The sequence below is a fragment of the Trichosurus vulpecula genome, chromosome 4 (genome assembly GCF_011100635.1).
Source record: "Trichosurus vulpecula isolate mTriVul1 chromosome 4, mTriVul1.pri, whole genome shotgun sequence".
Classification (NCBI taxonomy): Eukaryota; Metazoa; Chordata; class Mammalia; order Diprotodontia; family Phalangeridae; genus Trichosurus; species Trichosurus vulpecula.
In genome coordinates this window covers 32211763-32269664 of record NC_050576.1, presented here as the reverse complement: position 1 = coordinate 32269664, position 57902 = coordinate 32211763, and the positions used below count along the sequence as shown (strand labels likewise).

General features: G+C 43.7%; 1 protein-coding gene across 1 annotated transcript; it reads right to left on the bottom strand.

Moving 5' to 3' along the window:
• Nucleotides 1-4136: 4136 nt before the first annotated feature.
• LOC118847961 (cytochrome P450 4B1) lies at nucleotides 4137-36087 on the bottom strand. Its single transcript, XM_036756664.1, has 12 exons — nucleotides 35896-36087; nucleotides 21114-21255; nucleotides 20673-20717; nucleotides 20140-20267; nucleotides 18668-18792; nucleotides 18221-18372; nucleotides 16200-16303; nucleotides 11710-11900; nucleotides 9224-9357; nucleotides 6644-6708; nucleotides 5467-5549; nucleotides 4137-4305 (listed from the first exon to the last, which is right to left on the bottom strand). Exons 1-12 carry the CDS (start codon nucleotides 36085-36087, stop codon nucleotides 4137-4139), a joined length of 1530 nt encoding a protein of 509 aa, XP_036612559.1.
• Nucleotides 36088-57902: the final 21815 nt, after the last annotated feature.

The window sequence follows — 57902 nt, the reverse complement described above, 5'->3', positions numbered from 1 at the left end:
CCGTTTCTTCCTCGAGGGAAGAAAGCAGGCTCTACCATACTTCATCTTTGGCTCAAGCATTTGCACTTTTTCCCAAGATGGTTATGCCAATGTGCCTCTCTAGGTCCTCACAGTTAAGTTTGGATTCAGTCAAAGGGCCACACTTGAGGGCCTGGAGGGCCATATGTGGCCTGGAGGCTCCAGGTTCCCCACCCCTGCACTATAGGAATATATCCAAGCACCAAGAGTATTTACACATTCAAGTTAAAGCAGCTGTTACTCTGTCAAATGTTGTTATTACACCCCATTGACTCTATGGAGCACTTTCTGAAGTGCATTTGGGAAGGCTTACTTTTTAGAAAAATAAATAGGCAGAGTTGTATAAAGTCATCAACCTCACTCTCTCTTCCAGAGTCATCAACATCCAGAGCCAAGAGAAAAGTCAAGATGACCAGCAATGGTCTGGGATGGAGTGGATGACCTTGGCATCTGCCATGACCAACTAAGCTCTAAGGCCAGGATAGGCTGAGTTAGCCAGGACGAAGTCTAGGGGTAAGGGCAGGAGGAAGAAGAGAATATGCTTTTGAATCCTACTGAGATTCTGTATTTTCCCTGCCCCCAAAATAAATGCAGGAAAGACAACATGGACATCAGGTTTGGACAGATACCTTCTGGTCCTTTTTAACAACTGAATTATCCAATTCAATTCAATCTCATTTCCTTTAATTCAAATATATTCAGTTCATTCCACCACATAGGGCCTTTGCTCAAACAGCAAGTCTAGTCAGATAGCAGAAGCCTTGACCTCACAGAGTTTATAGTCATCTTCCTGAGTTCAAATCTGGCCTCAGACACTTACTATCTGTGTGACCCTGGGCAAGTCACTTAGCCCTGTTTGCATTACTTTCCTCATCTCTAAAATGAGCTGGAGAAGGAAATGGCAAATCACTCTGGCATCTTTGCCAAGAAAACCCCAAATGGGGTCACCAAGACTTGGAGACAACTGAAAAGATGACTGAAGGATGAGTTAACCCTCTGGGTACAATCTGTTCCACGCCATGAAGAGGCATCAGAAGCTATTCAGCACATGATAACCCTGTCTTACAGTCAGAGGCTTGGCTAGGAGGTACAAAGACTCCAAGGACCCTCTGTGATCATTGTAAATTAAGTATAGCAATCAATTGTACTAAATTAGCAAAACACTATCTTAAAGGTTCTCCAATAAGGCTCCTCCCTTGCATATGTTACCATCATACTAGCATCTTGGATAGATAAAAACTTCAGAGAAAACATTATTTGATGATCCTCTGACTATCAGTTTCAAACAAAAATGTGTGCTCACTGAATTGTTTTTCACTGAAATGAATGGCATCCAAATGGAAGAGGAATTCTCCACCCCTTGTTAACACCCTCCAGATGGTCCTTTTTAAAGGTGCTGATTGCATTGAAATTTGTTTCATAGACACTCAAAAGGGGTAGTCTATATGGAAAACATCAAGTGGATGAAGAATACAGTGAGGTAGAAAGGCCCCTGAATGAGCCCACCAGTCCATTTATAGCAAATGGATCACCCCTGAGAGAGACTTGGGCTTAAAGGAGAGAGAGGACAGGCTGGATCACCTTTGGGAAATTGAACAGCAATCCCACAACCCAAAGCTGACTCCTAGCAGCAGAGTCCATCTTCTCCCACCAATATGCTTCATGGTTATGATCCATGGAATGCCATAAATTCACCAAAATTACATCCAAGGGGACCCAATGGGCAGTGAAGATATACGTGGCAGTAGTGAGAGGGTTGTCACATATTGACAGCCATAGAATATGGAGCAAATGACATCAGGGAGGGCATTCGTGTCTGGAAAAGGAGTCAGGACAATCCTGTTCCAAGAGGGAGGGATAGCAAATGAACGGACAGCGTGGCGCACTGACATCCATAATGTATTCTGAGGACCAGAGGTGGGCCTCCAGCTTGTTGGGTAAATTCACTTATAAAATGATGGGAGATGGTATAGCATGGCTTACCTCTGATCTACATCAACGGAAGAAATGTTCATAGTGATGAGGTCACAGGCCGATCAGTCACAGAGCAGTTGCACAGTTTATCAAGTCAGTGTAATGTATTTGGAAAGACTTTTGATGAAAGTGCAACCATGGAGTGTCACTGTGAGTGTGCTCTTGTGTGTGTGTGTGTGTGTGTGTGTGTGGTAAGTACAGAATACACAGAATACCTTTTCTTTGAAGGCCCCTCTTCCTAATGCCTTCCTTGATCCCTTCAACTGAAAGTGGTCCTCCTTTCCTCCGTTGTTTCAGAGCACTTTTTCCTCATGTCCCTATCACCCACTTTCTTGTATTTTACTCATCTCTATTAATACCCATTTCTCTAATGTCTTTTGCCAATGCCTCTTCCCACCATAGAAGGGAAGGCCATGAGCTCTGGTGAATTCTCCCAAACTAGATGTACTTAAATACACCTCCAAAGATGGACAGTGTGTCTGCTCTCCAAGGACCAGCCAAGTGCTGTTCCTGTGAGCCAGCCCCATGGTGGCTTCATTGGATTAAGTTTTGGGCCATATCTTCTGAGTGATGGGGATGGCAATAGGGGTAGGAAGGATTAAGATCTCTGTGAGGGAAGAAAGTGGCCCCAGAGATGGAGCTGTAGCTCCTAGGAGCATTTAAATATTGGAAAATAAAGGCAGGGAACAATGGAATGCATTTGGAAAGTCTCCTCACAGTGATGGATAAATCAGGCATTCCAGGCTTTGTACAACATATATATGAGTGTTTCTTCCTTCAAGGCTTAGCTTCAGGTATCACCTCCTCCAGAAAGCCTTCTCTGATCTCCCAGTTGAAAATGGAATATTTCGCTCCTAGAGCTCTTGGCCTTATTCTCTCCTCTCTTCCCCTATCCCTGCTCGCTTCCATATACAGGTTGAGCACATGCCATTCCTCCCCAGTAGAATGCAAATTCCTTGAGGGCATAATTGTTGGCTTCCTAATGCTGAGCAGAGGGTCCTAAATACACGAAGTGATTAACGAGGAATGGACAGTGAATTGAATGCCAGGTAACATGTGGATATTATATATCAATACATTCACATGTGTATAGTATGTGTATATGCCTAAATGTAGTATACATATATATATATATAAAATACATGTATATATAGATATATGTATGTATATACACACATATACACCACATATGTATGCTATAAAATTGTGCATACCCTTTGATCCATCAATACCACTGCTAGGTCTGTATCCCAAGGACATCCCCCCAAAAAGAAAAGATCTCTTTGTACAAAAATATTTATAGCAGTTCTTTTTGTGGTGGCTAAGATTTGGAAATCAAAGGGTTGCCCATCAATTGGGGAATGGCTAAACAAGCTGTGGTACACAATTGTAATGGAACATTATTGTGCTATAAGAAAAGACAAACAGGATGATTTCAGAAAAACCTGGAAGGACTTACATGAACAGATGCAGAGTGAAGTGAGCAGAACCAGGAGAACTTTGTACACAGTTGCAGAAATATTGTTTGATGAAGAACTGTTAATGACTTAACTATTCTCAGCAATACAATGATCCAAGACAATCCCAAGGGACTCATGATGAAGCATGCTATCCCCCTCTGGAGAAAGAACTGATATTGACTGAATACAGACTGAAGCATGCTATTTTTCAATTTCTTTCTTTCATTTTTTTCTTTTATTTGTGTCTTCTTGCACAAAATGACTAATACGGAAATGTTTTACATAATTGTACATGTATAACCTACATCTGATTGCTTATCATCTCAGGGAGGGAGAGAAGGAGGAATAGAATTTGGATTTCAAAATTTTAAATAAAAATGTTAAAAATTGGAAAAATATAATATGCATAGATCTAGCTAGTATATATCCGTAAAGACCCCAAAGCTCCCCACTATTTCTCTATTTCCTTCCCTAAGACACCCTGTGCTCTAAATGACCTCTAACCCTTTCATTAGTGCACACATGTACCCAACATATGTTCCCTTGAATTCCCATGTCTTTGTTTCTGTTCTGGTAAGTTCCTATGGGGTAGGGATGGGTGGGCAGGAACCCTGCCTATGCTTCCCCAGCCAACTGCCCCAAATTTCCTCTTGGAGGTCCAAGAAGGAGTTCCAGTCCCCATCACTAGGTCAGTCTCTTCAGGTTGAGGTGAATGCCATTCTTAGAACGCAGAACCAGCTGTAGCTGCTTGATGGGTGGCTGAGTGGGGTCTGTAGAGAATTCAAAGTGTAGTAGGCAGAGGGCTGTGACCACCTTCATCTCTATCATGGCAAACTGCTGCCCAATGCAGTTTCTATAATCAGAGTCAAAAGAAAAATGAACTCAGTCCCAGGTCCAGAGAGGCAGGAACAAGCTCATGCCTGCAGATCCTGGCTTCATGAGAGACACAGGTAACTGATCGAAGCTGGCAAAACACTTCACACACACACAAACATGAATGCAGTCCGTCAGCCACTGAATAAGTAAGTATTAAGTGCCTACTGTGTGCCAAGGGCTATGCCAAGTGCTGGAGATACAAAGAGGTCAAAGATGGCACTTGCCCTCAGGAATCTCTCAGTCTAATGGGCGAGACAACATGCCAACAGAAACAAGAAATATATGGTGATTCTCATAGAAATCAGCGACTGGGGACCCCAAGGTAGTAATAATAATAGAAGTTAGCACAGATAGAACACTTTAAGGTTTGCACAGTCCTTTATAAGTATCATCTCATCACAGCCTCCCACCAACCCTGTGAGGTAGGAGCTATTATTATTTTCATTTTATAGATGAGCAAACTGAGGCAGAGATCAAATGACTTACCCAAGGTCACACAGCTAGTAAGTATGTGAGGCTGGATTTGAACTCAGGGCTTCCTGATTTTACTGTACCTACCTAGGTCAGAATACACTGCCTGAGTAGTCAAGTCAAGTGGTATTTATTTAAAACCTACTAGATGTCAGGCTCTTGTCTAGTGCTTAGCCTGAGTACAGTGCCTGGAACAAAGCAAGGTCTTGATAAATGCTGGTTGACTTGATTTGACTTGCCAGGCCTGGCCCAGCACACCAAACTCCATTCCTCCAAATGTTCCTACAATCTAACCTTATTCTCCTTCTCTGACATGTCTTCACCTGCGTAAGGATGGGAAGCAGACTGATTGCAAAGCTGACTCCTCCCCACCCTGCACTTCTGAGGGAAGGAAACAGAGGCGCTTTGAAGGGGACATAGATGGGCTAATCCAACTGGGTGGTGTAGTGAACAGAGTATAGAACCCAGAGACAATTCACTTAACCTTTGTCTCTCTCATTTTCCTCAACTGTAAATAGCATCTACCTTATAAGGTTGTTTTGAGGATCAAACATTTGTAAAGTGCTTCGAACAGCACATAGTAGGTGCTTAATAAATGATTGTTCCTTCCTACAGCTGGGATTTCCTGTAATTTCCCACTTCCAGCATACTAAGGGTCATCACTGACCTGGGCCCAGCTGAGAAGGGCATGAAGGCAAAGGGATGGCGTCCTGAGGAATTCTCGGGAGTGAAACGCTGGGGGTCAAATACCTGCAACAGAAGAGGGGGCTTGGCTTAGACATCTCTTTGGCATTCCAGTACAGGGAACAGTAGAGGAAAGACTGAAACCCAGCTCCGACTCTGGAGTGTGGCCTCCTTGTGGGCTTCAACACCTACTTACTGAGCACCTACTTTATGCAGAGTATTGTTTTAGGGGGAGAGGGGATAGAGAGACAATAGAAAGAGGAGGCAGAAGTGTTGGCTGACTTCTTCACTGCCAGTGACGTCTGACAGATCTTGGAGAGGAGGACACGTATTACACCCATTGAAGGAGGGCAGATGGTATGTTCACTTTCAGAAAAAGAAAGACAGAAGAATCCACAAACTGTAGTTAGTAGCGAGTTTGACTTCTGTATCTGATTAATTCTAGATTCTTCTATCAAAGGGATGGTTGTTCAATGTCTAGAAAAGGAAGCAATGATCACAAAGAACAACTTGACTTCAGCAAGATCTGCCCCTTCCTTCCTTCCTTTCTTTCTTTCTTTCTTTCTTTCTTTCTTTCTTTCTTTCTTTCTTTCTTTCTTTCTTTCTTTCTCTTTCTTTCTTTCTTTCTCCTTCCCCTTTCTTCTTTTCTTTCTTTCTTCCTCTTCCTCTTTGTCATCCTCATCCTCTTTCTTCTCTTCCTCTTCCTCCTCTTCTTCCTCCTCCTCCTCCCTTTCTTTTCAAGATTACTAAATTGGTAGGTCAAGGGAATTGTGTAGATATTTAAATTTTATTTAGATCTTAGTAAGTCACTTCTAAAGTCTCTGAGTAGTGAGGTTTGGGAAAGTGTAAGGGATAACCACACAGAGATTGGGTGAATGGCAATGCCACAGACAGAGACTGGGAAGTCAGCAGGAGTATCCTATTCAGGAGCAAAGAAAAAGTGTATTTTCCTTTTCCTGGCCTCACTGCCTCTCGGTCTCTTCCCTCTCCCCCTGCATCCCTGGAGTGGCCTTGGGAAATGGCATCCTCCTCCAATCCTTCTCCTTCCCCCCATCTTCTACCCTCTTCCTCTTCCTTGTCCAGAGACAAACATCTTCCCTGGGAACAGCCACCCCTGTCTATGTGGAACCTCCCCTTAGGGACACAGGAAACAGAGGTACCTCGGGGTCAGTCCATACAGTGGGGTTCCTGTGGAGAGCATAAATGTGCAAAGAAATCAGGCTTCCTATAGAACAATGAGAGAAGCAGAAGATCAGTGCCAATAATCTTGGTAATAGCCCTCCCACGTATCTGCCATTTAGCAGGCCACCCTACCCCAACCCTTCCCTGAGTACTATAGCCTTGCCGTCTAGCTTCCCATGCCATTTATGCTCCTCCTTTCTCTGGAGGGAGCCATCATTCATCTTCCCATCTCCCAGGCTTGAAATACCAGCACTATCCCTTGGAGCTCTCCCCTCCCTACTCCCCAACCTCAGGCTTAGAAGTCATCAAGTCTTGTTGGTTCTACTTCTACAATATTTCCGGCATCCATCCCCTCCTCTCCACTCACATAGCCACTCCCAGCCCTATTGTTTCTTCTAGACTATTGCCTCCTAATTGTCTCCTTACTTCTAATTTCTCCCCTTCCCATCCATCTTCCCCATTGCTGTTGACATCAGTAAGGTCATGCTACTCCCCTGCTCAAAACCTTTCAGTGGCTCCCAGTTGTGAAATCTGTGGCCTGGCATTCGAGGCTTTCCACAATCTGCCTCCCGCCTCTCCCAGTTTTGTGTCATTCTGCTCCCCTTCATATATTCTAGGTTTAGCCAAACTGGAGTAGTCACTGTTCTGCCCCCACCCACACTTGTACAAGCCATTCCCCAGGTCTGGGATGCAATGCCTTCTTCAGGAGGAACCTCTTGGAATTCTTGCATTCTTTAAAAATGCAGCTCTAGTACTACTGATCACCCCTCACCCTCACCCCCAGGTATTAGTGCTCTCTCATGCCTCCATCTTCCTTCTAATATATTTTATTTCTGTGCCTGTTGTTTTCCTCAGTAAAACATAAGCTGCTTGAAGGCAGGGGCTGACTTCCATCTTGTCTTTCTACCCCTAGAACACAGTATAGTGCCTGGCATACAGTAAGTATTTAATAAGTGCTCTTTGGATTGTGGGCTACTGTAAAATCCTGTTATCACATAGGACTGTGAGGGAGGTAGGGCAGAAGTCACTGGCCCCTTTTATGGCAGAGGAAACTGAAGCCCAGAGACTGTGACCTGTCCAAGCTACAGGGAATGAGCCAGAGGGAATCAGAAACAGGAAACACCAGCTTCGACAGTCTTTGCCACAGACACTATATTCAATCAGTCAGTCAGTCCACAAACATTTATTATTAAGCCCTTACTATATGCCAGGCACTGTGCTAAGTGCTGGGGATACAAAGAAAGGCAAAAACACAATAGATTTCCTCAATGACCTCACAGGCTCTTAAACAATCACGTGCATATAGGATAAATGTTGTTGTTATCATTTGACCTTCTTTCTTGACGAAGACCATGACATCAGAGAGGTGACACCATGACATGCAAGTGAATTGGTTTTAAGTGAGAGAGGGGGTGCAAAGTCACCAGCCTCACTTTCTCCTCCAGAGCCATCTGGACCCAGCGGCCAGATATAGATCAGGACAACTGGAGATGGCTCAGCATGCAGTGGGAGACCCAGATGCAAAGTCAGGATAAGTAGAAGGTAAGATCAAGGGGAAGCACTGGCAGAGGGGGGGAGTAGGATCGGGAAAAGCTTCTTGAGAAAGATAGGCTTCGAGCTAGAGTTATGAATAGCTTTACATTCCAAATAGAGGACTTTATATTTGATCCTGGAAGTAATAGAGAATTAAGCCAAGTCAAATTATCAAGCATTTATGAAGGACTTACTAGATACCAGGCACTATGCTAAGCCCGGGGGATACATATACAAGAAAAAAAAGCTTGTTACTATATCTTTAAGATTCTATGGAATCTTTGGGTGTGGAGTCATTCTATAGGTATCTGTGAAAGGACTGAGACTTTGTTATTCAGGAAAAACTGTAACATGATAGCTGAAGGGTGGATAGAGGAAAAGGACTAAGAAAACTGACTTAACTCATGGTGTAAAGAAACATAAAGACAGGTTTTGAGAAGAAATTTTAATAGGCATCCTGAGAAAATTGAGTGATAGGAATTGGCTTCTGGAACTGAGAAGTCAGGAGTTGTGGTGGCAGTTAAAGGTGACTAACTGTGATCCTTCTTACAAATGATAGAATGTAGTTAAATAATTTCTCTGTGTTTTATTGTTATAGTATTAACATCAAATAATAATAATCACTAATAATATATTATATTAATTATAAATATAGTAATCTATGCATAATTAATTAAATAATTTATATATAACAATTAATATGATAAACAATAAATATAGTAAATAATTAAAATATGTTAATAATATATTATTAATGATAATCACTAGCACTTTAAGGTTTGCAAAGTTCTTTATCGACATTATCTCATTTTATCTTCACAGCAACCTTGAGAGGGATATGCATCCCCATTTCAGAGATGAGGAAAGTGAGTCATGGAGAAGTCAGGTTACTTGGTTAGGGTCATACAACTAGTAAGTGCCTGAGGCTGGATTTGAACCTAGACCTTCTGGTGATGAATCCAGCATTGTTTCCGTTATACTAGTATAGGCTATGATCCCTAGGATCTGGGTCACCCTCAGCCTACCTGCAGGCAGTGATCTCCCATCTACGAAGGCAACAGGCTTGCTGAGCTGGCGGTACACCTGGGGCACGGTGGGATAGAGGCGGAAGCTCTCTTTGATGCACAGAGTGAGATAGGTCATTTTCGCCAGATCTTCCCTGTGAAGTACATGGTTCCCCTGTCAAGAGGGCCCAGAAAGGACAACAGGCCCTGTGGAGAATCTCCCACCCTTACCCACATAGCTCCTTCTTGCTCCCCATAGTTCCATGTACTAGCTTCCTTGGGGAGTCAAGGCAGGAATGAGGAAGTGGGGGAATGTTTCCCAGGTGCTCAGGCTGGGATCCTTCCCAGTTAATTCTGCCCTGACTCTATCTCTATCATTCCTCCCACCCCTCTCCGTCAGCCCCTACGGTGTCCCAGGCCTCCTGGGCACACAGCAGGCTAAGTCTGACTTCTGTGTTTTTGCTCAGGTCAATAATCCACCCATAGTGCCTCCACCTTCTCTCTGCTTCTATATGTCCTGCCCATTCTCCAAGACCCAGCCTGAAGCCTCTTGCTGGATGCCTTCTCTGACCATCCCAGCTTCCAGTCTATGAGTTCCTGACCCATCCAGATCAGTGCCTGGTCACACACTATCCCATCCCTGATGACCCTTGTCAACCCAGCCCTAGGGCTGCCTGAGCATAGGTGATGTCTCCCCTATACCTGCCTCCCCCAGAGCTGGGGATTCAAAAGAGACTGGGAGAGCCTGGCTAATTGCTACAGAGGGCTGATTGGACTTTCATATTTCAAATTCCACAAACATTTGCAAAGCACTTATATACAGGCTCTACCTGCAAACACAAAATTGACGTGATACAGTTCCTGCCTTCCAGCCTGGCTGGGCTGGATTTAAAAGTCAAGCACATGAAATTGGAAAAAAAAAATGCTTCTTGATCTTGGTCAAGTCTGTAGCCTTCTCTGGGCCACAGTTTGCTCATTTGTAAAGTGAAGGGGTTAAAGTAGATGATCTCTAGAGTTGTCGCAGCCTGAAAACCGGTTACCTTAAGGAAATGACAGTCTAATGTAGATGAGGAGGGAGGGAGGGATGTCTAAAGTGCCTTGAGAGAACAAGTCAGTCCAAGTTTGAGACTCCAGGAGAAGATAAGGAAAGAGTCCCGGAAAGTTCAAAGGCAAAGCTTCAGGGCCTTCTCAGTAGCTTAAATCAACTACTGGGGAAGCAAACATTCCAGTCCATCCTTTGAGTCTTTTCCAAGCTCTGCACCAGTGCGGAGAAAGAAGGAATGACTTTGGATTCATAGGGATTAGGGTTCCGATGTGGCCTGTGATTTACTACCCATACCTGTGTGACCTTGGGCAAGTCACTCCTCTCTGGGTCTCAGTTTCCTAATCTATGAAATGAGGTGGCTTTTAAGTTTCCATCCAACTGTAAATTTAGGAGCCTTGTGCCTAAGCCCTTCTCCAGGCTACAGTGGGATGAGGGTGAAGGGAGATGGAATCAGGAGGAAGAGAAGGAGACTGGTCCATTGAATCTCAGAATGTCAGAGCTGGAGGGAAAAGCCTAGACAGGGGCACCTAGTTAAAAACCCTCATTTTACAGATGGGAAAATGGAGGCCCAAAGGGGCTAAGGTCACATGACAAGTAACTTGACCTCTGACCCCAGGCCAGGACAGTGTCCAGGATTCCTGGGCAGTCTTTCCCCAGGGCAACACCCTCATTATTTGCTCTTAATTTCCTTGAACTTGAGTGCCCCAAGCCCAAGATAGATCATTGCTGGCTTTCCAGAGGATGGGATACACCTCCTTCCTGTTCAAGTTGAGGACTTTCTTCTGATGGTCCCTCATTCTGGCCCTGGGCAGGATCAGGACCAGCTTGATGGATATAGAATTAGGTTAGAGGGTCTAATTAGGTGTCCAGGGGGACTAATTCAAGATGGTTAGACCTAACCATCATCCTGCATTCTATTAGACATGTCTATTTGGAATCCCCATATCTGACCCATCAGCCTTATTTAACCCTTATCTATATGATATCTGAAATTAGTGCCAGCCAAGATGAACCGCTGTCCCTTCCCTGACCCCCAGGGAATTCTCCACATACACGCACACGCACACGCACACACACACACACACATCTCACCCTGTGCCTGAAATGGGCCTTTCTTCATTCTTGCCTATTAAAATCCTTCCCTCCCTCCAACTGAATTCAATAGAATGTTGTTATTATAATATATTATATAGTAACATAATATATTTTAATATAATAATAGTTAGTATAGAGCCCTGCTGGGTGCTAAGGACATAGAAGACAGAAATGAAAAGCTCTTGTCATTAAGGTGCTTACGTCTGAGGCCTTCCTTCAAGGCACACCTCCTCCAACAAGCCCTTACTGATCGCCCAGCTGCACCCCCCAGGGACCCCAGAGAGAACAGGGCAGGAGCAGGCTGGTTCCTGTAGCCCCTGGGACACTCCAGTCCAAAAGTGGGGGGTACAAGAAAGGTTTCCCTCACCACTGGACAGTGTCACGACCCTGTAGGATTTCCTGGATCTCCTTCCGACAGAGGTACTGGTGCTCTGGGTAGAGGGCCATGCAGTACAGGAACCAGGAGATACTGCTGGTGGTGGTGTCATGGCCTGCAAACAAGAATGTGTCCACTTCAGCCCGTAGGTCCACTTCTGACAAGTTGGTCTTGTTCTCATGCTTCAGGGGCAGGGAAGTAAGGGATGGAAGAGGAACACAGACATAATTCAATTTTCCATTTTATGGACTATCTGTACCTAAAAAAACTTCCTCCAAGGGCGGCTTGCTTTTGGGCCTCTCCTCCAGCTCTGGGAACCCTCCTCACCTTCTCACCTCCTCACCTCCTTACCTCTGATTTTCAGCATCCCTGCAAACCAACATCTCCAGAGGCCCTCCTACAGATCTTATACTCAGGCCCTCAAGTGTGGCCTGTCTGGTACTTCCCTCTGCCTTCCTCCTCGTTACCTGACCAGGTCCCAAGTCCTACTGATTTCACCTCTACAACATCCCCCAAAGTTATCATTTCCTCTCCCTTCCCCTAGCCAGCCACTACCTTGCTCCTGGTCCTCCTCATAACTTGCCTTGACTATTCTTTCCAAAGGTTTCTGCCCTAGTTACAAGCTGCCTGGGCCACTCCACAGTGCCTCTCCTCAACTCTACCCCTTCCTCTCCTCCCTCAAAGCCCATAAGTAACCCTCCATTGGGTGGGGGATAAAGGCCAAACTCCTGACCCTGGGCTTCTAGGTCTTTCACAGTCAGCCCCCAGTCAGCATTTTAGCTTCATTTTACATTTCTACCATTACATTTATTCCTATTTTTATAGAGAAGAAAACTGAGGCGCAGAATGGCCTAATGCCATACAGCCGGTAAGTATAGGAGTAAAGATGGAGCATGGCCTCAGGAGGCATCATCAAGTGTTTGTTTGCACCATGCCACACTGCCTTTCTCCTAACATTTCTGTTTATTGAAATCCTTCCCTTCCTTCAATGCCCAAGTCAGGTGCAACTCCCTGTGAGAAGCCATTCCTGCTCCCCTCCCCTTTCCTAGCAGCAATCTTTCCCTCCATGAATCTCTCTTCCTTCAAAATCTGCCGTCCCATCTCCCATCCTCCCTTTTATCATAATTATCTGGATACAAAGCTCCCGTCCCCAAACTGCACAAGAAACTCCTGGGCAGGGATGGTTTTGATTAACTTCTTTGTATGCCCAGATCTGAGTTGAAACTCTGGCAGGGCCTTCCCTCCTCACCCTAAAATTGTCTTCACTGGTCTTCAGTCACAAATATTCAGCCCCCAGTAGTGAACTTTCTGGAAAGGACTCTTTTCATTGATAGCCAGGGTGGACCTCAGAGACATAGGATTGTCCTGAGGACAGAGAGCACCAAAGCTTGGTGGGACCTGCCAAAAGTGTGCCCCACTGGCAGAGACCTCAAGAGCCAGAGGCCCCTCCATCAGAGGAAGGATCAAGTGGGGAATTCCACACCATATACACTTTAATGACTGCTTATGAAATTGATCTAACATACAATGGTGTCAAAGGGAATTGGGAAGTTATCCTTGACTTCAGTACTTAATGAAGCTGACATTTTATTGCGTTGGCCACTGCCTCAACCACAGCCAATCACAATTAGCCCAGAGCTCCTCCTCTTCAATCTTTACTATAAGCACCAGTGAACCCTCCACTGAGGATCTAACCAGAGACGGGAGGCCATCTTTCCTTTGGGGCCCCTTTTTTTAATTTATGGGATAAAACAAGAATTTCCATAATATGGTATAATAAAAAATGATGGCGCTTGAAACCAAAAATCTATTATGTACAACTTAAGATTCCATTTACATAAAACAAATTTATATATATATATATATGTTTATATATATATATATACATATAAAATTTCTTTTTTTCCTCCCCCCATGGCTACCATTAGACACAAATATATACATATATATACACACACACACATACATACACACATATTCTATACATCCATTTCTCAATTCTTTCTCTGGGGCTCTTTAACACATTGAGAATACCTTGGTGGTAGCACTTAGGCTGGGCAATATGGATCTGGCTTCTGACCTTATCACTCGAATGAAACTGCACTCTCCTAGTTACCCAAACTCTCCTAATTAGTAAATCTCGATGGTCTTTTCTCAGTCCTCATCCTTCTTGACCTCCCTGCAGCCTTTGATACTGTTGATCACCCTTTCACTCTCTCCTCCTGGGTTCTTGGGTTTTTTCGAGGCAGAATTATCTCTGTCTCTCTGTCACTCTGTCTCTCTCTGTCTCTCTCTGTCTCTGTCTCTCTGTCTCTGTCTCTGTCTCTCTCTGTCTCTGTCTCTGTCTCTCTCTGTCTCTGTCTCTGTCTCTCTCTCTCTCTCTCTCTCTCCCTCTCCCTCTCCCTGTCATTCTCCCTCTTCCTTTCCTTCTCCCTCTGCCTTCCTCTCTCCCCCACTTCTCCATCCATGTCTGTCTCTCTGTCTCTCTCTGTTTCTGTCTGTCTGTCTGTTTGTCTCTCTGTCTACTCATCTATCTCTGTCTCTCTGTCTTTCTCTCTCTCTCTCTCTCTCTCTCTCTCTCTCTCTCTCTGTCTCCTCATCTCTTTCAACTGCAGTGGCTCCCCATTACCTGTAGCATCCAAATCACCCTCCTCTATTTGTTATTCAAAGCCTCGTACAATCTGGCTGCTTCCTACCTTTCCAGTTATCTTACCCATTACCCCCTTCCAGGTACTCTGTGGAGGAGCTAAATCAACTTTTTTGCTATTCCTCTCAGATGACACTCCATTTCTCATGTCTTTTGACAGAGGTTCACCATGCCTGGAATGCTCTCACTCTTCACTTTCACCTCTTAGCATCTCTACCTTCCTCCAAAGTTCTATTAAAGTTTCCCCTTTATCAGATTATTCTCCTCTGCCAAAGTGCTGGTGATACCCCCCTGCACGACCTCTCCCAGTGTACATATTCTATATATGCTTATATGTGTACCCTTTGTCCAACCCTAAAGGCTCAGGGATGTCCCATGCTTGCTTTTGTATCCCCAGTAACTCTCATAGTGCTTGTCATTTTTGTTCTTAATTCATGCTCTTTCATTGATTGATTGGATGACCAGTCCAACCATTTCCAATCATCATCTCCTGGTTGACATCTTTTAGACCTCTTATAATGAACAAATCATCCCTGGTCATCCACTTCAGCCTACAAACACTGACTATGTGCCCACTCTTGCTTCTTGGGTGCTTTGCCATTTGAACTATCTGGAGATAGTGGTCTTCCATGATTCCCAACTTTAGAGAAATACCAGAATATTGGTGTACAAGAAGAGGTTTTGTCTGGAAGAAGCTCAGCTTCCTTTGGAAGCCCTGGGCACTTTCCAAGTGCACTCCAGCTCCTTTACTTCTGGCTCCTGTTCCCTTCTTGGCCCAGCTCTTTATGAATCCACAGGGCCTGTCCCCAGATATATGTGTTAATGGGTTAACTCAGTCAGCCGCCAATCCAAATGCTTACTCTAGTCTGCATAAGAGCCATTGTTCATTTCACCACCATCTCTTAGAATCCTTCGATGCTCAGCCCAGGTACCACCTCTTCTTTGCAGCCTTTGTGGTTGTCCCAGGTGATGGTTCTCCATCTCTACTCAAATTACTTTGTATTTATTTAGGATCATCAATGTGGGGCTGGAACAGACCTTCTTGGAGTCTTATGCATGTAGGTTCCCATCAGTGGAATGTAAGTTTCTTGACCACATGGTCAAGGGTCTTGCTTATATGAAGACTTTTGCTGAGTTTGAATTGGTTTTTCCCTATGTACATTAGGCAGAGGGTCTCTGCTCTACTGCCTATAAAATCCTTACTATTTCAGTCATGATGCTCACAGCATAATCTGCAACCTATCATCTGTAGTCAGTCATCTGCAACCCGGATCAACTGGAGAACTTTACTGCCCATAGGGAATCCCCCCCCCACTTCAGAATCTAGGAAGGATCTCCTCCACAACCGTGTAAGACCCTTGGTGAGTCTCCACCTCTTTGTTTTATGTGCTGCTTAATATTAATTATCAGAGAATCATTGAACAAAGTTAACTCAATGGTTGCAACTCTTATTGTGCAGGAAATGGGGTGAAAGGGGGCTAGATGAGGTGACCCCTGAATTCTCTTCTGCCTCTGAAGCTCTCAGTTTTCAAAAATTGTTTTGAACTTTCTGAGAGTTGGGAGAAAGCCAATGAGGTGACAGGGCACCATTTAGGCTTATTTTGAGGAAAGGTCCAGGTTGAAGGCAGGGAAAGGTCCAGAGATGAGAATTCTGCCAGTGAAGAATAGACTGAGAGGGATAGTAAGAAGATGGGGTATGACAAAGGCCTGATTGTCAAGGGAAGGGGAGAGTACAGAGACAGGACTGTTGGAGAGGAGAAGTCTCAGAGCTAGCATGGAGAAAAGCCCTGGGGATGAATATTGGCTCCTTCCCACAGAGGCCTCCTTGACTCACCTTGATTCCAAGGAGCATGTCCAGGAAATTCAAATGTCTCTTCTTCTGTGTCTTCTCCAGCTCCTCCCGCTTCAGGACAGCTTTTCTTTCCCTGATCACTTTGTCTGTGCCAGGGAATTAAAAATCACAAAATGTTAATCCCAGAAGGAACCTTAGAGACTACACAGTCCAACTCCCCATTTCTAATTTCGCAGAGGAGAAACTGAGGCTTAGAGAAGGAAGGTGACTGGCTGACAGTCGCACAGCAAAATTAGAACATGGACCTCCTGAAAGTGTCCTCTGTAGACACTTTCCATTATGGCAACTTGTCACCTCAGGCTTAGCATTATCGATGCCCAGCCCCAATCAATTTCCCACTAGTTACCATATGGCCAACCTTGGTCCAATACCCCCAGTAGCTTCCTAGAATTCCAATCTCTGAAATTACTGATTAGGAGAAAAAGAGCTTATACAATAGAAAGGCCATGAAATTTAGAGAAGCCAGGGGGAGCTGGGAGGGGATTCTTTCCTGAGAAACCAGTTCCTTAGAGGAGTTCTTTCAAAGCAACTGACTGAATAGGAATGAATATGCCCAGCTCTCATTCAGCATCTCAAAAGAGTAAACACTTATTGGGGAAGGGGAGCATTGAAAAACAAACCAGGGGGAAGAATGAAAACTTCACTGGAAAAATCTTACAGAAAATCTGAGTTCAACTAACTGAGTTGGCCATAAAAGAGGTCTCGGCATAATGAATAAATGCTGTGGGGAAAAGAAAGCCAGGAGAACTCTCTGCAAGGGAATAACAAGGTAGTAACAATCAGCCCCCTTGGACAGAGGGAGGAGATTCTGTCAAAAAGCAAAGTTAGTCAAAGACACTTGGGAAGGTCTGGCATTGATGAAAATGGGAATAAGATCATCAAAAGGAGAATGCAAGAAAGTAAATAGGAGAATCAACAGCGTAGAAAATAGTGGTAAATTGTGTCAAAGCAGTGGGCTCTCATTGAGAAGTGCAGATATAGTTCGTGGAGCACACTGAGCCCTCCTACCACCAGGCCCTGGAAAACTCCATCCTTGATGGATGTAATTGCTAAGTTCTGGTCAGTGACCACCAAAAGACCCTGGAGAACTTAAGAGGTGCTGCAGACCTAGAAAAGGGCAAAAACCAAGATTTTTTAGAATGGGGAAATGGTGGAGTCTATAAAATGTAAGCTGATGGGAACTTGACTTTGATTCTATACAAATTGTAGGATGGGTATATTATTAAAGAGTTGGATTGTGAACATTTAGAACGGGAAGCTGTGATCACTCCAAATCAGCCTGACTTCAGCAGAAGCAGGTTAATTTCCTTTTCTTTCCTGGTCCCTTGACCGGTCAATCAGGAGAATGCTGCAGATTTTTTTAAACTTAGATTTTAGCAATGTATTTTACAAAATCTCATCTGTTCTTCTTGACAAGGTGGAGAGCTCCCTAGAGGATAGTGACGTTTGCCGGTTAGAAACTGATTTAATAATTAGAACAAATACCTAGTCAGGAATTTAGACCACCTGGAAGGAGGTCTCCAGTGGAGCGTACCATTGATCTGAGCCTGGCCCTCTGCTGTTTAACATTTTTATCAGTCACTTGGATGAAGGCACAGATGGGATAATTGTTAAATTTACAGGTGACATGAATTTTTGAATTACATCTAATACTATGGATTATAGAATCTAAGAAGATCTTGACAGGCTAGAAAAATAGGCCAGATCTAAGACTGCAAATATTAGCAGGTACAAATGCTGAGTCCTACACCTGAGTTCCAAATATCAATGGCAAAAGTAGAAACTAGACATATACTGAGAATCTGGAGAAGACACTAAGGGTGTCTGAGGAGAGAACCAATGAGAGACATGGTTGGTATTTGTTCTGTGATTCCTCCATGAGGGAGGGAGAAACCCTGAATCACTGGCTAATGACCTGCTTCCCTGGCAATGATTCCGTGAAAGTGGGGTGGAGGAGGAAGAGCAGAGGAAGAAAAGAGGGACAGCCCTAGGCTGGTGCCTACCTGTGTGGTCATGGGCAATCTTGCAGGCCCTCAGAAAGTTACGCCCATGGGGTGTGAGCCAGTAGAGGAAATCATTATGATACTGGAAGGTCTGGATACGTTCTTGCATCAACAGGGTGAGGTCAGCGATAGCCAGGTAATAGTCGATGTCACTGAAGGTGCAGGAAGGAGAGGAAGTAAAGTGAGGACAAAGAGCTGGGAGGACCTGATAATGGCAATTCTATCCCCTCCACACTGGGACCAGCTACCCATAGGGCCCAGGATGGTACATAAGACCCAGCTCAGAGTCCCACCTCTCCCAGAACCTCTACCCTGACCACTCCAGTCTTCACTGATGTCTGCCTGCAGTAGGTCTCTGTCTATCTAGGTTTTTGTGTGTATCCCACAGGTTCCTGAGGGGCAGGGTAGGGACAGGTTCCCCAGCATATTCCAGGCCCATGCTCTGACCTCTGTGTTTGGCCTTTGTTTGTCTTCCCAAACATGCATTTCATCAGGGTGTCCAGAGCCATGAAGCCCACATCATCGAAGATCTCCACACACTTATTCACACAAATCTTCTCCTTCCACTTGTCCTGATGGAGATAAGAGATCAGGGTCCTTTCTTTAGCCCTGGACCCACAGGCCCACAATTAAGTGGTATCTTTGGCAGCCTCCCTCTTCCTTGGCCCTCCCCAAGTCACCAATGCCTTTCCCCCAGGCCTGTTTTCTCCAAAAGTGTGATCCAGTCTCTGACCCCCTCCACACTGACCTGGCCTGAGCTCCATCCTTAGGAGCTCTGGACTAGATGTAAGGGGCTTTGTGGGAGACTACTCCAGTGGAGATTAATGTCTGAGAACATTGGGGGCCCTCCTGGATGCCCCCAGACAAGAGGGATAAGAGATAGAGGCTGGCTTTGTGTGTTAGGGAATGTATCTATGTTTCCTTCAGTGTGGGGAACTCCCAGATGTGGAAACTCCCTCTCCCAGTGCAGGTTGTCACCTTCTCTACAGCTTACAATGTTAGAGAGCAGGCTAGAGCACTAAGTTAAGATAATGCAGTTAACATTACAGCCATGATGTGTCATAGACATGAGCTGAACCCAGGTCTCACTGGCTTTGATGCCAGTTCTATCAAAGCTGTCTACCTCATACTGATCATTTTCCAATGGTGGGATTTTAGACACTGGGGTAGCAGATGGGAAAGACACAGGATTCACAAATCATAAAGCTGGAAGGAGAGACCATGTGGCCCACATCCTTTATTCCCCAGATAAAGAAACTCAGGCTCAGAGAGAAACCTGATAGTGTAGGTACTAAGCAGCAGGTTCAGGCTATGAACCCTCATTCTCTTATGTCAGACTCACTCACTGTTCTTTCCATAATAGCAAGCTAATTGGGAGATGGCAGTGAATTGCTGTGGCCCAGGGGACAGGGAGCTGGTCCCTAGAGCCAGGAAGAGCTGGGCACAAGACCTTCTTCTGACTGGTTATCTGACCCTGGGCAAGTCACTTAACCTCTCATTGCACTGGGCTAGAACTTTCAGAGGAGGTGCTGATCTGGACTGGTAGAGAAATCTTCTTCTGGTAGGTCCCTATACCATTCAAATCCCAAGTCCAATTCCTTTTCCTATCCCTGCTGCCAGACAGCTTCCCCTTCACCATGGAATGAGAGGGCAACCATGGCTTGGGGCACTGAGGACAGAGTCCTTCCCCTCCCCCTCACCCAGGGGATACTAACTGACAAGAGTTCAATGAGAGTTTTGGATCTCCCAAGAAGAAGAGGAGAGATACAAAGAGAAAGTGTGGGTAGGGGGTGAGGAAGGAGGCTGTTTCTCCCTAATGGTCTAAAAGGCCCAAAAGGACCTCATTAGGGTTTTGCCAAAGCCCATTCCGGGGAGATGAGGGTACAGCCAGGGCAAGGACAGTGGACAGGATCTCTTACCAGCATGGCATAGGTGGATTCTGCAAACAGGCTCACATAGGATTTCAGCACTTCATTGTGGAAAGCAGGTGTGAGCAATTTCCGGTGTTGGAACCACTTGGGCCCTTCTAGGACCAATAGCCCATTCCCTATAGTGGGGGTGGAGATGAGTAGGTATACAATTAGATAGAGTATAAGCTTTTCTTAGCCCCCCTTTCACTTCTGCCCCCGTCCCCTTCATCAGGCCTGGGCCAAGATCCCCAGGACCTGGCTCCCTGGCACTCTCTAGGATCACATGGTGACCCCTCAGCAACTCCCAAGAAATGCAATCAAAGTGGGATGCTGAAGAATGGCCATGGAAGCAGGCTTTGGGGGGGGTGACACTGAGGGAGGGATTCAAAGAGGACTGAGAGCCTGTCTATGAGATGGGCAGGGAGAGGCTATGGTGAGATCCTCCTTGCTCCTTGCATCTTTCCTACCCTCTTTCAGCCCAGAGAGGATGTGTGGGTGTGGGTATATGAATGATTGTATGTGGGGAGGGGCATCCTACTTACCAATCCATGGTATGAAGAAACTGTACACATCCCAGGCCTTAGGGTCTTCAAGGAAAAGAAAGATGTAAGATTAGGCAGGTTTTCCTGTCCCTGGAGTTGCCAAAGCAGGCAATGAGGAGCATTTTCCCATACCCTCTGAAAACCCAGGAGTTTAGGAGCCCAAGGATTCTAACCTCAAATGAAAGATTTATAGGACAAGGCCCCTTTTGCCCTCTCAAATTCTTCCTCATAGATCTACCCCTTTCTTCCACTCCTTGCCACACTCTCAGATTGCCAAATTTCACTTTCTAGTTTAAAAGCTTCTCTATTGCTTATGATACCCTTTAGGAGACACTACCTTTCCCCAACCCCACCTCCATCCCCATCCTCATTCCCACCCAATACCCATTTTTCCCACATAGACATTATCCAATAGGAGGCTGAGATCAATAGCTCCCTTACCTCCTCGGCTATACACAGCCTTGGCATAGTCAGGGTCATATATGTTCAGAAAACCAACAAATCTCCCAAACCACAGAGGGTGGGCAGAGGGGTAAGTATTGGCCCATGACATCATCTTGTCCAGGCCTCCTCCGTCTTTAATCTGATTATTGGTAAAAGAATGGGAGAAAAGTTAATAGTGACAATCATGGTGGGGATGTGGAGAAGGAAGAACAAGAATTCCATTGACTTTGGGAAGATCCCTATCCATGCAGTGTCAGAATGTCAGTCCTTTCAGCTTCCATTTGAGATTGAGTGGTCATGATGATACATAAAGGACAGATGGAAGAAGAGGTGAGGAATGAGAGAGAGGGATAAGTAAGAAATGGTAGAAGAAAAATAGGAGGTGTTGGAGGAAGAGTAGGGGGGAACGTTGGGAGGAAAAAGAGGCAAGAGAAGAATAAAAGGAGAAGAGATGGAGAAAGAGAGAGAGGAGAGATGAGGGAAGACTGAGGGGAAGGAATAGTGGGTGGAGGAATAGGCAAGATAAAAATCAAAGGGGAAGATGTGGGGAGGAAGATCTGAGAAAGGAAGGAAAGGGGGGAAGAGGGAAGAGACAGGGAAAAGATGAATGAAATTAGGTAGGAAAGTATTTTCTTGTCCTCATCTTATTCCAGAGAAATAAAACTTTCCCAGACATTGTTCTGGAATCTGATAGTCCTTGAATTCTAGGGCTGACTGGAAAGGGAAGTGGGGATGGATTGCTTTTGGAAGAGGGCAAAATCCCAGGCTGAGATAAGAAGTAGAGTGAGATAGAGTGGGTTTGGGACCAACAGAATCTTAGGGCAAGCTAGATTCAAGGTCTAGTTCAAAAACAGGCTTGTGACAGGACCAGTTTGGGGAAAGGAGGGATCAGGCCAAAGTGTGGTCAGAGTTTGGAAGTTAGGGGGTACAATAAGTTGATAATAGGGCTGGGAGGTGATGTCAAGGAATGAAGGGTGAGGTAGGATCTAGAAACAATATCTCAGAAAGCCCCCATTTTGTCTGGAGCTGATGGTAGTTGATGCCTGCTAAGGTAAGTGTCAGAAATTGAACCTAGTTCCTCCTGATGCCAGCTCTGATGCTTTATCCACTAGGCCATACTGGAGGAGATGGGTCTCAAACTAGACCCTAAGACTGATGATATTAGAAGAGATGAAGAGGATAAAAAAGGACCCTCCATGAGAGAGAAACTGAGTAAAGGTATGGCAACAGGAATGAACTGGACATGGAGACAGGCAGCAAGAAATCCGGTATGGTGGGAGCAGTGACGCACATGTTGGGAGTGGAAAGTTGTGAAGGGCCTTAAATGCCAAACTAAGGCTCTCCTACTTGCCGTAGCCCTGGAATGAGAAGGAATGACCAGAAAGCAGATATAACAATCAATGGTTAAGCAGAGCCTTGACCGAAAGTCCAAGAAATCCTCTTGTGGCTGAGATAGCAGGACCAGAGGCTGCTAGAGAGAGATCCTAAGAGTGGTGACAGCCAGAATCTAGTAAACTGAGCAATTAAAGCAGATGCTAATGGGGCCAAAATTTTCTGTGCCATCCTCTCCAGGTTAGTGAGCTTTGCTCTATTTCATAGGCCATAGATTGAGCCCTGACCCTGGGCTTATCCTGGGCTACTGGAACCTCCATTCCCCCATTTGTGAAATACGGACACTGGTGGTTGGCAATGCCACAGGGCTTTCATGAAGATGAAATGAGATTACTCAAGTCTAGTGCCCAGTAACCAGAAGGTGCTATAGTGATGCAAGGTTTCACCCTGCTGCTGCTGCTGTGGTGGCTTTTTAGAGCTGTACAGCAAAGGCACCTCTTGTTCCAGGAGGCCAAGAATTCCCTGCCACTGAGCATTCTCAATCAAAATTTGGAAGTTTTTTGGAGACCCTGGCATGGGCAGTATCTGGACCTGCATGGCCTCTGTCTCCTAGACTCTTTTTATGCTGCCCGGAATAACAATGTGGGTCACCAACCAGGAGCAAGGGCATACGGGGATAGTCGGAGTAAGAAAAGCTGATCCAGCACAGGTGAGGACTCTGCTGACTGTGCCAGGGGCCTCACTTCTTGACCTCACCTAACCATTTGAAAGGTCTGCTCTCCTCCCAGGGCCCAGGGCATTAAAGGCACAATGGAACACATCCAGGGCTTTCAAATCTCGAACCCATGAGTCATCTACTGGTGATTATTCACATGGGTACAGACAATCCTGTAATGAAAAACCTATAAAGACATGCAGAGGATTATGGAGTTTGGGGTCATAAAAGGGGGCATGGGTGGAGTTTTCATCACTATTGTTAAAGAGAAGCAAATTGGAAGAGAGAACCAGCATACTAAGAAAGTGGAGCCTAGGGATGGTTTGTGGATTTTTGGACCAGGAACTGAAATATGGGAATAAAGGACCATGGAGGAAGCATACCTGACAAGGACCAAGAAAGGATTTGCATGGACTCCGCAATGTGATCCAGACTAAAAAGGGAGGAAGCAGAGAAAAAGCACCCTTATTTACCTGCTAACCCTGATACCACAGAGAGCAGGAGGTACAACAAAAGAGACTAGAAGAAGAGAGGCCAAGAAAGTCAGAGAACACCATCCCAAGGAAAAAGCCACCACCAAAACCCATGGTCTTCTGTAGCTCTATGAGAAATGCACAATTTATCAAAATGCTCACAGAGGCTGGTCCAAACCTCTATTTAAGGCACCTACAAGGACCCCTTTCTTGCCTCCAGTAGAGATCTTCTGACCTAGAGCTCTTTCTGGCATTCCTTCCTGCCAAGTTGCAGATGTCAGACCCAAGTTTGGGAAGGATAAGAAAGGACAATCACCATAACAACCTATTGTTATCCAGAGCAGGAAGAAGGGGAGCTGTCCTTTTCCCAGGCTGTCAGCACTGCTGCTGCCATGGGGAAGTAAAGATCTAGCTTTAGGATAAGATGTTTTAAGAAAGGAGAGAAGAGGGATAAGATATGGAGGGTGGAAACATTCTGTTCCCCTGTTACCTAAGCTTTATTTTTGTCTTAGACTTCTTTTGTTCAGCTTTGTGTTTGCTAAAACATTCCTTTAAGCCCTTAAGTGACTCTCCTGTGTTTGATCAAAGTAGGCACAAGGTGGGAGATGCTCTCCCAGGGCCTTAAAGAGGCCAGGGTAAAGGAAGCTGGTATCAGCTTTGGTATAAGGTTGCCATGGCCTCTGGATTGAGAATGCTCAGGCCTCAAGGTTAAGAGTTCACCAAGTTGGAGAAAGGCTGGGGTTGGAGTATGGACAGTTTGTGTGGGAGTGGGGGAGCTTTGGAGGGGCAAGGCTTTGCAGGCCCTATCTGTGGGCTCAGTGTGGAATTAGGGGCAGGGCATGGTCTGGTAGGCAGATGGAATCTCAATGTCTAGCAAAGATCATAGTGTTGGGCACAGTATTTCTGTCTCCTCTAAAAATATAAATACACACGTGTATATCTATGTTTATATGTAACATCATATATTAAAATAGCTAGAATTTACATAATTCTTTAAAGTTTGCAAAGTAATATAGATGTTAATTCATTTAATCTTCACAATAATCTTGAGACTCAGGTTATATTATTCCCATTTTACAAATAAGGAAACTGATGCAGACTGAGGCTGAGTGACTTGCCCAGGGTCGCACAGCTGGATTGTGGCTGAAGCTAGATTTGAACTTAGGTCTTCCTGACTCTAGGCTCAGTGTTCTATCCATTGCAGCACTTATATATGTAAAAGTTTACAAAGTACTTTTTAAAGAATCTCCATTTTTACCTCTTACACTTACACATTTAGAAAAAGGGAAAGAATAGACAGGCAGAGGCAGGGACCGACAGACAGACAGACAGGGTAACCCTGTCTCACCCAGACTAGAAATCCAGCAGCCACTCATGGCCAGGCCCCTCCGGCTGAGAAGCACCAAAGCCTTGACCTGCTCCACTTGTGACCTGGGCCAGTTCCCCTCCTTAGGCAACCAGGGGCTCCCTTCTCCCAGGGCCTCTCCATATGGGTGTCACATGATGCATCAGCTTCACTGAAGTTCCAAGCTCAAGTGACCCACCAGCCTCAGCATCCCCAGTATCACAGACTGCAGGCATTCACCACCATACCCCGGCTTTTTCTGTAAGTTTAAAAAATATTTTGTCCATGCCTTTTTTGCACATCTGACACTTTTTACCAGTAGAAGTCTTCCTTGTAACAAACACACACAGTTCGGTAAAACCAGTCAACACACTGGCAGTGCATAAGAATGCCTCTTTCTCCCCATTCTCCATCTCTAGCCCATTTTCTCTGTCAAGAGTTGGGAAGGATTTTTTTTACAAAGCTGAGATCAATACTGGTTGGGACTTTTAGCACAATCTTCTTCAGATCTGCCTTATACTAGAGGTTCTTGGGTCCCCGTCAGCTCTGAGATTTTGTGAATCTGTTATTTGTTAAAATCATAAATGATCTCTTAATGATTTGTCAAATCCGATTGTCTTTTCTCAGTCCTCATTCTTCTTCTCTTCTTGTTCTCCTTCTTCCTCTCTGACCACTCCTTTTTAGTCTCCCTTGTTTCGTCATCATCCATGTCCTGTACTCAAATTGTGCATATTCTGCAAAGCTTCTCTCTCTCTCTCTCTCTCTCTCTCTCTCTCTCTCTCTCTCAATCTCTCTCTCTCTCAATCTCTCTCTCTCTCTCTCTCTCTCTCTCTCTCTTTGTCCCCATACTTCTGTCTCTCTTTCCCTCTCTCCTCTCTTCTTTCTCTCTGTCTCTGTCTCTCTCCTCCCCCCTTCCTCTCTCTGCTTCTCCTTCTATCTCTATCTCTCTTTCTCCGTGTAGCTCTTTTCCTGATTTTTAGGCCCTGTGGCCCTAAAGATTGGGTTTTGGGTTTTAATCAACTTTCTTTGTCCCTTCTGGTTCTAGGCTGAGGTAATAGAGTCTCCACTGTGATACCTGAGTAGCCAGCTATTGCTAAAAAACCCTGCCCCCAGCCCCTAACTGCAAACCCCAGTCTGCATAAAAAACAGACTGAGTTCCTGCCATTCGGCAAGGGGCCTGGGCCCCTAAGACTCTTCTAAGGAATGTGAGCTAATTACCAGGAAAAAGTCTAATGCCTAACAACCTTCCTCTGGCAGAGTGGGCTCAGAGATGTTTCTATCTTATGTCAACAGACTGAGGTGGAACATCTCTCGGTCTGTCCATGGCCATTAAGGATGGAAGCCTTGGCCCTAGACATTATCTTGAATTATATGACTTTTGCCTTATCTTGAGCCTTCCTAGCTTCAAGAGTTATGGCAAAAGTTGGAGACAGAGATCCTGAGTTGTAATTTCAGTTGACACTTTGTCAGCTGTCTGATAGGTTGTATTTACAATCTATTCAGGAGGTTCCTCTAATGAATCATGGTCATAAAAAGTGAAATAACACAGGCTTGCTGAGTCTGCAAAATAACATATGTAAACTTCAAGAGATAATTAAGCACTGAATCCTGTATTGTCTATATAAACTACCCTTTCGCTTCAAACGTCGCCATTGATTTGGGAAGCCCCAATGGCCACCGGCTAAATAAATTCTCCACTTAAAACTTACACTCCATGGCGTGTCTCACTCGCTTCTGCTATAACACCACACCTGGGAATTGGAGCTGTGGTGACTTTGGAGGCAGGATTCCAGGCAGGATGTTACTGCCAGCCCAGCAAGGAGCCCTGAGAAGCAAAAGGACCAGGGCTTCACCCTAGAGGACTTTGGACTTGGACCTTGGTGGAAATGTGCTAGATTGTGAAACCAATCCCCCTCTCCTCCCCAAAGCCTGAGGTGGTATAAAGCAGGGATTATGCTCCCCTCCAGGTGTTGGGGAAAGGTATTTGTAAGTTTTTCTTGTTATTCATTTGAAGTAAATATTTCTTTCTAAAAGCTACTCTTTCCATTTAGTGGTTAAATGATACTGAGGCACCAAGGATCTCCTAACTCAAGTGGGAGTTTGAGCTAATGGCAAATCGACTAAACAGCCCAGGTCCCCTTAAGGATACTGGAGAACCCTGAGAGATGGGTGAAATATAACATGCCTGGCCTTTTGGCAGGGGGTTTGGGGTAGACATTGTTACGTGGGAGGAAACTGAATACATTTGGCTTTCAGGGTGTACACAACAACACTTACAAAAAACTTTTAGGTTTGTGAAACATTTTATAAACATTATCTCATTTGATCCTCCTGACAACCTTCAGAGGTATTATCCCCATTTTATAGATCAGGAAATTGAGGCAGGCAGATATTAAGTGACTTGGCCAGAGTCTCATGATCAGCAGGTGCCCGAAACTAAATTCCTACTAAGATCTTCCTAACTAAAGCTTCGTTCCTTGCTCCGTTGCACTCGTACCGGTCGCTCATCTAGTGAATTGCTTAATCACAGACAGCTGGGTGCTCTCTGGGTGCCACCTTGTCTCTAGGTGTCTACTCCCTGTTAGTCATGAGTATTCTCTTTTCCAACAGAAAGTCCTTGATGAGATGCGAGCGGCAGCACCTTTGCTCCGTGGTCAGTTGTCACCATCCCATCCACCTCAAACCAAGGTTCTCGCCTTTCTTTCATCTTCCTTTTTCTCTCAGTAGAGTAAAAACAAAACAAACCAAGCAAAACTCTCCTTATTTTTGATTTGTTTTGCTTGAACTAGGAGCATTGAGGAAAAGTTGTAGAAGCAACTTTTAGGTTTGGTAACAGGAAGAACATTCTCATACTCCTCTTTCCAGGGGGAACGAGCTGCCTTGTGTCTGCCCCCTTTTCGTCTCTGCCACTGCAAGCTACATCATCCATATCTCCCACAACACACCTTCTTCCTACCAGAATCACAGAACATTAATGTGGTAGTGGGAAGAGATCTGAGAGGCACCTAGTCCAACCTTATCTGAAAAGGGATCCACTCTCCGGCCAGCCTGTAGGATTATTTAATCTTTGCTTGAGTCCTCCAGAGAAGAGAAATCCGCTACCTCCTGAGTTAGTCAGCCAACAAACATTTGTTAAAGGACCTACTATGTGCTGGGCACTCTACTAAGTGCTAGGGATACAAAGAAAGACAAAAGACAGTCTCTGTTCTCAAGGAGGTCATGGTCTATTGGGGGACACAACATGTAAACAATGTACAAACAAGATAGGAAGGGTATATTTGAAATTGTTGTCCATCCTTTATTTCTGAAGAGGACCAATGACATCACAAGGTGATATCATGCCTTTTGAGTGAATTGGATTTAGGTGAGGCAGAGTTGCACAAAGTTATTAGCTTTACCCTCTCCTCCTGAGTCATTGAAGTCCAGGGACAAGACAATGAACAGAGGGAAAGCTATGAAGGGGGATGGGAAAGGGCTTTCTCTAAAAGGTCAGATTTTAGCTGGGACTCGAAGGAAGCCAGGATGTGGAGAGGAGGAGGGAGGGCATTCAAATCATGGAGCATAGCCAGAAAGAATCCCCAGAGTCGAGAGATGAAGTATCTTGTACGAGGAACAGTACTTTGAAAAGAATCTCAGGAAGCTTCAAGTGTGTGTCAAGAGGGGAGGGGGAAAGGTGTTGTATTCACCTGAGTTCTAGGGGAATCAGCTTCCTGTCTTACTAGGAACCTGTATTTCTAGTTTGGAGAGATTTTACTGTCTTCCCCCACTTCCATTCAGAAGACATCAGGAAAAGGGAGGGAATTTTTAGTTAGAACTCTTCCTCACCCCAGTATTTTTCTGGTGTTAAATAAGGGTTTAGAACATCTAACTGGTGAGTAACAAAATCAGGGACGGAGGCTGAATCCTAACTCTAGACAGAGAGTGAGTCCAAATTCTTGTCCCAGGATGAGTGCTAACTCAGGACAGAGACTGAGCCCCAAGCTTAGTCCCAGGCCAGGGCCTAACTTTGGACAAAGATAACAGGGATCCTGGTACCAGAGGAGCCCTCACTCTAGACAGCTACTGAGCCTTGTGAGGGAGATGCTATCAGGATTAGCCCCATTTTTAAAAATAAGGAAATTGAGACCAAACAAGATTAAGTCATGTGCCCCAGGTCCCTCAGTAGGTATGGAACTTAAAGCCATGTCTTCCTGAATTGAGATCCAGCAGATCAAATCCTTCTCTATACAAGGATATACCATCCCAAGGAACTGGGGCAAGCCATGAAAACAATTCCAAATATGGAAAAAATGAATCTGGAAAGTATTAATGTTATTGAACTATAGACCTGGGATCCAATTTGGTGACAGTCTTCCATATCTAGGCCATCTTAGCACACTGCTCTCTGATTCTCCTCCCTTCACCTATTCCTTCTCTATCTTTGGAAACATTAATTAAGCCAACACTGTGATTCCCAGAAAGGATGTTTCAATTAGTTGTCGTATGACTCCAGTCACAATCCCTATGATTTTCCAGACAAAAATCCCCTTGCATGGCCACCACTCTGAGAGAAATTAATTTTAAGAACAACTGACCTGGAAAATAGATCAAGAAGAGATAATTTAAAAATTACTGGACTACCTGAAAGCCATAATCAAAAAAAGAGCCTGGACATCATCTTTCAAGAAATCATCAAGGAAAACTGCCTTAATGTTCTGGAACCAGAGGGTAAAATAGAAGCTGAGGGCATCCACAGATTACCTCCTGAAAGAGCCCAAGCCAGATCTGGGACCACCTGATGGATCAATGGGGATGTGTTGGTTGACAGAAGGTCTGGCTTCATGCATTATAAATTGACTTGGGTCTCCCAAAAGGAAAACTCCTAGGAATATTATAGCCAAATCCCAGAATTCCCAGGTCAAGGAGAAAATATCACAAGTAGCCAGAAAGAAACGATTCAAGTATTGTGGAAATATAATCAGGATAACACAACTTGAAGCAACTTCTACATTAAGGGATCAGAAGGCTTAGAATATTATGTTCTAAAGGTAAAAGGAGCTAAGATTAAAACTAAGAATTACCTACCCAGCAAAACTAGTATAATCTTGCAGAGATAAAAATGGAAATTCAATGAAATAGAGGACTTTCAAGCATTCTTGATGAAAAGACCAGAGCTGAATAGAAAAATTGACTTTCAGGAAAGAGAAATCGTAAGGGACTTATTAAAGTTGAAATGTTTACTTTCCTACATGGAAAGATGATATTTGTAACTCATGAGACCTTTCTCAGTATTAGGATAGTTGGAGGGAATATAGATATAGATATAGATACCCACATACATACATACATATGTATATATATATATATATATACATTTATAGACAGATGGCACAGGGTGAGTTGAATATGAAGGGATGATATCTAAAAAAATAAAGTTAAGAGGGGAGAGAGGAATGTACTGGGAGAGGGGAAAAGGGAGAGGGAGAATGTGGTATATTACCTCACATAAAAGAGACAAGAAAAGCTTTTATGTGGAGGGGAAGAGGGGAGAGGGGAGAGGGAATGAGTGGATCTTACTCTCATTGGACTTGGTTTAAGGAGAGAATAATATATGCACTCAACTGGGTATGGAAATCTATCTTACCCTACAGGAAAGTAGGGGGAAGAGGATAGGAGTGGGGGAGGAGAGGAGGGAAGGCAGATAAGGGGAGAGGGTAATCAAAAGCAAACACTTTTGAAGAGGGACAGGGTCAAAAGAGAGAACAGAATAAATGGGGGTGGGATAAGATGGAGGAAAATATAATTAGTCTTTCACAACATGACTTACAGAAGTATTTTGCATGACTACACATCTATAACCTATATTGAATTGCTTGCGTTCTCAATGAAGGTGGGTGGGGAGGGAGGAAGGGAGAAAATTTGGAATATTAAAAATTGTTCTTACATGCAACTGGGAAATAAGATATATAGGCAATGGGGTATAGAAATCTATCTTGCCCTACAGGAAAATAGAAGGGGAAAGTGATAAGAGAAGGGGAATGATAGAAGGGAGGGCAGATTGGGGGAAGGGGTAATCAGAATGCATGCCATCTTGAGGTGGGGGAGGGGAGAGATGGGGAGAAAATTTGGAACTCAAAATCTTGTGGAAGTGAATGTTGAAAACTAAAATTAAATATTTTTTTTTAAAAAAGGAATTAATTTTAAGGTTGTACCATTTGACTACTAATAACAATTTGTAATATTCCCTTCTCTCTCAAAAGCCTAGCTTGGGAAGAGGCCCCTAACTGGCTGGCAGATGCCATAAGCATTCCGGCTTTTTTCTTTTCCTTTTTTTTGTGGGGGGGAGGGCAGGGCAATTTGGGTTAGGCGACTTGCCCAAGGTCACACAGCTAGTAAGTGTGTCAAGTGTCTGAGGCTGGATTTGAACTCAGGTCCTCTTAACTTCAAGGCCCCCTCACTGCGCCACCTAGCTGCCCCATTCATTCCAGCTTTTTTCTAGGCATCCTGCTTAAGGCATCTGGACAGAACCCCACTCGAATGGGAAACCTGATCTCTGTCTAAGGCACAAACAGAATCCAGTTCGGGTGAGGTCCCTCCCTGGGAAAAGGAGATCCTGTTTTTGCTCCCCTTCATTAGAATTTAGGGTGACCCAGATCATGAAGGAAAAACCTGGTGGGAGTGCCCAGATTGCTGGTGGCTGCTGAGTCAGCCTCGGTGGATTTAATTCAGGGCTAAAGACACTGTACACCTGGATTATAATACTACTGCTACTACTAATAATAATGATAATTCATATTCCTTTAACATGCTGAGGTTTACAAAGAACTTCCCTCACTGCAGATTGCTGAGGAAGATAAGGACGCCATCACTATGCCTGTTTTTTAAGAGATAGCAAGCATGGCATGGTAGAAGATTGCTGGGCATGGAGGCAGGAAAATACTGACTAGCTGTGTTAACATGGGCAAGTCTCTTAATGTTTCTGAGCCTCATTTTCCTCATCTGTAAAATGAGGCTAATCCTAATGCTAGCTAGCCCCGTCTCACGAGGCTGTTGTGATGTTCCCACAAAAATATTATATATAAAGTGTTCTATAAATCTTAAAGTGCTGTGAGCACCACCAATCTCTTTATAATCATTCCTTTAAATGAGAAGAAGTTCAGAAGGGTAAAGCAACTTCCTCAGGGTCACATGACTGGTAATTGTCATAGCCTAGATCTAAACTCATAAGGAAGCTAGATGTGCTCCAGATAGAGCTCTAGACTTGGAGTTGGGAAGACCTGAGTTCAAATCCAGACTCAAATACTCACTACCTGTTTGATCTTTGGCAAGTCACTTAACCTCTATCTGCCTCAACTTCTTCACATCTGTAAAATGGGGATAATAACAACTACCTCACAGGATTATTGTGAATATCAAATAAGATAATATTTATAAAGTGATTTGCAAACCATAAGGCCTTATATAAATGCTAGATGTTATTATTAAGTCTCAATTCCAAATTCAGTGCTGAATGACCATCCAGAATCTTTGAAAAGTCGTGGGGAAGGGCAGAACTCCTGCTGGATTAAGATACCCCACTGCATTCATTTTCCAAAAGGGAAAGATAGATTCCTCAGACAGTGAGCTTGGCTTCAATTTCTGGCACAATTCTAGAGGCAAGAGCATTGAACATTTAGAAAGGGCAGAGGTGCTCACTAGGTTTCAACAAGAGCATCCTCTGGGGGACAGAGTTACTAAACACACAAACCCAAGAAATGGTGTAGTCAAATCTACCTGGGCATCAATAAAGCATTTGGCAAAGTCTCTCTTCCTTATGAGCATGAGGAAATGTGGGCTAGATGTTAGGTGGATTGTGAACTGGCTCAATCAATGAACTTAAACAGCGTCAATCTGGAAGGAGGTTTCTGTTGGACTCTGTCCTTGGTGCTGTAAGAGTTGACGTTTTTATCCATGACTTGGATAAAGTTATAGATAGCATGCTGATTAAATTTGCAGATGGCAAGAAACTTGGAGAAAAGAAATGCTAGTATACTTTAAAAAGCACCCAATAGTGTGGAAATGTACACTGAACCCCACAAGAGGAACCTTAATAGGCAAATGAAAAGTCCCACAATTCGATATAAAAAATAAATTGTGCCATTATAGGATGAGGAAGGGGCAACCCTCCTGGGGTTGTGGTGATGATTGCACAATGTGAGGATTCTCTCTTCTCTTGCTTTTAAGTCTCATTCACTCCCATGACTTCAACTGTCACTTCAAGGCAGATCTTGAGTCAAAATTTGAGCTCCCTTGATGTCTAGCTGTCTGTTAGACCTCTACACATAGACAGCCACTGTCATCTTGATCTCAGCATATTGCCTTCAACTCCCTCCCATCTTTTTCAATTCCATTTTCCTTCTCTTCCTCCTCCTCCTCTTCCTCCTCCTTCTCCTCTTCCTCTTCCTTCTCCTCCTTTTCTCCTGTGTGTCCTCCTCTTCCTGTTCACTTCACACTTCTCAGAGTGGTACCAGCATGAGGGTTTGTGTGACATAGGGAGGTGGGGGTAATGTAAGGAGAAATGATATCCAAGAGGCCTGGACACTGTTAGATGCCTGGATGAGAAGCTGTACAGAAGGGATGGTTGTTCTTTCAAATCCGGGAAGGTACTACCAAAGAAACAGTTCAAGATCTCACCACCGACAGCTTTTTTTGTGATTTTCTCAGATCCCATGGTTTTGACTATCATCCGTACTCTGATGATTCCCAATTGTGCATACATTTACATAACCTATCACTAAGCAAAATGTGTGGCGCATAGTAGGTGCTCAGTAAACATTGATTGACTGATAAACTCCCCTCTGAGGTCCAGGGTCTCATGTTTCCAACTGACCATTGGACATTTCAATCAGGTTGTCCTGCAGACGTTGTAAACTCAATATATTTAAACTAGAACTCATTCATTATTCCTGCCCCCCACCAAAGACCCCTCTTCCTAACTTTTCTGTTTCTAATGAGAGCGTCACCATCCTTCTGGCCACCCAGGTTTGAGCCCCCAGAATCATCTTCATTGTTTTTCTCTTCCTCCAAGTTTCAGAACTCAAATTTAAATCAGTTCTCCTTACTCCAAATTCAAAATTCATTTCATTACACCAAGCAAAAGCCAGAAAGAGAGACTAATTCCCCATTATCCTTGGTCCTCTGCAGAGATCAAGGGGTAAAGACAAGACCAGTGGAATTGGGAGTGGATTAGTGTGGGGTTTACACTGGAGATTCATCCAATGACCTCTTTTCATTTTCCCCTTTCAAGAATATTTTCTTCCATAATATCACCACATTATGAATTGGAATGTCATTTCTGGATATTTGAGGGATGGCTCCAGTTTGTGGTGGGAGAAGAGGACCCAGCACTAAGGGAATTCATAGTCTGAGGGGGCATATGTGTCACACACAGACAGAGAATATTAATCCCTATCATTAAGCAGCAAAAAAAACATACAAATTAATCTAGTGTAAATTGAATCCAGCTAGGTGACGTAGTGAATAGAAGGCTAGGACTAGAGCCAGGAAGACTGTCCAAATCCAGCTTCAGATACTTACAAGCTATGTGACTCTAGGAAAGTCACTTTAACGTTGTTTGCCTCTGTTTCCTCATTTGTAAAAAATAGCTGGATAAGGAAATGGCAAAACCATTCCAGTATCTTTGCCAAGAAAACCCCATATAGGATCATAAAGGGTTTGACGTGACCGAAATGACTAAACAGCAGCAGCAAATTGAGTCCTCTGGCTGAATAATCACAAATAAAAGAATGATCAGAGCTGGAAGGAAAAATCTGTTAGACGCAATGAAAAGGGAATTCGATTTTGAGTCAAAGGACCTAGGTGCCAAATCCCAGTTCAGCTACTTACCACCACTGTGCCCTCGGGCAAATCACTTACACTTTCTGAGCCTCACTCTCCTCATTTGTGAAATGAGGGTGTCGACCTAGTAAACAGCCAAGAATCCCCTCTGGCTCTAAATTTTTGATCCTTACCAGGGAAGACTTTCCAGGGGAGGTAGATTTTAACTCCTGCTTTACGGGAGAGAAGATTATGGGAGGGAGACAAAAAGAAAAGACACAGAGAAGAAAGTAGAATAAAGTTGTCCTCAGGGAAAGGAAGATTAGGTTGAAGTATGCCCTTACTTCTCTTGCCTCGCCCTCCTCTATTTCTTCTCTCTCTTCCTCGTTTCTCCACTCTTTTTTCTCTCCATTTTGCTCAGGATTGTTCTTTTCCCTTCCTCCCTCTCCATACCCTTCCCTTTGTCCCCCTTTCTGCCTCTCCCCCACTCTATCTTGGTCTTCTCTCTTTGACATAACCAAAGAGCCAGTGAGTCAGGAACCTGTTACGCTCACTGTCTCTACCTCCCTCTTCCTCTGCCTCCTCCTCCCCGTCCATCTCCCTCTCCCTCCCCTTTTTCCTCTCTCAGTTTTCCTCTCTCTTTCCCTGTGTCTGCCTGATTGTAGAACTAGGAACTATGTGGGGAAATGGAAGAGACCAATTTCTGTTAAGTTAAGGAAAGCTTCCTAATGATGAAGCTGTCCAATGTGTTGCGGGCAACTTCATGGAGTTAGTGAGGGTCTCCAGAGATTTCCGGAGTGCTTAACCATTTGCTGGGGTGGTCGGAGAGAAGATTCTCCCCTCTATAGGACAAAATGACCTCTGAGCTCCTTTTTTTCAGATCTAAGATTCAGTGATTCTCCATCATACTCCACCCATCTCTCTCCTCACCTTCTGCATCTTTCCTGTGTCTTTCTCCTGTCCTTAACTGTGACACTGCACTGCCTCCTTATATGCCCAAAGTCAAAAGAGCACTTCACTAACAACTCCTTTTTTCTTCTTCATCCTCAAACTCTCTTCTTTCTTTTCTCCCTCTCTCTCTGTGCCCACCCCTGCCCCTGGCTAGGGATCCAACCATACCTCTTTGGCATGCCCAAAGAGCCAATGGATAGGTGGTCCAGGGAAGCTGTCCAGAGCTCGGAGCAGTCTCTGCCTCCTGGCCAGCAGCCGGGTCAGCTGGAGAAGGCCCAGGGCCAGGACCAGAGCAGTTGACCACAACCACAGCCTGGGGAGGCTCACAGGGAGCCATGAGGACAGCCTTGAGAACACCATGGATGGTGTGGAAAGCTCAGCTCTGGCCACTAGCAGTATCATTGCTTGAGTAGCCTCCCTCCCTTATACACCAGGCTTTGGCACTGAGCCAACCCCCGCCCAAGCCACATTCCCAGGAGACAGGTTGAACACATGCTAGGTGCCCAAGGAAGGGAGGAGCACCCATGGGGTGGTGAGGGGCCATATTTGAGATAATTTTATGCTGTTGCCTCTGAGAACCCTCTAGAACTCTAGGACTAGAAGGGAGAGCAAGTGATGTCTCAAAGATCCAATTTCTATTCATATATTTCAGCATATAGACAGGTCTCCATGTATGTATATATGATAATACATATGCAATACATACATACACATGTGCACAAATATAAAGGTCTGTATACATACATATGTATTTTTCTGTCATCTCTCCCATAAATAACCTTAAATTTTACCACACAAATAAGAACTTTGCAAATTTTAAGGCACTACATAAATGCTAGCTATCACTATTGTTAACTTATACTTTGGAAGCCCATGTTCAAAAAGTGAAGGTTCTGGAGAATGAATTATTTGTATGTTTATAACAATGAGGAGCACTCACTGGAGCAATGCTGGGTCCCAGTCAGAGATATCAAAGACAACAGAAAGGGGTAAAGGATGGGGGAAAAGGAGTAGTATTGGGGAGTCTAATGTCTATGACTGAGAACCCCTGGATGCTTTGCTCCTTCCCTCCAGCCTGACTTCCTGGGTTGGCTAGGTCTGAAGGAGAGTATTAGCCCTGGATAAAAGTAGATAGGTTGCTTTGAATGGGAAACTGAGGCACAGAGTAAGCAAATGAGAAGGTTCTAATTCCAGAGCTTATTCACCCAAATGAATGCCTCTGCCTCCTTTCTCCATCACCCCCATACCCAGTGAGTTGACAAATGGTTGATTCTATCCCAATGTCTCTCACAACCAACTGTTTCTTTCCACTCACACAGTAACCAGTATTCTAGTCCTTTTTATTACAATATATTACAATTGCCTCCTACTTGGCCTCCCTACCTCCCCAAGCCATACTCCACATAGCTGCCAAAGAGATATTCTTTTAGCTCCAGGGCTGACTAGATTGCTCTCCTGTTCAAGAAGCTTTGCTGGTTCCCTCCTACCACTAGGAAAAAATACCAAATCTGCAGACTGGTATTTAACATCCTACCAAGGCTGGATCCTATCTACCACCTCTTTTGGATTGTTTGCAGGCAAGTAGCTTTCTTGGCTTTTCCCCAAGTTTGCCAAGCTACCTCCCTTGTGGAGGCAGGTTCCCATGCTTAGAATATGTCATCTCTTCACCTCAATTTTATTGTCCATAGATTCCTTCAAGGTTCAGCTCAGGGGCCAGCTGCCTCCTATTTCCATGAGGCCTGGTTCTGAGCAATAACTTCCTTTGCCTATCCTGTTTGTCTCCTAAAATGCAGATCCATTTAGGACTCTGATCCCTGGTTCTCTCCTGGCCAGTGTGTATGTTGGGGAGTGGGATATGAGGGAAGAGCCAAGTAGCTAGAAGAGAAGTGTGCAATTCAGCCAGTACTGAGGCAACTGCTGCCTGCAACAGTGGGCTTAGTTTGTGTTGGATTCCAAAAGTGGTAGGAAGATGCAGAGAAGCATGTGATTGTCTTTCGAATAGGAGGGGCTAGTGCTCACTCAGAGGCATAGGGTAGCACCAAGATGACTTGAAGCCTCTATGTTTAGTGAAATAAAGGCTACACAGAGTATTGGAAGGAGCATGAGACTAGAGGTCAGAACACTCAGGTCCAGATCTGGCTCTAACCCCACCTATCCATGCGACTCTGAACAAGGCTCTTAGGATCTCTAAGTAGCAATTTGCTAATACATAAAATAGATACATTAATGTTAGTGCTATCTACCCCAAGAGGGAAGTAAACCAGAGGGAGAAGACATGATCTCAATCCTAAAGAAGCTTGCAATTTGGGAGGGCAGCATAACATTACCCTCATCCATCTATATGACCTTAGGAAATTCACTTTCCCTGTCTTGGCCTCAGTTTCCCCATCAGTAAAATTAGGGACTGGACCAGATAGCCACAGTATCTCAAAGCTCTGACATTGTCTTCTCTGAGTCCTAAAGGTGCTCCTAGATATAACAGTCTATTGTAAAAAATCTTCTGGGGCTACTATGCCAGTTGCCATTCACTCGGGTTCCCAGAGTAAGCCTGAATATGTCCTTTCAGGGCTCTAGATTTAGTTAGTCCAGAAGGGTTAAGGAGTGTTTCATAAATGCTTTATAGATCATGAGACCCCACTGGTGTACTTCCCTCCAAGACTGTCAATTGATATAATTAGCTAGAGTTAAGAAACTTTTAGAAAGGGGTATTTACCAAGGCACTTCAGTAAGAGCAATGGGCACAAACATCCTCCCTCCCCCAAAGTCTATGATAGACTTTTCTACAAGGACATATAAACCCTGGGGGAAAGTGGGCTCAAACTGGGTAGCTTAATACCTCCTGGATGCTGAAAGCCCTTTTTGCCCCCTCACAGGACACTCAGGAAGTTTCCCTTGGTGTTGCTTCTTTGCTGAGTCCTTATAGAGCTGTGTGTCTTCCCAGTCTGTCCTTACCTCCCAAAGACAGTGGCTGCTGTCCTGGGAGATAACACTAGAATGGCACTGAGAAGATAGGATGGTCAACATCCTCCATACCCTCAAGTTCACAAGGTCCTCTGGACAAGGGGTAGGGCAGGATAGGAGGAGACCAAGGACAAAGCCAAAGCTTTCCTTCCTGGCAATGGAGTCCTCAAGGGATTTAGCTGGAACACTCTATTCATTGCTTTCTGAAATCTCTGTCTTTTGGTGCTGCATTGGTCTGCAATTTTATAGAAGACCCACAGGGCTTGCCTAAGTTTCCTCAGCCAATCCAAACACTCTTTCTGTCAAGTCACTCCACTTCATTCAAAGATTTTTTGCATTTAATCTAAAGCAAGAGTTCTCAACCATTTTGTGTGTCAAACCCTCTAGCAGACTGGGAAAGCCTAAGGATCCCTTCTCAGAAGAATTTTTTTAAATTATAGAAATGGTTATAAACTAAAGTACATAGCATTACAAAGAGAATCAGTTATGAAATATGTTAACAAAATATTTAAACATATAACAAACAAGTTTATAGACCCAAAGTTTAAGAATACGTCATCTAAAGACCATGGTTGATTGACTGATTGAAATTTGTTCTCACTTCCTTAAGTGAGCCATCTTATCCAGGTTGCTTAAAGTGGAATAGGAGTAAGCCAATTGATTTCTTCAATCCACATACCTTTTCTCTATAATATATTCCAGAGTCTCTACTAGTTTTGAAATGCTATGTTCTAAGGCATTTCTGAGTTTCTAAATTCTCTGTTTTGTGTTCTATTTTTATTCAGTCATTCCAACATGTCTGACTCTTTGTGACCCCATGGACCAGGTCCTACTCTCCTCTACTATCTCTTGAAGTCTGTCCAAGATCACACTGCTTCCATGACACCATCCATCTCATCATCTGCTATCCCCTTTTCCTTTTACCTTCAATTTTTCCCAACATCAGAGTCTCTTCCATTGAGTCCTGTCTTCACATTATGTAGCCCAAGTATTTAAACTTCAGCTTCAGTATTTTACCTTCCAATTAACAGCTTGAAGTAATTTCTTTAAGCATTGACTGATTTGATCTCTTTGCTGTCCAAGGGACTCCAGCACCACAATTTGAAAGAACTGATTCTGCAGTGCTCAGCTTTCCTTATAGTCCAGTTCTCACAGTGTACATAGCTTTGACTGCAAAAACTGTAGCTTTGTTGGCAAGGTGATATCTCTGCTTTTCAGTATGCTGTTTAGATTTGCCATAGCTTTTCTTGCGAGGGGCAAGAGTCTTTTAATTTCATATCTGCAGTCGCCATCTGCAGTGATCTTTGAGCCCAACAATACAAAATCTGACACTGCTTCCATTGCTTCTCCCTCTATTTGCCAGGAAGTGATGGCATCACTTGCCAAAATCTTAGTTTTTTAGTGTTAAGCTTCATGCCAGCTTTCACACTCTCCTCTTTCATCCTCATTAAGAGGCTTTTTAATTCATCTTCAATTTCTGCCATCAGAGTGGTATCATCTGCATATCTGAGACTGTTAATATTTCTCCTGACAACCTTGGTTCTGGCTTTTGATTCATCCAGCCCAGAATTTTGTATAATGTACTCTGCATATAAGTTAAATAAATAAGGTGACACTATGCAGCCTTTTCACACTCTTTTTCTAATCTTAAATCAATCAGTTGTTCCATGTTCAGTTCTAACTGTTGCTATTTGGTGCTCACTTCCTTGGGGATAAACAAGATGATCTGGTCCTCTTTGAGGACTTGGCATATTTTGTTGTGAGCCACACAGTCAAAGGCTTTAGTGTAGTCAATGAAGCAGAAGTCGATGTTTTTCTGGAACTCCCTTGCTTTCTTCATAATCCAGGGAACCTCTCAGCTCTAGCATTCTCTCTGCCATGCTACAAGGTCCCAGCCAGTTCTAATACTCTGTAGGTACATATAAGGCTCTCTTTCCCTAACTGGTGGTGGCATTTGTAGCATATAGGAGGTGTTTACTAAGTGTTTGCTGACTAGATGATTAAGTAATCAATATTTGTATCTTCTGGGCAGCTAGGTGGCACGGTGGATAGAGTGTTGGGTCTAAAGTCATGAAGACCCATCTCCTTGAGTTCAAATCTGGCCTCAGACACTTACTGTGTGACGTTGGGCAAGTCACTTAACCCTGTTTGCCTCAATTTTCTCATCTGTAAAATGAGCTAGAGAAGGAAATGGCAAACCAATATCTTTCCAGTATCTTCACCAAGGAAACCCAAAATGGGGTCACAATGAGTTGGACATAACTAAATTGACTGAACAACAACAACCACATCTATATCTTCCATTGACATAGTCCCCTAATGCCTAGCAGCATCATAGAGGTGACTGTGGGTTCTCAAAGGTAGTGTTGGAACAATTGAGGCTCCATTAGTCTTTAAGCTGGACAACCTTCAGTGATGGGCTGTAAATTGTCATCTAGTCACCAACCTGGTTAAATTTGGAGAAATTAATCTTTGAGTTGACAAGCCTCAAAGACCACTGACTTTGTCAAGATCTGCTGGATCTTGTGGAGGGGTTGAGATCTGGTCTTGGGAAAAAGAAGGGTTCTGTAGGTGATAGTTGTAATGGGGGGAGTCTATTCAACTAATCCACCCATTCCACCCCCCACCTAAAGTAAACAACAAAATGTTGCAGCTGAAGACAGTTTTATCAAGTAGGAACATCTCTACTGACTCAGTCAATAAATCAGAGACATGAAACTACAGTACAGCCTCTCTTGTCCTATGAACTGTCTACAAAACAGCACACCAGCTCCCAAAAGGGTCTTCAAGGGTTTGGCAGCTGAAAGGAAAGAGTGGCTCCAGCCAAGTGTCTGAGATTGAATTTCTGAGGGAGAGGATAAGCATAGCTTCTGTCTCTCTCCCTCCCAAAACTGTGAACTTCAGAAGGTCAGAGGATTTAGGCTTCTCTTTGGAGTCCTAGTAGCATCTCTGAAGTAGCAGCAGGGTCTTTGTTGTGAGTAAAGACAAGCTAGATACCCTAAGAAAGAGCAGCTTCTGGGCTGCAGAAGGAGCCCAGAGAAAGGGAGGAAAGAATTAGCTGTTAAGTTACCCCTTTGCCATGTGTTCTAAGCCTTGGTTGGATTCTATGGGTGCTTGTGGAAGAGTATGCTCTGTTTGGGGAGATGTTTTGTACCAACTCTCCTTACTATACCACCTTAGTAAATGCCAGTTTCTTAAAGTTAATTGACTCTTGCTGGTTCATTGATATAAATTGATAGTTATTGGGAGAAATGGCCACTGGTAAGGACTCATCTATAAATAATTAGTCAGTAATGGACAGTGGCAGTGATTTTAGAAGTCTCCTGAAAATCACCCCCTTAACCTTCAGGTACAAAACTGAGCTGTCTTAAGAATTAACAGAAAAGTTCTAATTTGTATTGTCATTGAATTATAATCCATAAAGGATATATTGACCTCTCCTGACTTTTTACATTTATTTGCAATATTTCTGTGCCCTAGCAGATGGTTACTTTTTATAAAAGTTCCACGTTGTGCAGAGAAATCTGTGTGTGTGTATTTTCTTTTGCTGTCCCATTTAAAAGATGGCATAAATCTTTTAACTCTGGTTTCTTCAGAAAACTGTTCAATTTCTTAGTTTCCCCTTTGTTTATCTTTCTGTTAGACTTATATAAAACAGAGAGGAACTATTGTTCCCTCAGTTTTGCTTTGTGTATATCTTTGTTTTTAAAATGTGTTTCCTGTAAGCAACAGATTGCAGAGTTTTGTTTTCTTACCCATCCTGTTGCCCTTTTTCATTTTATTAGGGATTGTTTATTCTATTCACAATTAAAGTTATGAGACTTAGACTAGTATTTTCCTCTATCTAGCAATAATATTGGGTTTTTTAGTTACGGTTTTTCCTCTTCTGCTGTAAACACAGTACTATATTCTTATGGTTACTTTACTTTCATTTTTTAGGGTGGACCTCTTCCCATTGGCACTCTTCTCACTCCTGATCTCCTCCTCTCATTTATTATCCCTTTCCCTTTGGGGTTTTGCTTATCAGTTCCTTTCCATCTCTCAATTTTATCTAATTATACTTCTTCCCCCCTTTTTATTCTCTCAGTTAGTCAAGTAGATTCCCCTTTCCTCTTCTTCCCTTCAATTAATTCTGTTCATAAGGGTTTTTAAGATTTCATTGGGGTGGGGGAGCAGTTAGATGCCGTAGAGACTAGAGCACAGCCCTGGAGTCGGGAGGACCTGAGTTCAAATCTGCCCTCAGACACTTATTAGTAGTGTGGCCCTGGGCAAGTCACACTTAATCCTGATTGCCTCAACCAAAAAAGTTTTCATTTTTGTACCCCTTTCCAAAGAACAGTTCTCTCGCTCTATTCATTATCATCTTCTCTTTCTGTCTACCCTAGTCCCTCATTCTCTGATTCATGACTGCTATAATTATCTGATCTCTCTCTTTTCTCTGCATTTCTCATGTAATCAAGGTTTCCAAGGTGTCCATTTTAGGCTCTGTCCTCTGGTTGATTTCTGCCACTGCTTTGCAGAACTTTATTTCTCTGTAGGCAGTGTTACCAATTTCCGTTAATAATGCCTCAGGCCTACTTCTGAAGTGTTAGCTCCACCAAACTTCCACATCTGCCTCTGTCTGTCTGCGTATATTTAGAAAGAAGGTTCTTACTGGTCTCTCTGATGTTGCTCTGTTGTTGCCAACCTTGGCAGCTTCATTTGTTTGCTCCAGTGAGCAAAGGAAAATCCAGGGAAATTTGTATGTTCTATGTTATCAGAGACAAAGAAGCTTTCCTAGGCAGCACAGAGGAAATCATTAGTAATGGAATACAGGAAGGAAATAGGCTAAATAGGGAAGTAAATCAGTGACAAGGGGTGATAATCAGGCAGAACATGAAGAAAAGAGAAAATGGGGGTGGGGAGCGTTGAATTATAGGAATCAAAGAATCACAGTCTATCGAATTCATAAGGGGCCTCAGAGGGCATGTAATCTAACTCATACCTGAACGAGTATCCAGGATGTGGAGTGTTCAGGGGGGACTAGCACCTCTAGCATGAGGACTTCTTGAGCCCTTTTCAGGGCTGCTCATCCACCTTTGGTGTCTACTTGGCACTCGTTGGTACCTACGGCTCCAAGAAGCTGTAGCATGTTCATCAGTCACACCTCAGTAAAGCTGTCTTGACAGACAGGGTAGAGGGTAAACAATGGCCTCAAACCCACGGTTGAGTTAGGGTGGTGTCTGTGCTAAACCTGTGAAGACTTCCCCCTGGCAGAATGGGTGGATGAGAACAATTTGCTCCAATGACCGCGGAGGCAGTTGAAGCAGGCACTATAGATCACGTGGAGATTGGACAGACATCAAAGATGCCAAGGTCATCTACTGCATACCAGGCCATTGCCAGTCACTTTGACTTTTGTCTTGCCACTGGACTTTGATGATTCTAGAAAAGAGTGAGGCTGACAACTTCGTGCAACTCTGCCTCACTTAAATCCAATTCATAAGTCAAGACATCACCCTGTAATGTCATCGATCCTCTTCAAAAACAAAGGACAAACAGCAACAGTAACCTGAACAGGAATCTCCCTGACAACATCAGCAACAAGGATCATCCTGCTTCTTCTGGAAGACCTCCACCGACGGGGAGCTTACTACCTCCTGAGGCAGCCAATTTTGCCTTTGGATAGCTCTGATTATTAGGAAGGGTTTTTCCCCCACTGACATCAAACCTAAATTCCTCCTTGCTCTGCCCCTTGAGGCAGAACAGAACAAGTCTAATCAATCTTCTATACAACAGCCTTTCAGGTCTGAATGCAGCTATCATGTTCTTCTTGAGTCTTTTCTTCTCTGGGCTAAATATCCCCAGTTTCTTCAACTGATTTTCATATGTCATGAATTATTGACTACAAGGGCTACTCCATTTCTTCTAAGGGACTTTTGCCCACAGTGATCACTTGAAGTAAATTCACCCATTTCTATCCATTTGAGTTCACTGACACCTAAGATGTCAATATTTAATCTTTCCATCTCCTGTTTGACTACATTTCGCTTACCTTGGTTCATAGAACTTACATTCTAGGTTCCTATAAAATACTGATCTTTATAGCAGCAGACTTTCCTTTTGTCACCACACACATCTGCAGCCGAGCTTCCTTTCAGCTTTGGCCCGGCTACTTCATTCTTTCTGGAGCTACTTGTAGTTATCCTCTGCTCTTCCCCAGTAGTGTATTGCACACCTTCCAACCTGAGGGGTTCATCTTCCAGTGTCACCTCTTTTCTCATTTTAATACTGTCTATGGGGTTTGCTTGGCAGAGATACTGGAGTGGTTTGCCGTTTCCTTCTATGATGTTGGGGAATATTGAAGCCAAAAGGAGAAGGGGACAGTAGAGAATAAGATGGATAGACAACATCATGAAAACAAGAACTTGGACAGACTTTGAGAGACAGCAGACGATAGAAGAGCCTGATGTGCCATGTTCCATAGGGTTATGAAGAGTCAGACATGACTGAATGTTTGAAAAACAACTATAACAACTGCCTCTTTTGATGCAACTCAAGTTTACGTTCCTATTCCTGGCTGATATATCACATTGTTTGGTAATAATGAATTTGTAGTCCCTTAAAATCCGCAGATATTTTTCTTTTAAATAAAAACCTGTGGTTCAAGGATGCCTCCTCCATCTTGCACTTGTGAAACTGACTTTTTGGACCCAGTATAAGACTGTACATTTATCCTGATGATATTTCACTTTGGTAAATTGGGCCCAATGCTTTAACCTATTGAGATCTTTTTGAATACTGATTCTGATGTCCGGGGTGACATCAATAGCTCTGAACTTTCTGTCATCTAGAAATCTGATGAGCTTGCTCTCTATGCCCTTATTCTATTCACTGATAAAGAGATTAAATAGCCCTGATTAAGTACAAATCCCTGGGGCACTACACTGGAGACCTCCTTCTAAGCATCTCTTCCCCAGTTGGTCCTTTCAAAGTCAGACCCAGGTTGGACCTCAGAAACACACTCTAATTCTGTGAACTATCTGGAAGCCAATTCACATTGGGGCTCCTGACCTCTTATTAGCTCCACATCTCTTGGTTGTATTTACTTCACATAAGGACACAGTGGCAAGAAGAGACTTACAAAGGAGCTCTGCTGTCCCAAGGACATGAACGACCAGATTATCCTCTTCTGCATCAGTGCCAGAAATAGGCATAAAGATTCTCAATACAAGGGGAAGGTGGTGTAGGCCCTTTCCAGGTAAATCAGATCAATCTAGCCCCAATCAGCCAACCTTTGCTTAGCATCAACTATGAATACAGCTCTGAGCTGATTGCCAGGATCAGGAAGACCAAGGAGACAGTCCACTTCCATAGGGGTCAACACTCCATTGGAGGGCTACCACTTGGTATGCATCTGCAAATAAATACAATGTAGTCTGAGAAGTAAGAGGGCATTGATAACTTTGGGTATGATAGAAGGCTTCACCTAAGAGGTGATTCCTGCACTGAACTCTGAGGGAAGATAAAGGTCCTGAAAATGGACACAAGGAAGGAGTGTAAAGGGAAGGAAGGAAAGAAGGTACGAATGATTAAAAAAATTGAGTGCCAAGAACTGAGCAACATGCTGAGGGTGGAAAAAATAAAAGCAAAGACAATCTCTGTCCTCAAGGAGATTATGTTCTACTGGCAGAGTCAACACACATAAGGGAGTGGTGGAGAGGAGAGGAGGACACAGGATGGTCAGTGTGGCTATGGAGGGTTAGCTTGATAGCCCTTCCCCATCCCCCACCCCAGTCCAAGAACGATGGTAGAGCTGATTTGCTAACTGATTCCGGGTTCCAGAACTGGAATGGGTTCATACAATTCAGGCGCCAAAGTGATTGCGGAGCCTGGAGAAGGTGGCCAGACAGGCAGAAGCAAGGTAAAACATGATAGCTTGGGCTGTCTTAAAAAATAGTGGTCCTGTAAAGGTGGCCACTTATCTTCAGAATGAAAGTGCAGGGCAGAAATTCATCTAGCAAAGGTTCTTAATCTGAGGCCTTGGATTTTTTTTGCTTGTTTGTTGTTTGTTTTTTGGAAGCAATAAAGGTTAAGTGACTTGCTCAGGATTGCATAGCCAGTAAGTGTCTAAAGCCAGATTTAAACTCAGATCCTCATGACTTCAGGGCTGGTACTCTAGCCATTGTGCCATGTAGCTGCCCCATTTAAAATTTATTTTGGTAATTGTATTTCAGTATAATTGTTTTACTTAGCAATCCTTTAAATTTAGTGTTATTCATTTAAAAAACAATTCTGTGAAGGGGTCTACAGGCTTCACTGCCCAAGGATAGAAGAAGAGGGGGCTCATAAATTATATGAGCCATGAACTTGAAACTGATGTCCGGGTTAATAAACATTTGGCTTTTGATAGAATCTGAATGGAGCCTTCAGATGGGAGAATGTGGGGGGCTTGTTTTTATTTTTTGTACAGGTTAAGAACAAAAGCTGGCGCTGTTATGGTGCTTCAAACCCAAGGTCTCATTGGAGTCCCACTAGAGATCTGTCAGGCAGGTAATACAGGTATGATTATCTCCACCTGACAGATAAGAAAACTGCATCTCCGAGGTGTCCAATAACTCACCCAGATCACAAGTGTCTAGATTCAGCTCCGTCCACTGTGCCAGAGGCAAGGGTGGGTGTCAGTGCCTTTGTTTGGTAGAGGTCCTGATTAGTAGAAGGTAAATGTAGATTTTCCCCTGGTGGCCTCTGGTATGAGGAAATGGCCATAGAGGGAAGGAGGGCAGAAGATAAGGTTACTTGTTAAAGAAACCAGAAAGGCATGGCAACCACAGTGCTCGGTCAGCTTTGGTCAAGTGGCTGGGGCTCTCAACATGCGTAATACAATTGGAATGTTCTCTGTGTCCCTGTTGGGACTGGATTTTGCCAGACTGCTACGGCTATGGCCTGAGTTAGATGTCTAGTTGCCTCGTACAGCTGTCTCTAAAGTGGGGGCTGTGGCATGACTTCAAGTTGTGTTTTATCCTCCAATAAGAAGGCAGAAAGACGGGTGTGAACCTAACCTCCCCAAGACAGTCAATCTAAGGCTTGTCTCCAGCATAACTACACTGCCCTACTCACCCATTATCACAGACTTCCCCACTAACTACTTCCTACCTTTGGCCTCCTGTGGCTACACTGGGCATCAGCCCCAAGGGCAATTTGAACCTAAACTTGACCCAGACAGCCCCAGGAGCTGCAGAAGCAAAATTCCACCTTCTTCCTCAATACTCCCCTGCCCTGACCCCCAGGTCACTTCATGGTTGTGAAGGCTTTCTAGTCTACCACCATGGCCAGTGGGGAAGAGCTGCCTCACAGTAATAACCATCTCCACTCCCGGCATTTTTTCCAGTAGGAAAGAGATAAATGCAATATTGGTAGAGGTAGATGAGTTGTAATTTGAAACACAGCTCTCATTATATTAGCTTTCCCCTCAAAAGCTCCCTTCTTCCATGTTTCTCTGCTTCTGTCCAGTGTACCACCATTTCCCCCAGTCACCCATATTCTTGAACTCTTCCTTATCCTTGGCTCAACTGAAATGGCTTTCTTCAAGTTACTAATGATTACTTTAAAAAAAAAGGTTTTTTTAATCATCAAAAATTTGCCTTCTCTCCCTCTCTGCCTCTGTATAGTCAAGCAAACAAATTCTCCTGTTAATCATTTCCAAAAAAAAAAAGTCCCAATCTTCACTCTGGGTCTAGCACTTCTCTGTCAGGAAGTGTATTACACATTCTGTCATGAGTCTTCTGGAATTGTAGTTGGTCATTGCTTTAATCAAGGATTTAAAATTTTTTCTAGATACATATTTTTCAGATTATTGTATATTTCTTCTACATATATTTAATACAATTTTTCTAGCTCTATAAGATAATGTTTGTAACTTGATTGCTATAACACTGAATAAGCAAATTAATTGGGCCAATGTCATTTTTATTATATTGGATTGGCTTACCCATGAATAATTAATATTTCTCTAATTATTTAGGTCTGTCTTTATTTGTATAAAGAATGTTTTATGTTTTATATTTTTATAATTTTTATATATATAATTTATATGTTTTATAATTGTATTCTTATTGTTCCCGTGTGTGCCCTAACAAGTAGGCTTGTAAATATTTTCTACTTTCTATAGTTAATTTAAATGTAATCTCTCTTTCTCTATCTTCCTACTGGATTTTATTGGTAATATACATAAATGTTGATGATTTCTATGGGTTTATTTTGTGTCCTGCAAATTTGCTGGATGGTTGGTTTAATGACCTTTTGATTGCTGGCTCTGTTGACCTTTTCTCAGTTCTTATTCTTCTTAAGCTGTCTGCTGTATTTGACACTGTGTACCATCTTCTCTTTCTCCATACTTACTCTCTCATCTCTGGGTTGTTGTGATTCTGCTCTCCTGGCTTCTCTATGTGTCCTTCAATCTTCTTTGCTGGATTATCATCACATACAACACACTCCCTCAGCACATTCCCTAACTGTGAGAATCCCCTGAGGGACTGAATATATTTTTCTCTACACACTCTCATTTTCAGAACTGCTCCAGGAGATGACATTTCTTATAATCCTCTGTCATCCTTCTTCATTAGATGTTACAAATCAGCTTATATTATAAACTGGTATAGTCTTTGATCCCTGTTCTTCTCCATTAGCAAATGAGTTACTAAAGAGCTTCTGGGCTTTCTTTTTTATTGGGGCAATTGATTTACATTGGTCAAAATTCTCTATAAATGTATCTGTCCTTTATAGTCTAACTCAACTGCCATGTGGGGCACTGGCACTATTTCTTGACTCACCTTGGGGTGAGAGGGCAGGAACTCCAGATCTCCCAAATAAAACCTCAGGTGACTGTCAGTCAAGTCAGAAAGCCTCCTGGGGACACTACAAGCTTATGGTGCTCCACCCACAGAACTTTTCCTTCTCCCCATGTCTCACTTGGCGAAGGAACAGAAAGATCTGTAATGTAAAGTTTCCTTGTTCCTTCAAAAAACAGAATGCTTCTGCCTGTCTGCAAATATTTAAAGAGCTACCCCTTCCTTTGTACATGTTATAAAAGCAAATCTCCTTGGTAATAGGATTAGTAAAGGAAAGAAGAGGGAATACACATTGATTAAGCACCTACTATGTGCCAGGCATCATACTAAGTGCTTTTAATAACTATTATCTCATTTGATCCTCACAAGAATCCTGGGAGGTAGGTTCTATTTTGTTTCCCATTTGGCAGCTATGGAAACTGAGACAGACAGAGGTTAAGAAGAGGGAAAAGATGTGCTACTATTTCCTGTGTGCCCATAGGCAAGTCTCTTGGCCCCTCTGGATCCCATCTGGAAATGTTTAAAAATCTGGGGATGTTTAGCCCAGAGGAAAGGAGATCTCTGGGGCATATGGGAGGGATCTTCAAGCATTTTAAAGGCTATCCCCAGAAGGGGGATTCAACATGATCTGGTTCCATCCCAGCTGGCAGATTGAGAATCAGTGGATAGAAGTTGTGAATTAAGTTTTAATATAATGAAAAATATCCTATTTGAGCTGTCCAAAGGTCAAGTGTGCTACCCTGAGAAGTGGTGAGCACCCCATCATTGGATGTCTTCAAACAAAAGCTTGAGGAATATGTATTGGGGGAAAAGATTCTTATCCCAGTGTAGAGGAGTCGGTATTTCAGCAGTCTGGAAGCTCAGAAATCTCACAATGTAAACACAGAAAGTAATGGGTAGAAAACAAGGTGTTGAACTGCCTGTGATCAGTTGGCCACACCCACGACGAGCAAGTTTGTCCCTCATTGAATTAGGAGGGGATCCTGTCTGGACCAGTGTTAGATAAAACAGTAGGTAAACAGAACAGTGCCAGAAGTGGAGGGCTTGGGAGAATCCAGGTCAGAAGAAGCTTTGTGAAATGTCACCCCTGAGCCTCTAGCAGAGGGAAGGAGGTGGGAGGAGGAGGATTATTTCTCTTCTTCCCTCTTCCCCATCAGTTTCGCAGTCAAACTACCCTTCCTCTGGTAGGAAACACCCCAACCTCATCAGTTCAAGAGGGTCAGTTGGAGGCACAGTTGAAGCAAATGTGGGAGGGAATAGAGATCCATTCTCCAGTCAGACATGGAAAGAGAAAGGCAGTCACCTGAGAGGGGAAGGAATCCAAACTGCCCCAAAGTATCCTCAAGATGAAGATAATCATTCTCCTTCGGGAATGTAAGAGAGCCTCAGAGATACTGTGATGAGGAGGGTTTTGAGTTAAAGAAAATCAGGGGCCATACTCAGTCTAGGGAAGAGAGGGATAGTTGACATGGGGAAGATTTGCCCCAAGGCACTGACATTCAAAGGGTCAGTTTTCTTCCTAGCTGGAACTTTTGTCCTTTCTCACATCCAGGTGCTTCACTGGTGTTATTATATGGCACAACTGCCCTCAAGCTGGCCCTCTCTATGGACTTGAGAGTAAGGAGGGGAACTCTTGGATGGGCCATGATGGCCTTCTTTGAGCTAAGAGAGAGCCCACATAGGGGATGGATAAGAGGCTACTTTGAGCTGAAATGTGAAAGGGAAAAGGAACTCGCTGGGATCCTATGCACCTGCCATGGCAGATGCTAGCTTTATCATTACCACATCAGGCCATGTGGGCAAAGCCAGGAAGAGTTTTCTCTTAACCTATGTTAGCACAGGGGGCTGTAGGGACAGCCTGATGCTCAGCAGATTTTCACATTCTGGGCAGGACCAGCGGTGTTTAGCAGAATGAGCGGGGAGCCTGGAGCCAAACAGAACTATGGTATTAGAGTTTCTGCATACTTAGAGAAACGAACAACTGTGACTGGGGTAGTGGAAAAACCCCAAACCAATGACTGTTTTACTCAGCTCAGGTGGGAGCTTAGTTGAAAACAGCACTCGTCGGCTTAGCTTTCTTCCTTGTGTTGGGAGTCAAGAGAGAAAGATGAATTTTGGCAGAGAGAGAGTTTTGGCCTTCGTGAAGGGCTGGGTCAAATGAAATGTGTGACCTATGTTTGCGCTAGATTCAAGGAATGCTTCAACTTTTTAAAAAAACTTTTATTTAATCTGATTACATATTAAGGCCTTGGAAAGAAGTCAATCAATGAAGCATATAGCAGAGCCAGAATGAAAAGCAGAGCTTAAATAAGCTGGGGACTAAACCATGATCTGATTGCTGCACACACCTTTCCCCACCCTGGCTAGGGGAATCAATACCGTAGTGCATAGTGGTGGAAGCTATGGGTGGGTGGCACCCTGTTGCTTTAGTATGTAGGTTAAGTCACAGGGAGCTTGGCAGTTATTCCAAAGCATGTGAGTCTTCACTTCATTCACAGCATATACTCTGCTCCTGACTTCCAAAAGATGGTCAGATGTTGGTCACAGTGAACTCCCATGGGTCACAAGTGAGAAGCCTCCTTCCTATGGTGACCCTGATCACTAATGACCTTCCCCTTTGAGTATAAGCAAACAATAAAAGGAAAAATATCTGTCACCATCACTCTGATCAACACCTTAGTTAATCAGTGACCAAGCAGCAGCCACATATACACTCACACATTTTTTATCTTAATTTTAAAAAAGCTGTTTCAGGCCTGAGGACAAGTCTATGGCTTGTGCCTGTGCATCTGAGCTCAGCAGAGAGTAACATGAGGGCCCCAGGCTCCTTGGCAGGGCCACCAACAATAAAGGAGAGCAGGATGTTGGGGACAAATACCTTGTTCTTTTCCCTTTGGCTCAATTTCATGCTTTTTGTTTACTGGGGCTAAACAGTGCTGAGTAAAGCAGATCGGTTTGGAGGCGTGGAAGGATATAGAGGAGGAGGAGAAGGGAAGGATGACTTTGAGACACAGCACAAAGCCCATAGGAGGGCAGACCACTGAGGGGCCCACTTGTTCAGGGGGGTTTCAGCAGCTACTTTTGGAGGGGCCATTTCCCCATCACACAAAGTGTCCAAGTCTGAGGTGGAGCCAGGCCTCTGTCCGTACAGAGTTCCCAGTGGACATCTCAGGGTATACCCTCCATATGTGGATATTTGTAAACATCTACCTGGGGCATCTAAATGGGGAAGCAGATAGACCATCAGGCCTACAGTCAGGAAAACCTGAGTTCAAAACCAGACTTAGACAACATTTACTAGCTATGTGACCCTGGGCAAGTCACTTAATTGCTTCTGCCTCAGTTTCCTCAACTGTAATGGGGATAATAATAGCACCTACTTTGCAGAGTTGTTGGAAGGAACAAATGAAAGATTTGTAAGGTGATTAGTACAATGTCTGGTATATAGTAGGTGCTATATAAATGCTTGGGACAGCTAGATGGTGCCATAGTGCATAGAGTGTCAGACCTGGAGTCAGGAAGACTTATTTTCCTCAGTTCAAATCTGGCCTGAGACACTAGCTAGGTGACCCTGGGCAAGTCACTTCACCCTGTTTGCCTCTGTTTCTTCATCTGTAAAATGAGCTGGAGAAGGAAATAAAAAAACACTCTAGTATCTCTGCCAAGAAAACCTCAAATGAGGTTTTCCTCCAAACCGATCTGCTTTACTCAGCACTGTTTAGCCCCAGTAAACAAAAAACATGAAATTGAGCCAAAAGAGTCAGACATGACTGAAACAACTAAACATCAATATATAAATCTTTCTTCCTATTCCCTTCTCTCTTCTCTACTCTGAAGGAAGGCAGTGGGCCACTGCTTTATGGTCTTTACCCTCAGGAAAGATAGAGCCTCTAAACTCGAGTATTGCCTCCTTTCAAAGAGAGATATGTCCCATTCTTTGTGGGTGTTTCCAGTCTTGGGGGGAGGGTGGTCATACAATCATTGCCCTGGGGTACCACCCAATCTGAGGTAGATATGTATAACCCTCCATCTTCAATTTAATCCTGTCAGGTTAATTATTCTAAAATTGCAGCAAATGACAACATGGCATAATGTCAGAGCTATGAAGGCCCCCTGCCCCTAATGCTCCTGATTCCACTACTACTTGAACAAAAATCCCCATATCTGCCTCATACTTGGGAAGGGGTTCCAATGAGGGTAGGATCACCACTTCATAAGGCACAGAGCCTTACCCTGGGTATGGGAAATGACTATCCATAGGTACCCAACAGCTATGACACCCTCTCACCTTCAGTTTCTTTTTCTGCAAAATGGGAGGGATATTTACATGACCGACCTCACCATGTTGTTATGATGGCATTGCTGTGAGAACCTTCGAGTCTTTATAAATTTGAGCTATTATTCAGGCAGAAACAATAGCCACTGACCAGCACCTATCAGCCAGAAGGTGCTAGCTTTCGGTGCCCACCATTGGCTATCCCACCTCTAAAGTTCCTACAAATTCTTGCTTTGTGTAATTCTACTTTTTTTAAGCTCAATCATTCCCGTCTCCTTTCCCAACTATGACCCCCTTTTCAGAAGAAAATGCTCCATGGACACATGCTAGATTATAAGCCTCTGAAGGCAGAAACAGTAGTCCTTTGACCTTAGCATGGCAGCCATGGCCTAAGATTTAACTGTACTTGTGGGCAATGGCCCCCATGCTTTCATACCCATACCCATATCCACATCCCAATTTTGACCTCGGGAGCTTTTCTTAGGAGTCTTAATGACTCAGGCCCCAACATGACTGGGCATGAAGGGCTCATTGAAGAACCAACATCTCTAGATGTTCACCTGCTTCTCTTCTTCTGGGATCCACTCTCTCACCCTGTCTTGGTGCTACTTTTGCCTCCTCCCTAAATGCCCTGAATCTCCATCTAGGGCCTTGAGGGGTCCCTGCTTGCTGGGTCATTCTTCCCTCATAATCAAAGGATGAATCAATTATTCAGGAGTGAGGTCCATTTCCCTTCTGTGCCTGCTCTGTGCATTTATTTCCAGTTCACAAGTGTGGGAGGGAGAGGAGGCAAGCCACCTGGGAGCCAACTGATACATACATGGCACCAGGGGCTCAAGGAATGTTGCTGTGGAGGATGAATGCTGGGCTGCTGGTAAGAAACATAGCCCTAGACTCAGGCAACTACTAACTTGAGAGGGTGTCAAAGCCCTGTCTTGCCTGGGGCTAGTCTGAGTCAGCAGCCCTAGGTTTTACTGGCTCTATCCCTAAATTGCTCTGTGACCTTGGGTAAGTCACTTCTTCTATATGATCCTCAGTTTCCCCTTGGTAATGTAATACTTGTATTCTCTGTCCTCCTTCCCTCATAGAACTCTTTTGGACCCCTATTATGTGATGACTGCAGGGCTAGGCGATGGGAGAGGAGATAATCCAGACTGGTCCAGTCTTTCATGCTTTGTTCCATTTGAGGGTTAGGTATTTTATTTGTTTTTGTCAATTTGCTTCTTCCTGCTACCATTTCTACCATTACTCCCTTATTCTGAAGTATGGCTGTTTCATGTCCATCAGTGGCATTAAAAGCATTTTTAAATTCCACCTTCTACAAGAACCTTTGCTGATTAATTCTAACATCCCTTCCCCCCAGATTACCTCCAATTTATCCTGTAGTCTATACAAAATTGTTTACGTTTAGTTTCTTCCGTTAGACTGGGTGTCTCTGGAGCTCAGGGGCCACTTTTGCTTTTCTTTGTATTTACAGTGCTTGGCACAGTGGTTGGCACATAGCAGTTGCTTAGTAAATATTTGTTGGCTTGGTGAAGCCATAGATGATGGACTGAAGAGCTACCCTTGCCTTCAGGATTAAAAGCCCACAGCCTGTAGAGGCAAGATCTTCTGAACTTCTCCATCAGGTGAGGAACCCATACTCCAGACAGACTCCAGAAAGAGGATGCAGATACCTAACATGGTTTCCACTTGGGTAGGATTCAAGGAAGCTTTAGAATCAAAGGGGACTTAGATTTAGACAAGTGTGTTCTTTCCTTTCATAAACATATACATATGTCTGTGCTCATGTTTGGGTACATTTGTATGCATGGAAATGTGTGCATCTCTGGGTTTCTGCATGTATTTTTCTGTGTACATGTGTGTGTGAGATCAGGATACTGTATTGAAGAAAAAGCTTCCTTACTTAGGCAGGTCACTAGTTTTGTTTTAGAGCTGGAATTCTCCCAAAGTCATTAGGTCACATCTCAATGGGTTCCAAAGTGGCAACTCTGAATTTGTATGTAATGTACTGGAACCATCAGGCAATTCAGTCCAAGTCACAGCCAGGGGGTGCTTAAAGAACGTAGAAAACTGCCTATGACATAGGATAGAACATGATGAGGGATGGGGGCATAAAGTGGGAGAATTGAAGTGGGCAAAGTTTTGTCCATGACATTCAGTAATAAACTGTCTTGGGAAGAGTCCCTAAGCAAGGTTATGCTATGGTAGAAGCTGAAGTGGATGGCTCTAAGGAGTCAGCTCAGTACAATCTCTGCAGAGAACATGGGCCTCCATGTTTTTAGGGTCTATCCCCTTGTATCCCTAGAGATGATGAATTTCTTCATGTTTATGGAATAACTCAGACCTATCCTGGGTCTGCAAACAAAAGGTGCTTTTTAAATTTGCATGTGAATCTTGATTAACGTTCTGTTGTGGTTGGAGAGGTTTTGTTCTGCCTCCTCATGGAAGCTTGAGGAAGGGAAATGCTGACCTCTAGCTACCTCCTCCTCATCCCCTTCCTCACTTCTACCTTGAGTCATAGACCTGGAAAGAACAGAATTTCAGAATCACAGAATTTCACAATCATCGAATTTTTAAGTCCATCAGCGGCCACTTTGTCTAATGTACACAATCTACTTAACTGTGAACCTCAAGAGAAGAAATGTATCTTATCTCATAGAATTATAGAATCAGAGAGTTGGCAGGGGTCTCAGAGACCTCTATTTCATCCCATTCCAAAAAGGATCCCACACCATAAGATACTCTCCAAGCCTTTGACAATGTTCCAGGGACTGGTAACAAGTGTAAATAGCTTTGCTTTCCTGTATTTCTATAATGATATCTTGTCTGGTATTAGTGTACAGAATAAATGTTATTCGGTTCAGTCTTGAGTGAGGAGTGCCTATTGTACCTGGCAATTCGATCCTTAAAATACATGTGCATGTTCATAGCAGCTGCTCATATGGCATTGGCAGTAGATACAGTGACTTTCGCAGGGTCACCCAGCTAATAAGTTTCTGGGGCTGGATTTGAACTCATGAAGATGAGTCTTCCTGACACCAGGCCTGGTGTTCCATGCACTATGGCACCACCTAGCTGACCTATGTCCTTGCTAAATTTTGGCATCTGGAACCAAGCCCAATTCTCCAGAATGAAGTCTAACCAGGGAGAATAGAGAAGCCATCACCTCCTTATTCTTGGAAGCTTTATTTTTCAATGCTGCCCAAGGTTACATTTGGTTTTGGCTGCCATATTATCCTGCTGAATCATAATAAGTTTGCAGTCCATTGAAAATATAATTATTTTTCAGACAAGCTACTGTCTAACCATGTTTACTTTTTTTTAAATCAAGTGTAAGAAATTATATCTATCCCCATTTAATTTCGTCTCATTAGACCCTGCCTAGAGTCCTATGATGTTAATATATCTTTAGTTCCTGGTTATTGTCTCCTGTGTTAGCTATCCATCCAAGCTTCGTGTCATCAGAAAATTTGATGAACATGTCATCAATAGTTTTATCCAAGTCATTATCCAAACCAAGCTGATTTAGGTAGCTCTAAATAGCACAGAGTCAAACACAGATCCCTGAGGCACTCCACTAGAGATGTCCATTGAATTATTAACAGCTACTCTTCACTTTGTATTTCCCTCAGTACCCAGCACGGTATGCAGAGAAGCACATTAGGTATGGAACAATTTAAAAATATTTACTGAGGGAAAGAATATTTTGGGACATTTCATTCAACCCCTTTTACTCCTAGAGTAAATAATCCTCTTTACTCCCAAGACTACCATCTCCCTCTGCTGGGATGAATTAGTAAGGACTTTTGAGTGTCTGCTGCATTCTCAGTCTAGGGAGCTTCCTCTTACATTCAAATTGGTGGTCAAATCGGTGATCAAATCATGGGATGGCAGAACTGGGAGAGATTTTAGAACATGGAATGGAAAATATAAGAATTGAGAGGGTCCTTAGAATGGGGAACACAGAACATCAGCTTTGAGGGGGTCTTAGAACAAAGAATACCATAACTAGGACAGACTTTAGACAAGAGACTATCAGAGCTGGGAGGGAGCTTAGAACAGAGAATGTTAGAGCTGGGAGGGAGCTTAGAACAGAATATCAAAGC

Bases quoted from the DNA above. Each gene is read 5' to 3' on its own strand.
- LOC118847961 (XM_036756664.1), bottom strand. From the start codon at position 36,087: ATGGTGTTCTCAAGGCTGTCCTCATGGCTCCCTGTGAGCCTCCCCAGG. The intron at 6,709-9,223 runs GTAGGCTGAGGG...ATTGTTCTATAG, and splicing joins TGGGAGATCACTGCCTGCAG to GAAGCCTGATTTCTTTGCAC. The intron at 5,550-6,643 runs GTACCTCTGTTT...CTTCTGTTGCAG, and splicing joins CTGTATGGACTGACCCCGAG to GTATTTGACCCCCAGCGTTT.